The 64,631-nt window shown below is 57.1% G+C and overlaps 1 protein-coding gene across 1 annotated transcript; it reads left to right on the forward strand.

Annotated features, from left to right (window-relative positions):
• Positions 1 to 11,689: 11,689 nt before the first annotated feature.
• On the forward strand, positions 11,690 to 50,603 carry LPCAT1 (lysophosphatidylcholine acyltransferase 1; the record flags this gene model as incomplete). The annotated part of the gene is made up of 14 exons (XM_082835421.1): positions 11,690 to 11,824; positions 28,761 to 28,903; positions 34,481 to 34,695; positions 37,011 to 37,123; positions 38,440 to 38,500; positions 38,794 to 38,852; positions 40,401 to 40,435; positions 41,286 to 41,340; positions 43,059 to 43,141; positions 45,456 to 45,581; positions 46,123 to 46,276; positions 46,586 to 46,684; positions 49,090 to 49,231; positions 50,419 to 50,603. The coding sequence occupies 14 exons, from the start codon at positions 11,690 to 11,692 to the stop codon at positions 50,601 to 50,603; spliced, it is 1,605 nt and encodes a 534-aa protein (XP_082691547.1).
• Positions 50,604 to 64,631: the final 14,028 nt, after the last annotated feature.

A 64,631-nucleotide genomic window follows, 5' to 3' on the forward strand; every position in this document is an offset into this window, starting at 1 on the left:
GTGCTCCAATACAAGTTCCCGGCCTTATCAATCCAAGTGCTGAAAAGAGGCACAGGGCTCCTGTTATGACCGACACCCCGAGGTCAAGGAGCCGGATCAGGTGATTCCCTGCAGCCTCTGTTCTCGGAGACCAAGTGCCCCTGCTCAGGACGACGCCCCTGTTTGCTGAAGCAAGAGCCACTTGTACAAAGTGAGCCCCGGGGCTGCCACAGCCGGGGCGCCAGTGCACTGGGAGGACATGAAGAGGACAGGTGTGCAGGCAGGGAGGTGTGCAGGTGTGTGAACAGGTGCAGGTGTGCCTGCAGGCACAGGCTGTGAGCAGCACAGCCCGGGGTGCCCAACCCACCCACACCTGCCATACTTGTTCACTTCCAGGTGTGAGTGTAGCACCACCCGCCTATGTAAGGGGTCTCGCCGGAGATCTGGTGCCCAGCCCTCATGTCCCCAGAAGAGGACTACAGGGAGGGAGGGGCAGGCCACGCCCCCCACTCCTAGCCCCACATGCTGCAGACACCTGGGGCCTGGAGTGGATGAGGTTCTCAGCTCCTCACTCACTACTTTCCTCCTGGACCTCTTTCCAGACTCTCCCAAATGCCCTCTTCCCCTTGGAGACCTCCGTGACCTTCCAGTAGGAGTTACTGCTCCCTTCCTCAAGCTTCTGGGCCTTTCCAGCGCCTCTTTTCCCCCAGGCACCTGCTGGGCCCACCTGGGCAGGTGTTATCCCCCAGCTCGGGGCAAACCCACATCCTTGCCCCAACCTCCCGGCCAGAGCTTGGGATGTACTAAGGGTTAGTCAATCATGAATATGAAGATTTAAGCCACTACACCCATCTAGAAGAAACTTTTTGCTTCTCTAAATGAGTCTATTTCCTCTCTCTCTCTCTCTCTCTCTCCCTCTCTTTTTCAAACAATAATGTGATACAACCAAAATGTCTCAGGAGCCTAGAGCGAAGGTGGCATCTTTGAGAAACATCTCCTGAATCCCTACGACGTTCTAGAGCTTTGAGGCGAATAAAAAGGTTCGGGAGATGTCAGACCACCAAGGGCAGGAGGCCCTCCTGACGGGAGAGCAGGGTGGGCTTTGGGGAGTGAAGTGGTGTGGGAAGGGGTGGAGAGGGGCCAGGCCAAAATGTCCTGTAGAAATTGGGATGAGAACCAACAAGGGGATTGAAGAGGAAGCGGGAGATAGGCGTATTCAGAGGGGTTTCAAGGGGCCTCCTAAGTCTATTTCAGTGCACAAAGATCAACACCTAAGTCTATTTTGTCGATACGAAAAGATCAAAAACATACCTCCCTGGGCTTTGCTTAGGTTTTGTGGGGATTTTTGTTTGTTTTGTTTTGTTTGTTTTGGTTTTGCTTGGGCTTTTTTCAGTCCAAGCATCCCTAGTGGCCTATAGATTCGTTAGGATTAAGTTTGCTTGCAAGCAACAGAAAAATCCGGAACAATAACCACTTAAAGATAGAAGCGTACTTCTCACAACCATGAAGGCCAGCGGTAGCCACCCAGGGCCGGGAGCATCCTCCACATGGTCCGGGACTTGGGTTCCTTCTCTCCGATTGGTCCGCTAGGACGCCTTCCACTCCCAAAGTTGTTTCATGGCTCAAGATGGATGCTGCAGCTCCAGCCATTACATTCCCCTTCCAGCCAGCAGAAAGGCACCCTTGCTTAAGGGCACTTCCTAGAGGTTCCACAAATCTTGTGCTTTTGCCCCATCTGCTGCTGGAACGTAGTCATATGACCACAACTAACTGGCAGGTAGGTTAGGAAATGCAGTCTTTATCCTGGGTGGCCGTGCTTCCCTGTGAAACGTGCGTATTCCATCACGAAGGAGGTGCGGATGGGTGTGGCCTGGCCCCTAGCCCCCTCCTCACCGTGAACGCCCTCCTTCAGGAATATGCCCTTCTTCCGAAAAGTGAGGTCTCTGTTTGCAACTTTGTAAAACTAATTCGACACAGTATTTCTCAATGCCAACTGGAAACAATTACTGTAAGCAATTTTTTTCATAAAAGATCACTCCTTTGAGAATATATTTTCATATTTGTGCTTTCTTTTGACATTTTGGGAAGCAAAATTACATGCAAACATTTGTTCTGCAAACCCAATGTGTGAAGAAGCTGTGCCTCTGAGTTCCAAAATCTGTTTAAGTTTGCACAGAGGCCCACGGAAGAGCAACATCTCAGCTCATGTTCCACTCCAAGGATCGTCTTCTTAATGCCACAGAAAATGGAATGCTGCTAAGGGGACACCGCTAAGAGAGGGGCCGTGGGATGACGAGACTTTAAACCCCTGCGGCCCCTTACAGCTGCATCTCTGTGTAAGTGGCTTCAGATCACCAGCGTTACCCCACGTGAGTTGTAAGTGCTTACCTGAATATTAAATGACAGTCAAAAATTACACATAATTTTTGGCGGCGCAGTGGTTGGGGGTCCGCCGGCCAATGCAGGGGACACGGGTTCGTGCCCCGGTCCGGGAAGATCCCACATGCCGCGGAGCGGCTGGGCCCGTGAGCCATGGCCGCTGAGCCTGCGCGTCCGGAGCCTGTGCTCCGCAACGGGAGAGGCCACAGCGCTGAGAGGCCCGCGTACCGCAAAAAACAAAACAAAATTACACATAAAATATAGAAAAATGTCAAGTATCTGGATCCTTACTTGATGTCCAATGTCCGTAACTTTGAGGGAAATGGTTTTGTCTGGAATCCAAGTGTTATAAAAATAGGACCTCTCTCTGGAAGGCCACCTGCAGAAATGGATGACCACAGGGCAAGTCCATCCTGACACGTGAGCTGAAGGAACGACGCCTGGAAACACGGCCACGGCCTTCGCTGGTCCTGGCTTAGATCTTGACCTCAGTCTCTGCACCTCCATTTTCCTATCTATAAAATGGCCCTACTTGGCCCGAGTGTGAGGGGAAGGGGGAGGGGAGGGAGGGAAAAAGCGGTCGGGAGAGAAGGGGGAGACTGGGGAAGGTGCTGACAGGGGTGGACGAGGTCAGGGGAGCCGCCAGCCAGGGGAGAGTGGACAGAGACTCCAGGGGCGTCTGGGAGCCCCGGCAGTAAGGTGGACGAGGGGCGTGGCCAGCAGTGAGATGCCCAGGAGCGTCCAGATGCCGACGGACCAGGGCCCAGCAGTGTGGGCCCCAGGACCAGCCGTGGGAGGGTGGGGAGCCCGGGGTGGCAGCGGGTCCGGGCGGCCGGGGGTGCGGCTGCGCCAGCCCTCAGAGAGGACGGACACCTCGGGCCCCTCTGCTGTCCTGCCACCTCCAGAGGGTTCTGGGCCCTCCCCGGTGCCAGAGAGCAGCCCGTGCTGAGGGCACCAAACCAACACAGTGACAGTGATGCTGCCCAGGCCACCAGCACCCGGGCAGCTCGGCTCCAGCCACGGCCACGGGTAGAGCTGGACGCCGGCAACGAGACTTGCGCGGGCACGTCCTCGCCTCTGCCAGGTCTGAGGAGGGGGAAGGGCTCTGAAATCCTCCAACAAGAGGCCAGACCTCACCTGTGTGTGCTGGTGGCTTAGCCCGTGCTCGCGGAGACACAGGCGTGAGCTCCATCCAGAACCTAGGGGACACCGACACAGCCAGGCTTTCTTTAAGGGACCACGTAACGTAAACTCCTGGGCGTGCAAAAGCAATATTGTCTTTGTGCTTCCATGCTGGACTGTGCACCTTGAATCTAAACTGAGCACAGAGAAGATGGCGCTCTTCACTGTGCACTAGACTAACCCTGCGTGATAACACTCAGCTGGCTGACGTCCATCAACATCATATTTTGATAGGTTGAAGTCCCCAGATAGGTAATATTTTCTTTCTTTTTTTTCCCTCCAAATTGCATCAGTGTTGGGTTGAATAAGAAAGCACGACGGGGGATACTTCACGGCCTTAGAAACGCGCTCACACACACAGTCCCCTTCTGCCCACGTCGACACCCGTCCCCTGCCCTGTGGAGGGCCCCGGGGGAAGGATTCAGGCCCTGCAGCCCCGTCCCCATGGCTCACGGGCGGCACGGGGACCCCTCCCCACCTCGAACCCTCTGAGGACTGGACGGGCAGCGGGTGCCTGGAGCAAAAGAATCCTCAGTGAACCGGGTGCTGGGGTATTTTATGGCCAAATGCGTACGGAAAACTCTCCCAAAGGGATCAGCAAGGTAACGTAACAAGGAGAGCGGCGGGCGTGCAGTGAGACGAGGCCCCGGTGCAAGTGGGGCCACGAGGCCCACAGAAGAACTTGCTCCAGGGCCGGTGCAGCTTGTGATGTCCTGAGCCATCCTTTGCAGACGCCACCAGGTTGCTTCTGGACGTGGCGTTCTGGCTGAGCTGCTCCCACCGAGGTGAGAGCCCCCAGCCCACGGGAAGAGGGAGCCCTGAGCCCTGGCCTCTATGGGGTGGTGGAGGGGACAGAGGCTGTATTTTATCTTTAGCATCTATTCACAGGTTTTGCCAAGATTGCCCAAGAGCAGCTGGCCATAATGGGCTGGATCATGCTCCCCAGAAGAGATGTGTCTAAGTCCCGACCCCTGGTACCTGTGGAAAGAGCGTGACCTTATCTGGAAACAGTGTCTTTGCAGATGTGATTAAAGTAAGACCTCCAGATGAGACCCTGCTGGATTTAGAGCAGGTCTTCCACCCAATGACTGGTGTCCTCCTAATAGAAAGAAGAGGGCGATTGGAGACCCACAGACAGACACTGCCCTATAGCTATTAAAGAGACTGAATTTCAGTTAAAAACACTCCCAGAAAGAAAACTGCACACCCAGATGGCTTCATGGGAAATTCTACCAAATATCTAAAGAAGAGACAGAGCCAGCTCCACACACACTCCTCCAGAAATTTCAAGAGAACTGAACAACTGCTTCTAAGGCTAACATCACTCTGATTGCAAATCCAGACACGGATGTCATAGGAAAGGAAGCAACATCCTGCGTGAATACAGATGCCAGTTTTCTTTTAAAATGTTTGCAGATAGAATCCACAATGTAAACAAAGGACAATACATCAAGCCTAGGTCACCGCTTCTACTCAAAAGTATACTCAAGGGCTTCCCTGGTGGCGCAGTGGTTGAGAGTCCGCCTGCCGCTGCAGGGGACACGGGTTCGCGCTCCAGTCCGGGAAGATCCCACATGCCGCGGAGCGGCTGGGCCCGTGAGCCATGGCCGCTGAGCCTGCGCGTCCGGAGCCTGTGCTCCGCAACGGGAGAGGCCACGACAGTGAGAGGCCCGCGTACCGCAAAAAAAAAAAAAAAAAAAGTATACTCAAGACTCCAACCAGTAAGAAACAAAAGACATCCAAATTAGAAAGGGAAGGAGTAAAACTGTCTTTATTTGCAGAGGACGTGACTTTCTATCGAGAAAATACAGATACTAGAACTTGCAAGTGAATCTAGTTAGTTCACGACATGAAATCTGTATTAGAAATAAATTGTATTCTTATATACTAGCAGTGAACAATCAAAAATGGACATTTTTCAACAAGAATTTACTGTATAGCACAGGGAACTATATTCAATATCTTGTAATAATCTATTGATCTAATGGGAAAGAATCTGAAAATATATATTATATATACACACATAAGTGAATCACTTTGCTGTACACCTGAAACTAACACAATATTGTAAATCAACTATACTTCAATTAAAGAAAAAAATAAAAAGGGGCATTTTTAAAGTATTGTGTACAGTAGCACCAAAAATTTAAATACTTACTGATAAATCTGACAAAAGATATACAAGATTATACACTGAAAACTACAAAACGTTGCTGAGAGAAATTAAAGCAAACCTAAATAAACTGAGAGATAAACCATGTTCATGGATCAAAAGACTCAAACCTAAATAAACTGAGAGATAAACCATGTTCATGGATCAAAAGACTCAAACCTAAATAAACTGAGAGATAAACCATGTTCATGGATCAAAAGACTCAAACCTAAATAAACTGAGAGATAAACCATGTTCATGGATCAAAAGACTCAATATTGTTAAGATGCTATTTCTCCCAAAACTGATGTACAAAAGCAACATAATCGTAACGAAAATGGCAGAAGGAATTTCCTGTGTAAATTCACAAACTGGTTGTAAGAGTCACATGGAAATGGAAAGGACCTAGAATAGCTGGAACAACTCGCATAAAGAAAAACTAAGTTTGAGGACCAATGCTGACTGATGTCAAGACACATTATAAGGCTGTAGTAATCAACACGGTGTAGAATTGGCATCAAAATGGATAAATAGATCAATGCGCAGCATAGACAGTCCAGAAACAGAAGCACATATATGTGGTCAGTTAACTCCTGACAAAGGTACAAAGGCAATTCCGTGGTAAAAGGATGGTCTTTACAATAAATGGTGTGGAACCATGTATGCCACGGGCAAAATATTAAAAAGCCATATATATATATATATATATATATATATATATCTCACATCAAATAAAAAATGTGTTCACAATGGCCTATATACCTAAATGTAAAATATGAAATTATAAAACTTCTTGAAGAAAACAGGAGGAAGTATTCATGACCCTGGCTTAAGCAAGAATATTTTTAGATATAACGCTAAAACGCAGGATTCACTTAAGAAATGATAGATTAAAAATAACCATGAAAGACAGAACTCAAAATAAATATAAATATGAACAAGTGGGGGTTTATCCAGAAATAAAAGGTTGGTTTAAAATTGGAATATCAACCAATTTAATTCAACGTATTAACAGGAGTAAGGAGAAAAACTATATGATAGATCTTTGACAAAACGGCAAAAACTCTCAGCAAACTGGGAATAGAAAGGAACTTCCTCAACTTTATTCAAGGTGGCTGTGAAAACCCACAGCTAAGGTCGATACAGAATCCCTTCCCCTAAGATTGTTAACAAGGCACCACCTCTGCTCAGCATCGTGTGCTGACGTCCTAACCAGTGAAATGAGAGAAAATCAGAATAGAAGACACACATGTTAAGGAGGAAAAGCAAAACTACCTGTATTCACAGGTAGCACGACCATGAATAGGGAAAAGCCCAAGAAATCTACAAACATGCTATCAGAACGAAGAAATGAATTTAGCAAGGTTGAAGCATACAAAGTAAACAAACAAAATTCAGTTGTACTTCTCTGTATTAGCAACAAACTTCTAGAGACTGAATTTAAAAATCAGTCCCGGGGCTTCCCTGGTGGCGCAGTGGTTAAGAATCCGCCTGCCAATGCAGGGGACACAGGTTCGAGCCCTGGTCCAGGAAGATCCCACATGCCGTGGAGGAACTAAGCCAGAGAACCACAACTACTGAGCCTGCACTCTAGAGCTCACGAGCCACAACTACTGAGCCCATGTGCCACAATTACTGAAGCCCGCGTGCCTAGAGCCCGTGCTCTGCAACAAGAGGAGCCACCGCAATGAGAAGCCCAACGAAGCAGCAACGAAGACCCAACACAGCCATAAATAAATAAATAATAAAAACCGTCCCATCAGTCCCATGTGGGAATTCCCTGGCTGTCCAGTGGTTGGGACTCTGCGCTTTCACTGCTGGGGCGCAGGTTCAATCCCTGGTCGGGGAACTAAGATCCCATAAGCTGAGCAGCACAGTCAAGAGGAAGAAAAAAAAAAAAAGTCCCATTTACAACAGCATCAAAACATAAAACAATTAGGGGCAGAATTAGAAAAACATAGGTAAGACCTATAAGTGATAAGCAAAATCATGAAACATTGCTGAGAAAAATTAAAGAAAACCTAAATCAATGAGATATATACCATGCTCAGGGATAGATTACAATATTGCTAAGATGTTGATTTTTCCAAATTAATCAGTAGATTTCACACAATCTCATTAAAAATCCCAGCAGATGTTTTTGAGATATTAACAAATTGATTCTAAAATTTCTATGGGAAGTGAAAGGATCTGGAAGAGGAACAAAGTTGGAGGACTTACATTATCTAATTTCAAGGTTTAACACAAAGCTTCAGTAATCAAGGCAGTGTGATGTTAGCACAGGGGTCGATGTACAGATAAATGAAACACTACACGGGGTCCAGAAATGGACCCCATACTCACGTCACAAAGTTGCCAAGGTAAGTCAACGGGGCAAGGATGTTCTCGTCAATGATGGTGCTGGATATCCAGAGAGAAAACAATAGAAGCCTCTGTCTCCACCCTCACCACAGGGCTTCACAAACATTAATTTCCAATGGAATCTAGACCTACAAGGCTAAAGCTAAAACTATAACACTTTTTAAATTAATTAATTAATTTGGCTGCATTGGGTCTTCGTTGTTGCATGCAGGCTTTCTCTAGTTGCGGTGAGCGGGGGCTACTCTTCGTTGCAGTGCGCGGGCTTCTCATTGCGGTGACTTCTCTTGTTGCGGAGCACAGGCTCTAGGTGCACGGGCTTCAGTAGTTGTGGCACACAGGCTCAGTAGTTGTGGCACACGGGCTTAGCTGCTCCGCGGCATGTGGTGTCTTCCCGGACCGGGGCTCGAACCCATGTCCCCTGCATTGGCAGGTGGATTCTTAACCACTGCGCCACCGGGGAAGTCTGATTAAGACAATTCTTGAAGGGCCAACCGGAATTCATCCTACTGGCGACTAAGGCACATTAATCCAAAGGTACAGATGTTAGAACAGTGTGGTACCAGCCCAGGAACGCACAAACCAATGGAATAAAATAGAGCATCCAGAAATAGCTGTATAAACACTTCTCTTCATGCCCAAAGCGAGACCACAAGTGGAGACACAGATTGATCAACGGTGTTGAAAATATTGGGTCACTGTGTAAGAAGAAAAATCTGTGGATGGGTTAGAAACAACCGTGAAAGGCAGAACTAAAAATAAATATTAGAAGAAAATGAAAGAATGTCTCTTCCTCTCCTGTAAATAACTCTAGAATTCAAAGACTAAACAAACCAAAACTACCTCATCACCCAGGAACAGGCAGGTACCACCTGCGCTCCGTGCATCTGGAGCGCAGGAAGTGGTTCTCTCTACATCCACCTTCACCAAACCGAGCACAGCAAGAGCGGGGAGCTGCAGGGACACAGCTGTGTCCCCAGAGCACAGCCAGCAGCTCCTGGGTCCCAGTGTCCAGGGTCCAAGAGTTCCTGGGGATTCCAGGTGACTGGCTTTAGTGGTTAAAGGACCCACCTGGTGGTTTTTTCCAAAACCAAGAAACTAAGGCCCAAAATGATTGAAAGCTTTCTTTCTCCTCTAGCAAAAGGAACTGCTTATAACTGCCTGCCCAAGACCAGCTTCTCCCAACCAAGCTTCCAGAGCCCTCTGGGACTTCTGGAACATTCCATCACACTATGAAAATTGAAGCCTAGGTGTGAATGACCAGTGCAAGCCAATAAGCTTCCCAGCCCCTCTTCCGAGCCCGCAGCACCCTCCTCCAGCCCCTACCTGGCGTTCTCAGTCCGCAAAACTGACTCCCCTACGCCCCCCCCCCCCACCGCACGGAGGTCCCTCATCCCCAGCGGGTAACTGTCCTCCTTTCCAGCTGTAGCAGACAGGGCTCCCCATCCCATCCCAGCCCGTCCTGTCCCTTCCCCTGATCCGGGATCCTTCAGGACTGAGATGGGGCCACAGTGGTGGTTTCAACCTCCCCTGTAGGGCTGGCTTTTTGCCTCCTGCCCCCAGCCCTTCCCCAAAGAGACAGTCCTGGATCCGAACCCCTCCCCTCCCCAGGCCTCCACTTCCCTCCTACTCCTCTGTCACCCAACTTTCCCCACGGCCCAGTGCAGGCTGGTCTCCACCGCTGGCTACTGCCACTGAGTGGCCATCCCAGTTCTATCCTGGTCGGTCCTCCTGGGGGGGGCGACTCCAGAGCATCACCCCTGGCTCCCCAGCCCCGCTCTCCTGGCTGTCTTCCGCCCTCCTCGGCCACTCGGGGCCCACCAGGCTTCTGCTCGTTGTCAATGAGTGGAGCATGCCTCCCTCACCCCCTTCCCCTCACACTGCCCAGCCCCCCGCACCATCCCACCAGCTCTCCCAGCCGTCAGAGCACCTGAGCACCGAACGTCCAGGAGGTCAGCAGAGGGCCAATGGCCTAGAGGCAAAGGAGATGGAGCCCACCTGTGTCCACCAGCAAACAAGGCCCATCATGACCCCCGGTGCTTTCGTGTGGTCACAGCATGGTGGAGAAGGCAGGCACTGCTCCAGTTGCCTTTGACAGATGTGACAACCGAGGTTCTGAGGAGTGTTCACTCGCCCGGGTCGAGCATGAGGCTTTGAAGAAGTTTGGACCCAGCCCTGCACCTTCCCTTCTGTATTAACAATGCACGCAGGATGCCGGAGACCTCAGGGGGGACCACTGGCCTCCCTTTTGGCCCTCCTTGCCCCAGCGTCTCTCTCTCCATCAAAACACAGAAGGGCCCTCAGCATGGCAAGGCTTCACCACGGCATCCGTGAGGGTATTGGCTGTGTTAGCAGAGGGCAGATCACTCCCTGACGTGCTGCCCAGGAGAACGCAGATGCCCCAGGAGCCCAGGGCTGTGGAGAAGGTCAGCCAGGCAGCCCTAGAACGATGTGGGAAGAACTGGGGCTCCTCCCCAAGGTTTCGGGAGTCCTTCCTCACCCGCCACCCACTGCCTTCTCCTGCTCTCCCTCACGTGCCCGTCGGGGCCACAGGAGAGATGTGCGGAAACGTCGCTGTTCTTGATACTAAAGGTTTGCGGTGACTTTTTGAAATTTATAGACTTTGAACAGGGAGTTATTCTGCATTTGCCCTAGTTAGTACTGTGTCACAAATTAGGGATCCCCTGTGTACCCCCTTCACCCCAAAGAGTAATCCCAAGAACTAGAGTCCTCAGGGAATGAGAAAGATTCATCACCCTCTTCTCAAACCACTGGGTCCCTGGACCCTGTGGTCTGAGTGGACCCCGTGCATCTGGGATGAGGCCTGCCCTCAGGGGCTCCTGGTGCAGCCCACAGCCAGGGCTGGCAGGACCACGGGGCAGCGCAGCGTAGCCCATCTGGGGAGGACAGGTGAGGAGGAAGAAAACCAAGGGAGCTGGGTCTGGGACGGGGACCCAGTGGAACCTCTCACACGTGCGCCTGGCCAGGCGCTGCTCAACAGCGCCCCTCGGGATTTGGGCAGCTGGGGCTGCCTCCCTTGGGGACTGCTCTGGGGCTCTGCACCCACAGCCCGGGGTAGCGCGTGCCCGCCCCATCTCCACGTCGCTGCACTCCTTCCGCTCCACAGGCCGCGCCCCGGCTCGGCGCCCTGAGCGGCGGAAGGGGGCAACGTGGCGGGCCGCGCCGCGCTGGGGACTCGATCTCCCCTTCTCCGGGACCAGGCCCGCCTCGTGAGTCCCTGTGGTCAGGCCACCGCGAGAGGCTCTCCGCCAGGGCCTCGGCGCCCCTCGGGACCCGCGCCCAGCGGCTCCGGCTGGCACACCCGGGAGCAGCGCGCGTAGCCCCGGCCCGTCCGCGCGCGCTGGGGCGGTCTCTCCGGGCCCGCGGGGGGCGGGGCGAACAAGCACGCCCCTCCCCGGTCCGCCCCGCCCACCCCGCCGGCGCCCCCCGCCCGCCCCGCCCCGCCCACGTCATGCAGCCTCCCCTCCCGCGCCTGCGCGGCCGCGCGCCTGGCCCGCTCCAGACGCCGCGCATCCTCTGCCCGCGCCCGGCGCCCCGCGCCCAGCTCAGCGCCCGGCTCCGCGACCCGCTCCTCGCCCGGCCCGGCGCCCCGCTCCCCTCGCCGCGGGCGGCGCGGCCATGAGGCTGCGGGGACGCGATCCCCGAGCCGCCCCCGCCTCCAGCGCGGGGGCCGGCGACGCGCGGCGGCTGGCGCCCCCGGGGCGGAACCCTTTCGTGCACGAGCTGCGACTCAGCGCCCTGCAGAAGGCCCAGGTGGGTGTCCGTCGTGTGCCCAGCCCGCCCCGGGCCCGGGGCCGCGCCGAGGGTCGGGGATGCGCGGCCGGAGGGGGCTGGGAAGGGGACCTTGGGCGCGGCCCAGCCCCGCGGCGCCCCGGGGCCCGCGATCGCCACACTTCCCTGCGACCCGCAGCCTGCATCCCCCGCCGTCCTCACCCCATCCCCGGTTCCCGTCACCCTGGTTCCCACCGCCAGTGCCCTGAACCTGGCTCCGCATCCCCTTCCCCAGGTCCCCGCTCCCGGCTCCATCCCCCTCTCCTTGATCCCTGGACCCCGCAGCCCTTTGCCCTGGCCCCTGCACCCCGATGTCGTACCCGCACCCCGGTCGGTCGGCGCCGCGCGCTCTCCTGGTCCCGGCGTCCACTGCCGCCGCGTGCAGGCCCCGCGCGGTACCGGAGCGGCTCCCCCTGGATGTGACTTCGTCACTTGATGCGCTTCGTGTGGGGGGACCTCTTTGGTCACTTGAGTCAGTGCCGGCGGCAGTGGGGTGCGGGCTGTGGGCTCCCCTGGAGCTGCCGACAGGACGGTTCTGCGTCTGCGGGTTTCCACGTTGTTTCTGGGGGACTCCCTTGGGGGTTAGTCTGCGGCCAGAGTCGGTCGCGGCCAGCCTGGTGCAGCCTGGGGTACAGCGCGCAGGCAGCCTGCTTCTGGCTCGTTTTATCTGCGGGGTGGTCTGGTCCTGGCTGAGGGACGGCGGCTGCAGGAAGCAGGGCGGCCCCTACACTTGTCCCCTGCCTTCACGTGGCTCCCGACCTGGAGGGGTACTTCTCTGACCTGGTGGGATCTCTGAGCTGACCGTGAGCTGTGTCCGCTTTTCTGGAGGATTGCTCACAGGAGGGCCTTTCTTTGACTCCAAAACTATGCATAGAGGCAGGGAAGTTTCAGGTCTTCAGGGGTTGTCTAGCCGGTGGGGTGTACACCTCCAGCAACACTCTCTGTGGGAAGATCGGAGTTTTTTAAATGTGTAAAGTAACTCATCTGAAATCATATTAAAGTGAAAAGTTCTTGAAGTCAGTCTAAAACTGTCATTTCCCCAGATGCCTGCCTTTTCTCTAACAGCCCCCTTGGTGGGTCCGATGGTTGTCAGTGGGGAGCAGAAACGGCAGAAGACTGGTGGGGGGGAGAACGAAGAGTGGCAGGCCCCCTGGAGACACGGAAGGACAGGGCCGTCCCACCCCGCCCGCCATGTGGTCCCCGGTGCCTCCCCCCTCGTCCTCATTGGCTCACACGCCCCCTTGTCTCCCCCAGGTGGGGCTCACAGTGGCTTCCTCTGAGCTCCTGAGTGAGCCCCCGTCACTGTCACACCCCCGCCCCCTGCTTCCAGGGTCTTCCTCCACTGCTTAGAGCCCGGGAGGGGGCTCCCTGGGATGGAGCCCTGAAGCCTTCGGGCGGCTTCCGGCGCCCCCCAGGCCCGCCACCCTTGCTCCCGCTGCTGCAGAGCTGGCCCCTTTCCGCTCCTAACCCCTCTCTCCCGGCCCCTCTGCTCCTCCCTCAGGTCTGGGGTGAACTGTCTCCACCAGCAGGAAGCCCCCTGCGCCCTGGAGGGCCTCCTCTGTGTCCCTGTCACACTGGCAGCCCCCGTTGCTGCGGGCGCACGGGGCGGGGGGGTCAGGTCTGTCCTGCCCGGGGGACCGTGCTCACTGCGCCAGGGAATGGAGGAGCCACACGCAGAGCCAGCTGGCTGTTGAGGGAATGAACGGGCGAAGGGACAGATGTCAGAGCAGAGTCTGAAACCCTGACCCCCTTCAGGTGGGGGCCACAGGGTTGGGAATTGGAGGATCCCAGCTGTGGGCTGTTGTCTCAGCATCTGGATGAGTTCAGAAGAAGAATAGGTGTGTGGGAAAAAAAGAACAGGTGGGTGGCATGTTTCCACCTGCCTCCAAGGGAGGGATACTTTGTTTGTACCTTGTTGCAGTGTTTCAGGGGCCGGGTCAGAATAATCTTGGTGTATTTGTAACAAAGCCCTGTTTCTGCCCAGGGGTCTGAGGCCCCAGGTGTAGTCTGTACTCTCCAATTTCCAAGTCCAGCTCTGCAGAGGCATTTCGCTTTTTACCAGCAATGTTCTGCAAAACTCTCCCCCTTTACCATACTTTGTTATGGTAAAGTTTGAGCAGAGTGGACTTGGCCTATCCAGGCAGAGAAAGCCCACCTCCCGAAATCAGTACATAGATGGATCCTGCAGTGTCCGAGACAGCCGGGGCCGCTCAGAGCTCACCTGAATTCTGAGTTGAGATAGAACAGTAAGCGTGCCTATATTTACCTGCTGGCCTTTGCTGTAGGGGAGGGGCTGCTGTGTGCCTGGGGATTAATGCCCAGTTGGCCCATCTGTCATTTAACTGCAGCTTTAGTGAGGAGCTTAAGCATCTCTTTGGACAGAAAACAACATGTTAAGACCTGAAAAACCATGAAGAGTGGAATATCACATCATCACCCTGTGATGTGGAGTCAGGCGGTGGGTCAGTGTCACCGGGTGTTTGTGTACTTCCCGCTGGAAGCCGCGGGTGTGAGCACATCCCCTCCAGCTCTGGCGCTTCCCCATTTCTGAACCCCCTGAACCAGTGTCACCGAGAGTTTACTTCCTGGAGAGCAGCCTGGTTTCCCAAACACCTTGGAACTGAGCCCTCGGAGGGAGAGGCCCTGCGTGCACCCCTCCCCCGGTCTAGTCCTCAGAGAGGATCACAGGAGGGTGACTCCAGGGACAGACCTGTTGGGCAGCCTGCGTGGAGTCTAGTCACCCAGAAGCGGGCGATCTTTTTCTCCAAGTTCTGATCCAAATGCCCGAGTCTGGGGCTCGGTCCGGATGCCGAGTTAGGGGCAGCCGCTCTGGGGCAGGGAGCCCGCGCCCCGCACACTCCCCAGCCACTCAGGGGAAGGCCCCACATGTACACACACCAGGCCCACCTGCACGCCCTCATGACCCGCAAGTCTGCGTGCTCCACGCAGGAGACTCCACAGTGAGCAGCTCTCCATCCAGGCCCTCCCACAGCCCCAGCGCTGTGCCTGGTGGCGGGGTCGGGGGGTCGGTGGCGGGGCGACGGATGAATGGGGAGGTGGCCCGGCCTAAAGCCAGTGCTCTTGAGGGGCTGGCGATAATAGAAACTGGGAACAGGAGACGGAGGCCCTCCAGGAGAGCATGTGTCCTGTGGAAGGGGCAGGCTGTGTCCCTGGGGATCTGGGAGGCCAAGGCCCAGAGTCCCCTTCTGAGGACTACTGAGGACCCGGCAGCACGGCCCTGGAAGGCAGGCGGGTGGAGGGTCGGGGGCCGTGTCCTCATGTCCAGGTGAGGAAGCCGAGGCCCAGGTCCTGTGCTGTCCCCGGACGCCGGGCAGCGCGGGCTGGCTCAGGGCAGATGTCTGACCCGCCGCTTCTCTTACAGCTCACCGGGAGCCTCCTGTAATCGGCTCCTACTTTTCTGGAAGGATGCACGTGTGAAACTCCGTGGTGGTTAACGCTGAGGAATGAGACGGGGGATTCAAGGGTGTGGATCCGACTTCTCATTCGTTGCGTTCTTCTGCCCTGAAGTGGGACACACACACACGCACGTGCACACGGTTTCCTCTTACACTCGCTTTAATTTCTTAGTGCTGAGCAAAGCACAGTCTTATTTCTCATTTTCACAAAGCAGGATTTTGTCCCTGAGAGTGGGCCCGGCCCGCCCCGGCCCCGCAGGCCCGGGGACCGTCTGAGGAGGTGACCTGTGGGCTCCTGTACCCAGCGAGTCTCAGCACGGCCTCCAGGAGCCTCTGTCATGAAGCCGGGCCCTGCCCACCTGCCCCCGGGCTGTCACCACACAGCCAGGACAAAGGCCACCATCCCCAGCGGGCGGGGCCCCAGCCCACTTCTCGCGGGATCGCTGCAGGTTAGCGTTGGTGTTTCCGTGTCCCGTAAACCTTTAGTCTTGCTGTGAGTTATTCTGAAATGAGCCCAGAGGAAAGCGTGTGTTTGGAAATACCCTGTGGAAATGCGGTAGCGGGTTTGTTCTCAAGCCCAAGTCACCGCTCGGCCGTCAGTGCAAGGTTTGCAGTAATTTGCTCATTCACACGTTCCTTGGTGTTTTGACCACGTTCCAGCCTTGTGGGCCGGGCTGTAACCGTGGCTGAACACCCTTCGTCACTGCGCACACGGCTGCCGGCCTCCGGGCCCCCCCTGGGCACAGCATCCTCGGTGGCGCTCCGCAGGGGTCCTGGATGGGGGCCGAGCCGAGGCGCCCGGGACTGCAGCCTGTGTACCCCTGACTCGTGTTTCCATGTTAGACCCAGAGGAGTGAGTTATTTTCCCTAAAAAGTTAGCTGCCACTTAAGAGCTCTTTACACTACCTCGTTCACGCTTTTAGCCTTTCAGCCCCTGGAGCTGGGCCTCACCTTGCAGGGTCGTGCTCGGGGTCCTGAGGTCCGGCTGGGGAGGACGGGCCACCCGGCGGGCCCTGCTGCTCCTTGCCACCCGAGGAGCCCGGGAGCACAGAGCGACCTCAGTGCCCGAGACAGCGGGGATGCCGCTGGGCTGGACCAGGCACTGAATGCCCGCCCAAGGCGGGGGTCTGTTTGCTAGCCCTGGAGGGGTAGCAGCTGTCCCACGTACAGAGCGGGCGACAGAACCTTCCTTCGGTAGCAGTAGATATTTCTGGCCAAGAGGGCAGAGCCAGTGGCCGCTTTTGTTTGTGGGCCTCATAATCTGCACATCCTCACTGGGTCTCTCCGGCTGGAGCCTGGTCCCCCACCCTGGCTCCCTTCCTGCGGCTGGCTGGTTGCTGGCCTGCGGCCACCCGGCACGAAGGGGCTGATGTGGGGTGTGGAGCCCCTCCTCCCTCCCCCCAGAGTAGCCGGGGCCACTCTGCTTCCAGCCTCCCCGCAGGGCAGTGGTCTCCCGCAGTGCAGTGGTCTCCCACGGTGCAGTGGGCTCCCTGCAGGGCAGTGGTCTCCCACAGTGCAGTGGTCTCCCTGCAGTGCAGTGGTCTCTCCGCAGTACAGTGGTCTCCCGCAGTGCAGTGGACTCCCGCAGTGCAGTGGTCTCCCTGCAGTGCAGTGGTCTCTCCGCAGTACAGTGGTCTCCCGCAGTGCAGTGGCCTCCGCGCAGTGCAGTGGTCTCCCGCAGTGCAGTGGTCTCCCGGCTGCCTGCCCTGGCCCCGCCCTCTCCTTCCATCACTGCCTCACCTGTACCTGGTCCTCAGGAGCTGTCCGATCGGTCACCTCCCGCTTCCCCAGGCTGCTCAGAGGAGTGACTGCCTGGCTGGGGGACGGGCTGCCCCAGGCTCCTCCCCCCTCCTGCTACCCTGAGCAGCCCCAGGGCCCAGTGCCGGGCCCAGCCCAGCCCATGATGATGGAACTGGCGGGCCAGGGGCTCCCTGCAACCAGGGCGGGGGGGGGGTGGGCAGAGCTGGGGTGTTCTGGGGGGCTGCCTGCTGCTGGGGGAGGTACAGAACGTACCCGTGGGTCGCCTTGCAGCTACAGGGGCCGTCCCAGAGCTGGGATTAGAGCCAGGATGTGGTTGGGGGAAACCCCTTGCAGTTGGGGGTAGGGCCAGGATGTTCCCTGGGGCTCCCCACAGCCGCAGGCCTGGAGGCAGAATTTTGGTGAGGGGCCTCCAGCCGTCAGTCAGGCTGGGGTTGGGCTGGGATGTCCTGGGGGTGCTCTCGGTACCTGAGGGTGGGGTGAGTAGGAGGTGCCCAGCTGGGGGGCTGCCTGCAGCAGGGAGCCCCAGAGGGCCCAAGGCTGCTGGAGAGGCTCCCACAGCAGGGGGACCAGGACACTCTGGCCAGGGCCCTGCCACTTCCTGCAGGTATTTGCTGAACAGGTGGAAGCAGCGGGAAATGCTGCAGGTCTGGAATTTCGAGATTCTCTTCTTCAAACCCTGCAGTAAGGGCCCTGGAGATAAGGGATTTCCTTGAGCCACAAGCCAGGGTGGGTCTGACGTCTGGGCGGCTCTGAGCTGAGTGAGCAGGGGCCAGGGAGGAGCCTCTCAGGCCCGTTCTGTGCGGTGGGCGGGTCCTTTGTCATCCGGGTGCTCACAGCTTCCTCCATCCCTGCCTTGGGGACCGCCCCAGGCCCCCCTTCCCGTGTGTGCTGCCCCTGTTGGCCACCCGCCAGGTGTGGTAGGATGCTCCTGGCTTCAGACAGTGCAAACGCGAGAAGGGGTGCAGGTAGGAGCCGCCGCGAGCGCCCTGAGGGCAGGGACCGCCGTGTCCTGCGACACAGCCCGGGGGACACAGCCCGGGGTTCGTAGCCACCCGTGGTGAGCCGGCCAGTCGGCAGACGTTACCTCTGGGCCCTGGCACTCACTCGGGTGGCGCCCTTCGGCCCAGTGTGTTGTTTGTGGACGCAGAGGTGCCCCGCCTCAGCTGCCCCCTCCCCCCCCCCGTGTTTCTCAGCCCCTCGGGGAGACATTCTCGAGGACCGGGCTGCTGGTAGTGCTGGTGGGGTGGGCCCTGCACCCCGGGGCCTGAGCCTCGCACCTTTGTGTGGGACTTGCAGCCCCCTGGGTCCGCTTCTGCAAGTGGGGAGCTCGGAGCCTTGGAAGCTCCCTTTCTGCAGACACAGAATTACCGGGTGTCCTAACCCCACAGGAGAGATGCCTGGGGAAGGAGGTCAGGTGTCGCCGAGTTCCTGAACCAGCACTTGCTTTGGGATCTGAGCCTCGTGCTGGTGGAGGGTCCGGCCCAGAAGGCTTACACCTTCCAGCCTTTCTGCTGCTGCCCATCCGTCCTTCCCACAGAAGGGCTCCAGCCTGGGGTTTGCTTTACTGTGAATTTCACAGCTGGAGACCGCAGATCGCAATCACGGGGACCCCGGGACAGAGCTCTGGTCCCCAGCAGAGCGGTCCTGAAAAGCCGGAGGAGATGAGATTTGGTACAAAACTTGGGTGCGTCGGAGGAGGAATGAGGAGGGCCAGGGAGGGTGCAGGCGAGACCCAGAGGCCAGCCCGGCAGGCGCCGGCGGCCAGAAGCAGCGGCGGGGCACCGGCTGTGGGCGCCCCCCACGTGTCCGCCCTGCCCCTCCAGGCCCAGCCTCCCCTCCCACACGTGGGAGGCTCTCCCCCTGCACTTCCTTCCGGCCTTGCTCAAATCCCACCAGTTATTATCCTAGGGGCCTTTCTCAACTGCCCTGGAGACCCGGAGTCCACGTGGCAGGCGGCTCCCGGTGTCCCAAGCGTCCACTGCCCTGGCCTCCCGGGTGGGCCCCTCTGCCATCTGCTGGAATGTACTGAGGCCTCCAGCCTGGCCTGAGTGCCCTGCCCGGCCTCCTTCAGGCCCCCAGGGCTGCGATCTCTGCTGCACTGCCCCCGAGTCCCCCGAACTGCCCCTCCGTGCTGACCGCTGACCCTGGGGCTGCCTTCCCACCTCCTTTGCCTGCGGACCATGGGCCCCACCACCCCCGGCATGCCCCGGCCCCATGAAAGGCCAGTGTGAGTGCCGCGGCCAGACGCAGGCCAAGCCCGGCAGGATCAGCTGATGCGAAGACTTCGACCCGCCCCCTGGAGCCCTCGGACCCTGGCTGGGAGGAGGAAGGGCCAGTGTGTGGTTCTCCTTGCCGCCTGGGCTGCAGGGCGTCACGCTTAGGGTTCCCTCCGACCAAGTGGCTCTGGTCTCTCAAAGAGCTGCACAGGTGTTCACTGCGGGCTCACAAGATCACCCTGTCAGCTGTGGTTGAAAACGGTGAATATGGTCATCTAGGAAAATCGCTCTGCGTTGGAGCGCGGGACAGATTTGTAAACTCGGTGAATGGACCGCGGGACAGATTTGTAAACCCGGTGAATTACCGAAAGACACTCATTTTGCAGGAGGTTCCAGATGCGGCAACACGCGCTAACACTTGAGTTGAAAGCTCTTGAATAGAGACCACCGGGATGGTGGGGAAGTTGGGCCTGCTTGAGAGTTTGAAAGAAAAAAATAGCTCTTTAGAAAAGCTATATTTAATTTTAGATTTGAGTGGGAGAGCTAGGAAGAAATAGCTTCTATACACAGTAAGCATGGGCTCTGGAAGGAGAGTTTTCCCGAGTGGAGGCACAGGTTATCCTAATAGACACACAGGTAGATGGAGGACCTCAGAGGTCAGTCAGTGGAGGCCTGAGGTCAAGAAGACAGTCACACCTGAGCAAGAAACAGACAGATGAGTCCAGTGTGAATTTGGGCACAGGATTTATGCAAATGGGCAACCCCCCCAAAGAAGCCCGGGTACCCAATAAACATAAAGTGCTCCATAAGCACAGGACAGGGCCTGGGCCCCTGGGCCCCCACTAGCCATTCCCCCTCGCTGGTGACCCTCGGAGCTCTGGCCACACCTAGTGTGTCACCTGATGGTAAAGAGAAGCCTCTTCTGGAGAGCAGCTGTGTGTGTGACAAGGTCCAGGGAACAGCCACGTTTCAGAACGCCAGCCTTTTCTGTTTCGCTTTTGCTTTCAAGTATTTTAACTATTCGAACTAGTTGGGAAAAGGACTGCTTATCTCCTATTTGAAGGCGGTGTATGATTTGGACCGGAAGGCATTTTATATTAAGGAAGGTGTTTTGCTGATGGGGGTGAGCAGAGGGGATGCGCTTCCAGGTTGATTTGCTCGCTTTGCATCTCAGGCATCGGGTCCAGAGCTGGTACTTCTCCTTCCCAGCTGTGACCTCCAAGGGCCTGTGGCTTCACTGTGCCGGCTTGTAAGACTCCGTGGCAATAACTGCATTTTCTAAGAAACATAAATAAAGTTAGATGTGTCTTTTTCTCCCTCGCCGCTGCGTCCAGCAGGTGGAGGGTTCCCTCGAGGTTCTGCCGGCTTCCTGCCCGAGCGAGGCTGGGGTGCGGCCACCGGCTGCCCAGGGCATCAGGTGTCACCTAGGCAGTTTTAGCATCTTCTGTCTACTCTAAAGTGGGATTCTCAAAACAGCTGGCTTTATAGTTTGTTTGTTTGTTTTAATACGTGTAAGTAACAGCAAAGAAAAGATTGACTCCCTAGGTGAGGCCTTCCTGTGTGTCTCCCACGCGCCTTGGAGATCTTCCTGCAGAATCTGCGAGGCTCATTTCTAACTTGCTCCACGTGGAAGAGCTTGGAGGTGACCAGGGCCAGGCTCCCAGGAGAGCACAAGACCAGCCCCAGAGCGCACTGCTCCCTCCCCTTCCGCCCCAGCTGTGCTTCTCTGCAGGGGTGAGCTCTGTGCCCCACCGGGACCGCAGCTGACCTGTCTCGGGAGGCTCCTCCGGGTCAGGTCCAGGGCGCCTGTCTGACTCCCTCACTCCTCACCCTCTGGCCCTCGTCTGTGGCCGAGGGGTCAGAGGGTGCTGGACCTGGCCCTGCAGCTTGGGGAAGGACCCCCTGGGCAGGGAGGTGCAGGGAGATGGAGGAAGGAGGCCAGTGTGTCCGGCAGCGCCCGTGAGGGAGCCTGGGGTCAAAGGGTGACTCTGCAGCCGTGCAGAACTCTGAGCCCCGACCTGTTTTGGAGGCGGAGCCAGTAGGAGTTGGTAAGAAAGAGAGGTGGCGAGTGCGACTCCCAAGTGTGTGTCCAGGAACAGGCGGGTGGGCGGGGCCAGCTTGGGTGTCCCTTTGGGGGTTGTTGCCAGCTCTCCCGTCGATGCCCCTGGAGCGCTGGGCAGCTGGGACGTCAGTGTAGGGGCCTCGTCCGCATCAGGCCAGGGTCCGAGAACGTGAGGGTGCTCACGGGAGGGAGGGGGTCCCAGGCCTGGGCTCCCCCTGCCCCCTCCACCGCCAGGGCAGCCCCTTCTCGTCCAGGCTGCTCCTCGAAACTTGGCTTTGCTCCCACTGGCGGCTGACCTTGGGAAGCCGCCCCGCCTCCTGGCCGGGCCTCAGTTTCCCCGCCCGTCTGAGCCCATGCACTGTGGGTGCGTTCTCTCTCTGGGGGGTGGCCTGCACCCTGCCTTGCCTGGAAGGATGATCGCTGACACCCCCTCTGGCGGCCTGCCTGCGTCCCGCACGGGGTGCCCACACTGTTTGGGAGGGTGAACTGAGTTGCGGGGAGTTGACGGTCGTGTTCCTGGCGCTGCTTCCTTACACGCTGTGAGCTGGTGAGCCGTCCCCCTGGCTCGCTGCGCCCGTGCCGGGTTCTCTGGCTGGGAGCCGTGTGGGGTCTCCTGGCCTCTGGCGCTTCCTGCGGCCACCAGTCAGCCCAGCGCCTGCGTCCTGGGCTCCCAACCTCGTCGGTTTGGGGAGACCCACAGGGCAGGGCACCTTTTGTCCTTCACACCTGCGATCTGGGCACCCTGGATGCTGGCTGCGTGCGCCCCAGGCCCCTGTGCTGGCAGTGCCTGTAGCACCCCCGTTAAGCCAGGCTTCACCTACCCCTCAACGCCACCACCGTGAGTGACTGGCCTATTTTCTGTGTGCTCACCGAGGTCCGCCATCCTTGAAAACACTTCATTCCAGGTTGTGAAGTCATCTAATTGGCTTGCACAGGTCTGTCCCGTCTTGTTTCGTGCCTTTTTTAACGACTGTCGCCCTGGGATGTGTCCGCTGTGTCCCGTGTAATTCATCGCTCCTCCCCTGGCTGGCCCCTGGTGTCTGTCACAGGGGTGACCTTCAGCGCACCTGTCCCCCGGTGGCGCCCTGGGTGGCATCCAGCTCCACGGTTACCAGCAGCACGCCCATGGGAGCAGCCCCTGGGGAGCGGGGCCCGCCAGCTGGCCCAGTGTCCACACACAGCCCCCCACCCCTGACCCCGAGTTCTCAACTGCAGCACAGAGGCTCCAGCATCGTCCTCACGGCCTGGGGACCAACTCTGAGCTGTGGTTATTCCCAGAAACTCAGGAGCACGGGGACTCCAGCAGAACCAGTGGGCCCTGGGCTCTGCACTCAGCGTCCTTGTGGGCAGTGGTGCAGAGCTCTTGGCCACATGACGTCAGGGGCCAACACGTCTGATGGTCCACATCTGTTCTGTCAGTTCATGGATCTTACCCACTGCCCGAGGATGGTTTGTGGTGACTGGTAGATCGAGCACCCAGCGCACGAGGGCAAAGTCTATTCCTTTTTTTCTTTTCTTAAGTCCTGCTAGGATTTTTTTTTAATTTATTTTATTTATAGATTTTTGGCTGTGTTGGGTCTTCGTTGCTGCGTGCAGGCTTTCTCTAGCTGCGGCGAGCCGGGGCTACTCTGCGTTGTGGTGCGCGGGCTTCTCATTGCGGTGGCTTCTCTTGTTGCGGAGCATGGTCTCTAGGTGCTCAGGCTTCAGTAGTTGTGGCACATGGGCTCAGTAGTTGTGGCACATGGGCTCAGTAGTTGTGGCACACGGGCTTAGTCGCTCCGCGGCATGTGGGATCTTCCCGGACCAGGGCTCAAACCCGTGTCCCCTGCATTGGCAGGCGGATTCTTAACCACTGCGCCCCCAGGGAAATCCCTTTTCTATTTCTATCAGCGTGATTTTCAGGAACTTTCTGAGAAGAGAGATAATGGCTGAGGATGTGGGCTCAGCGCCGGGTTTGTGTGGCCAGCTGGCTGTGTGTGTGCTGGCTTATTACATTTCCTTTCATCATAGGAGGGAGTGAATTTCCCTCCAGCCTCCTGGTGAATGCGGTTCCTTTGGAATGGCGGGATTTCTTCCCAGGATGAAAGCACTGGCATTGGAAGGCGGCTTCGGAGAGTCTTCCTGGGCCTGCCGGTCCGCGTGCTGACGGTCCCGACGTGCTGGCATCCGGCCTCTGGAGCGTCTGCTCTGCCTGTAACGCGGCCGCTGTGTTCTCCAAGCTGCTGACACCGATTCCCTAGTGCCGTCCTGCGCGCGTGTCGCGTCAGGGTCTCGCACGGCTGACCGGGGTCCCTCAGCAGGCGTGTGCTCGAGGGCACAGGCATCGCAGCCCCCTGGGGCCTGTCCTCCCTGGGCGAGGGCCTGGGTCTCTCTAGAGATCTTGTCTCTTAAGTAACGCATTATGTTTCCTCGTTGGTTGTGAAACATAAGGCACTTGGACCGACTTGCACGTGGGTGATGCCAACGGCCTTGGTGGCCTTGGCAGGGAGGAGGGGTGATTGCCGGGCTGGTCTGAGCCGGGCTTTGGAACCTCAGGTGCTGCACCTGGAGAGTTCTGGACCGGTGGATTCGATGAATTCAGTGGGAACTGGAGACTGTTTACATCCAAAGCGAAATTGTCACTTTCACAGGTCTTATCACAGGAAGTGTCAAAAATACAGCAAATGGTTTTGCTTGGGGCGGCGGTAGCAAAGCACCGCAGAGGGGCCGGCTCAGACCACAGGAATTCATTCCTCCCGTTCTCAGGGCTGGAAGCCGAGATCCCGTGTCACAGGGCTGGCTCCTCCTGAGGCCTCTCTCCCTGACGTGCAGACGGCCGTCTTCTCCGTGTCCTCCTGTGGTCCTCCCTCCATGCGTGTCTGTGTCCTGATCTCCTCTTCTTATGAGGACCCCGGTCACATGGGATTAGGGCCCACCTTAGTGACCTCATGTACCTTCATCACTTCTTTAAAGGACGGACCTCCAAGGACAGTCACATTTTGAGGTGCTGGGGGTTCGGATTCCAATACATGAATTTGGGGACACAGTTCAGCCCCTGACACCAAAGCAGAGGAAACGTAACGAGCCGGCCCCTCTCCCCACCTCAGCAGTCCCCCCTTACAGCCCCTCTGGGCCCACTGACACCCCCTCTTCTCCCACCAGTGATTTGCAAGCAGAGCCCAGACTTCGTCCTTTCACCAGTAGCAATCCCGTGGGTATCTGCCGCTCAAGGACAAAGCCGCTGGCAGCCGCTGTGCAGGCCACTGTCACCCCGGCTCCGGGGCGGGGGCGGTTCTTGGCTACAACCGGCCAGCCCACACCCCCTCCCCCACGCCCCCCCCCCCCCGCCCCGCGACACACACTCTGATCAGAGGGTCCCCGTCCAGCCTGTCGTCTTGGTTTTCTTCCTACAGTGTATTGGTGCATCTGTGTCTCCTGGCCTTCCTTTTGCCGACTGCGTGCTGGTCGTCCCTGTCTTCTGGAAGCTGGTGGCTTGACCCACAACTAGAGAGATCCCATTCCTGTCGGGCACGCCCAGCCCCGCCCACCTGCTGGTCTGCTTCCGGGCAGGACCCTCTGTCACGCACACGTGCCTGGTTCTGGACGCCTGTGCGAGCCCTTCGTGGACGCCCCCACGGACACGCCCCCTCCACCCCTTGGCTGTCCCGAGGGACAGTCTCACGGGACAGGCAGCGCGAAGCTTGACGTTGCCCCTAGGCCAGTGTCACGATCGGGAGATGGTTTCGTAGGGTCGTCCAAAGGCAACCAGGGAGGCTGGGGCGCGTGTGTGAGCGTGTATAAGTAGAGGTGTGGGTGAGGGTGTGCGTGGACGTGAGCGTGTGCCCTGAGGCGTGCGGGCGTGAGGCTCCCATCACGCGTGGCTCTTCCTGTGTGCGTTCCAGTGCGCCGTGTGCTTGGGGCCCTGGGTCCTTTGGGCAGGAAGCGGTGCCCTGGGCCCGGATGGATCACCGCCTGGACCCGCTCTGCTAGGGGCTCGTGCTGAAGTGTGCGGGGCGAGAGTGGGCAGTGCACCTTCAGGTCTGGGTTGAGCCGGCTGCCCGACGACACGGACGTGCAGAGGACACGCGTGTCTGCGTCTGTGCCTGTTAAACCCCTTTTCCATGGGACGGTTTCTCGTAGACAACTTCTAATGGCTTAATCCAAGTAGCTCAGCTGGGCACTCATTGCACGTCACCCTCAAGGGTTGTGTTACAAGCCCTCGTGTGGCCCTCGAGAAGGGTGACCATACAGTTGACCTGGCACTTTTGAGGGTGATGGGCCCCCGATGATGGCCCAAGGCTGAAGCTGTGGGCAACATCTCAGGAAACCGGTCCCCCCGCCCCTCGTGGGCTCCCGAGGGGACCCGCCTCCTCCAAGCAACTTCCATGGCCCCCGCGTGCTTCCTGCCCACCCCGCCCCCGGCAGGGCCGGGGCGGGTCCATGGCTCAGGCCGCGTTCCGTTGGTACCTGCCCATCTCGTCTGTGGGAGGCCTACCTGTTTGCTGAGGGTCGAGGCTGTGTGGTGACTCACACGTCCTTTCCGCACTGGCTGCAAAACTCAGACACCAGGACCGTCTCCCCGAGGCACACAGAGCGGGCACAGAGATGCATCCTCTGCGAGGCAAATGTGGTCGCGTCTTGTCCGCGGGGAGTGGCCGGCGAGCCAGCTTGCGGGGCGCCATCCGCTCGTCAACCAGCAATTTGAGCCGTGCACTTGCCCCGACTGCAGGGTCACCCCTTCACGCCTCGTCATCACCCCAGTTGGTCCAGACAGACTGGGGTGCTGCCTCCCCGGGGCCTCAGAAGCCATGGGGAAACTGGGTGCTCTTTCTGGAGCCCTGAGCTCTGTTGTTCTCTTCTGTTACCTGCCGTAGCAGCCGTCCTGGCCATGGAATGTGGCTGCACAGTCGGGGCGTGTCCGTGACCCGTGAGTGCTCTGAGCGTGCTGGCCCCGGAGCTCCTGTCCGGCGCTTTGCTGCCTGTCCATTCTGTCAATGGCACGGGCACCGGCTTTAGGGTCCATTTATGGGGACACACCGCACAGTATCCAGTGACTCAGCTGCCCTGCAACCTGGAGGAGCAGCGGCCACGGGTCATAGGACGAGCGGGTACGCGGGGCTCCCAGCACAGCCCCCGGAGCCGGAGCTCTGGGCCGTCGAGGTGACAGGCAGACCGAGAGGCAGCGCCCCGCCAGCGAGGAGGTGGGGTGTCTCCACCCTCCCTCTACAGCAAAGTTACAACAGCAAGGATGGAAGAGGATATGTTTTGAAATGAAGGAAAGGCTACATTTAAAACCTGTGGGATTGAATTAAAGTCCTTAGAGAAAGCTGCCTTCTCCATGTGAATTTGGGGGAAATAAGGTATTTCTGAAAATATGCTCCAGGCTCTTCCCTCTAGAAGTTAGAAAGAACATTAGGGTACACTCAGAGTGGAAGAGAGAGACCCCTGTAAGATACAAAATTATTGCGACTGAATAGGTCACAGCAGAGATAAGGAACAAATGCACAAGTGGTTCTGTAAACAGATTAGCGAAGGGGAGGGCTGTCTGTCAGCACGGCCCGAAGGGTCTCAGAAGCACAAACGCTATGAACGATGCCGTAGATCAGGGCAGGGTTGATGTAACTTCAGGGCAGCGGTTCGCACGATTATCCTGAAAATGCGCCATGGGGAGTCGGGTGGGAGGAGAAGCCTGCTGAGGACGCCCAGAGATTTCCTCCCTGACAGAAACACTGAAATAACTCCAGAAAATAGGAAATCTAGATAAACAATGAAAAGCATTGGAACAGCCATCAGGAAGCTCTGTAGGAATTCCTCCAACGAGGTGGGCTGGTGTCTGGCGTGGTGACCGCAGGACCCGAGGACGGCGGTGCGGGGGACGTGACCAGGCTCACCTTCCAGACGCGTGTTGGCAAACGAACCTGGCGAGGCCTTAAGAGGTGGCTTCCCAGCGCTAGAACCGAGGTTGTGACACCAGAGAAGCCGTGGCTGCCGTGGGTCACGTGGACAGGGTGACAGATGAGCACGTAATTATCCCGCAGGGAAGACTTGTGGTGACATTCACCCCGTTCACGCTGACCCCAAAACAAGACGCTTAGAAAACCCGGGGTGGGAGGCACGTTCCCGCCAGCACGTTCCTGCTCTGTCTGACCCCCTGGAGCAGACCCTCCCACCACCATTTAACAGGAAGCATTGTCACCAGCGGCGGCCACGACAGATCCGGGGTCACCGGCCCTGTTCCACCTTGTGCTGAAACCAGAGGTTCAGCCAGGGGACCCCAGCCCCTGAAGGCGGGGGGGAGAGGCCGTTCAAAGTTCACCATTGTCACAGCACATGGAGATCTGGACCCACACCGTGGGCGGCACAGGCCACACGTGGCCGTAGGGCACCTAGGATGTGGCGCGTGAATGAGATGTGCTGTGAGCACAGAACACACCGGATGCCCTGGACGTGATGAGGATAGTGTGAACTGGCCCGTCCACGCCTTGTGCTACGTACGTGCGGAAATGATGGTATTTTAGGCGTGTTGGGTTAAATAAACTGCACGTTGAATTAATTTCATCACCTTTGTGTTTTTAAACATGGCTGCTAGAAAATGTAAGACGGCACACGTGACCTGCGTTGTATTCCTGTCGGGCAGCGCTGGCCTTGAGGGAGACCCCAGAGAATCAGGGAACAGTCAGTGTGCAGGCCTGCAGGCGGCAGAGACGGGCGTGGCGGGTGGTGGTGAGCAGCTGGGACACTGTACCACGGACCTGGGTCTCTTCCCGTCCTTCCTGTCTCCTGTGCACCAAACCTACGTATTTCAAGTGTATTTTCTTGCAAATAATCAAAAACTCATATCTGTTGGTTGTAAGGCTCCGTGAGTTTTGTCTTGTCATCCCTCCACTCCCCTATTTTCTAATCGACCGCCTGAGATCAAGCTCATCACAAAACACGCTGTTCCTGAATGTCCCCCACCCCCAGTGTGGAGCCAGAACATCACTTTGCATGCAGAAGTGCTGGTACCTCAGTCACAGCTGCCCGTCCACCGTGTGTCCCCCTCGTGCGCAGGGCCTGCCCCCCCCATGGAGCCCTAGCCTGCTTTCCCCACGTCCACCGGACCAGGCCCGTGGCTCTGGACGCCCCCCTCCCTCCCCGCTGGGCCCCCATCCCGTCTGTGACTTCCTGGGGTTGGAGAGTCCCCGGGTCCCCGTCTTCCTTGTGGTCTGAGCCCAGTCCTGCCAGCTCTGCCTGTGGCCCCGTGAAAGCATCCTTGTGTGCAGGGGCTGCTGGGAGCGCTGAGGAGGGAGCTCGGGGGCAGGGCTGCCTGCGGGGGGTGCTGGGAGTGGGCGGAGCGCCGTCGGCCAGGACAGCACCCCGACCCCAGGCGTCCCCTCGGTGGCTGTAGGAGGGACTGGGCCGCAGCGTCCGCGGGAGGCGGGTGCCGGGGCGGCGCGAGGAGCCCGGAGGACAGCCCCGCGCGTGACCGTGCCCTGTCCCCGCAGGTGGCCGTCATGACGCTGACGCTCTTCCCCATCCGGCTGCTGGTCGCCGCCGTCATGATGCTGCTTGCCTGGCCCCTGGCGCTTGTGGCCTCGCTGGGACCCGCTGAGCAGGAGCCAGAGCAACCCCTGGCCTTGTGGCGGAGGTGAGTGCACGTCTGTGGGGGCCCCGGGGGGTGCCGCGGGCCCGCGCTCCCCCTGCCAGCATCCTGCCCTGAGGCTCCCTCCAGGGCCCCGCAAGCCGAGTGGCCGCCGTGTTGTGCCCTGAGCACAGGGGTCCCGCGCTTGCCTGTCCCCTGCCCTCGAGGCCGCATGTCAGCCTGCTGCCGCTGGTGTGGTCTCTGCTTCGTGTGGATGGACGTGTGAATCCACCTTAAGTGAAGATCCAACAGGAGCCTCACAAAAGGACATGAAACCACAGCATGTTCTTGTGTATTTAAATACCCAAAGCTGTCCCTTAACTCAAACTACATGCCGTTTCTAGTGAAGGAAAACGTTGAGCTATGGGAAGGATTTTGGTGAGTATTTCCAGGGTGTTAGAAGACACCGTTCCGGTCATAAAACCAGGTTGCTGGCCACCTCCTGTGTCTGCATCTCCGATCAATCCTGAGGGTCCTGGGACGGTTTATTCAGAACAGAAGTGTTCTTAGTTTAGCGCAGGGCCGGGGGTCGGCTGCAGCCTTTCTTTGTGAATGAGGTTTTATTGGGGTGCAGCCCTGCCCATTCATTTGTACACCATCCAGGGCTGCTGTCCTGGAGGGCAGGGGTCACTGTGGCCAAGCCCTAAACTACCTGCTGCCCGGCCCGCAAGGTTTATGGACCAGCTCAGGCCCCTCCTTTCTCTCCCAGTGTCTGAGCTGCTGGAATGCTGATGCCCCGAGAGGCTGTGGAAACGGGCGCCCATCCTGGACCTTGGTTCCCCGCTGCCCACGTGCCATGGTCAGAACAGCAGTTACATGCAGGGCAGAGACGGCCAGTTAAGGTTCAAGGGTTTTCTGAGCCTTTCATGAGCGTGGCGCCTGGGGACCCCTCACCCTCCTCGTGGTAACACTTCACGTCCTCAGACCATCCCCAGTTTCAAGTGAACCATGGTCTCTCCCCCTCCCTAGAAACCAGAAGGTAGACGTGGCTGTCTCCGTGGGTGTGCCCCCTGCACGGAGCCTGGCCTGAGGGACAGGAAAGTCTCTCCCAAATGAATGAATGAATGGGTCAGTGAATGAATGAATGAAAGAGTGAACGAGTACATAGACAGCTGGGTTTTCTAATCTCTTTGGAAATCATGCTTTACCTTGAGATTTGGGGTTTTTTTTTTAATGTTTTAACTGTAAAATATGAATTTGGTATCAAATATATAATCAAGCAAAATAAATCCAGACCAAATAGGAATCCGAATTTCAGTTTTCACTTGGTTGAGGACCCAGAGCTAGAAAGCAGAGATTTTGTAGTTTTTCACAAATTTCGAATGATTTGATCAAAAGCGTCTTAATTCCCTGTTCCCCCCGCTCTGTTCTGGGGCTGGGCTCCCCTGCCTCCCCGCTGTCCTCTCCCACGAAGGAGGAAACCTCGCACAACCTCGGCGTCTGTCTTTTCAAAACAGGTGACTCTGGGCTGTTTCCGTTTCCCTGTTTTGACTCCCTGTAGCTTTTCTTGTCTGCAGTAATGTACTTGGTCTCATCGGGTGATAAATGGGCCACAGCCAACTTTAGTTCCGACAGCCCGCTCGCTTCACAGAGGCACCGTGTGTGTGTGTGTGTGTGTGTGTGTGCGTGTGTGTGTGACGTGCACACCTGAGGTGCCCCGCGTGGGGAGATGTGGGGTTAGGGTTCCCGGGAGCTCTGGGTGCTCAGGTACGCGGAGCCTGACCATCGTCCTGAGTATATGTGTATATGGGCGTGTCTGTGTGTATACGTGTGTGTGTATATGCGTGTGAGTGTGTGCCTAAGTGTGTGTGCGCATATGTGTGTGTTTATATGTGCACTGGCATGTACCCCAGCTGCACATGCCGCCCACATTGAATTCCCACCCCCTGCAGCCCACGGGGTCTCCACACAGCAGTGTTTCTCGGGAACTCGGTGCACAGCCCTGGGCTCCATGGAAACAAGAACAAACACCCGGCCCCGAGCTCCTCAAAGGAAACACAGTGACAGAAGGTCCTGAGTTTGGGACACGGGGAGTTAGGAGGAAACAAGTTTAAAGTAACAGGACTCAGAGTAGAGGACGTCACGTCATCAGCTGCGGCGGTGGCACAGCTGTGCGGTTTTGAGCACAGTTTTGGTTTGATCAGGGAGGATTTTTGCTGAATATAAGTTAACGTCAGTCAGACCTTCCTAAAATAAAATCTTGGGTTTTCAACGAAAGGAGGAACGACACAATGTCGCATAAGTGTTGTAAAAACTATAGTATTTATCTTCTTACAGAACCCAACCAGGCAGGGCAGGAGACACTGCTGACCAGTCCTGCAGACCCTGGCCCTTGGCCGACTCAGGGTTCAGGAGGGTCAGCTCAGCCGTCACAACCGGGTACCACGGCGGGGTTCAGACAGCAGGATTCGTTTCTCACGGTTTTAGAGGCTGAAGTGGGAGGTCAGGGTCCGCAGCCACGGCTCGTGACGGGACCTCTGTCCACCTGCAGATGCCGCGTCCTCGCAGGCGAGACATCTTCCTCTCCTGTAAGGACACCGGGCCCCTGGATCAGAGTCCCACCCCGGGACCTCACTGGACCTTAGCTCCAGATACAGTCATGTTGGGGGTCAGGGCTTCAGCATAGGAATGTGGGGTGACATGAGTCGGTCCATCGCAGAGGATGCCCTTTCCTGAGTGCCCCGTGTGGGGACGTCCATCCCTGGGTCATCTCCATGACAACTCTGAGTAGCCACGTGTATGCTGGTGGCGTTTCTCACTTTCGTTGGAGTAACACGAGTTGGTGGTTACAGCAAAGTGGTGGGGAAGGGAGGGTGGCCGAGGGCAGGCCTGCAGTCCCTCCTCCCAGCGCCACGCAGACGCCCTCCGCACGTGTGTGTGGCTTTTCTGCCGTTGCCTCTGTCCCCCTGGGGAAGGAGCCATGAGCTCTGGGCCTGTCGGGGTCGGACCCCAACCCCGAGGGGCACTGGGCGGCCCCGCGGTGGGTGATGGTGGTGGGCAGCATCACCATGTGCTTCTCTCTCACACGGTTTTCCAAAGTCACCTGCACATCTGCCTGCTTTGTGAAGTCAAGTCTGAACTTTACTTCTTGTATTGTGTTTTCCATTTCACAGAATTTCCGATTTTATTTTTTCTGTTAACCAGGAGAATAATGAGCCCTGAGTGTAGCCTCAAAATTCTCCACCCCGAGTCCTGCGGCTGCTGCCTGGGATTCCTTCTCCTCCCAGAGGGTCCGGGGCCCTGGTCGCTGCGTGGCGTGTGTTTCTCTTCTGCTGCACTCTCAGGCATGATCTGCATTTCCTGGGCCTGTTTTCTTTGTCTTTGTTCCAAGATTTTCTGGAGTATTGGGTTCTCAGAAGGAAGATGTGCAGGAGGAACTCATTCACATCTTGTGTCTGGAAATGTCTTTATTCTCTCCTCTGTGTTGGTGGGTAGTTTGACTGGGTATAGAATTGCAGGTTTCACGTCACGCGTCCCCAGAGCTTTGGAGATGCGCTGCTGACACCTGCAGCTTTGATGCTAGAAACCCGTTTGTTCCTCTCTGGGAGGTTTTAAAGTCTTCTCTTTGTCGTTGGAAATTTGAAAAATTCTCAAAGGAAGTAACATGAGTCTGTTTCATAAAATTCATTCTGCTGAGCACCTTGCGATGGTGCTGGAGATCTGGGTCTTCCTTCAACTCTGAGAAACTGTTTTCTTTGTATCTTATAGTTCCGTCCTTTTCTTCTTCCTGCATGTTCTGGGAGGTCCCCCTCTCCGCGTTTTTGAGCCTCCTTAGGGACCCGGTATTTCTGCATGAGACTTTTGATTTCCGAGAGTATTTTCTTTTTCTTGTCCTCTGGACCTTTTCAGAGCATCCCTCTCTTCTGGCACTGTGATGTCCCGATGCGTGTGGATTTTTACACGTCTCTTCCGATGCCTGCCCTCGGGTCTCCTCAGGGTCATACTCCTCTTATCCATCATGTAGCTGGTTCTGCCCACACGTCCAAGTCTGAGGTGTCCACCTGTGTGATGAACGACAGATGGAGTCGGGGTGCAGGTCCCTGCCCTTGAGCATGTAGACCTGTCTCCTGATTCCCTTCCCCTGGAGAAGCTCTGGCATCTCCGGTGTCCCTGGTGCCCTTGCCTTGGGGACCGTGGTGCTGGCCCTGCACTGGGCAGTGGCCGGGGCTCTGCTCTGAGGCCGGTACCCACACCCATAGGCATCTCTTCCCCACAGGCAGCTTGGGGACAGAACTCCTCCAAGACCTTAGAGAATTATCAGATTTGGTTTTTCCTGTCCCAGTACATCACGGTCACTGTTTGGCCTTTGGGCCCGAGCGGTGGTGGGTGTGTCTCCGATGGAGGGGCTGAGATCTGACCCCCTTCTCACCAGCTCTCCTCCTGGACCCGCCTTCCTGGGACTGGCTGCGCTCCCACTGCAGCCTCCCCCGCAGTCTTGCTTCTCTCTCCTTGTGCATCAACTGACATCCATTGGCTTTTATTTTTGTAAATGACTTTATCGTGAAAAATAACATGCATGCAGAGAAGTGCAGTTAAAAATGTGCAGCAGAACAAGCGACTGGAAGTGCGTGCTTTGTAGTCACCTAGCTCTAGACGCAGCGCCCAGTGTGGCCCCCGCATTGCGTGGGCGACCGACTGTGCAGGACCTGCCCGTGGTCGGAGGAGGTCGTTTCCAGGTGGCTCCTTGCAGGCGCGGTGCCGCTTCAGAGACCTGCTCAGACCTGTCGGGGCTCATCCTGGGAATTCTCTTGCGAGGGTTGTTAAGCCCCTTGGGAAATCAATCCAATAAGGATTGAGGCTCCTGTGCTTCTGTGCAGTGACTTTTGCCCAATTTGATCGCCCACGTAGCACAGCAGCACAGCGAGACATGGGTCCTTCTCCCAAGGACTCGGTGCGTGGCCTGCAGTCACTCGCCTGCCAGGCCGTCACTCACCGTGGTTTCAGTGACGTGAAGTGATCTGGTTTGTAGTGTCAGAGATTCCCGTGAAAGGGAATGTGCAGGTTTAGATGCTTACGTTCTCATGTGTTTAAAACAGAATAAATAAGAAGCAAATTCAGTTAATCTAGCCTGATTTTTACTCTGTTTTCCAAGTTCATTGTCCATCTAATTTCATCCAGAAAAGGCTGCATCCCGGAGCCTGAGGCCCCCTGTGGGCGGCGAGGGTGAGGCTTACCCAGCACGTCTCTGCTCCTGCCCTCAGCTCTGCTGCCTCTCCACATTTCAGCGTGCATTTTAGGTGCTGAGGATGCTTTTCATTTAAAACTTATATCCTTAGGATCCTGAGAGATCACCCGACGTGTTTGTCTCTCGTTCTGTCCTGTGGGCCTCCCTTCTCCCATGCTGCTGTCCCCGTAACGGGGCTGAGACGGCTTCCGTTTTCCTGAGTGAACGGATGCGACAGCGTTCTGCTGCCCATGTGCAGTCGGAGGGAAGAAAGCACAGCCGCCTTCCCCTCCCTCCTCGGATGTTTCAGTGACAGTGGCGGCAGGTCTCCTGGGACTGGCACAGTCCCTGATGGGGTGTGGGCAATGGGGCTGCATCCCCCGCCAGGCCTGGGTCTGACAGCTGCACTTCTGTTGCAGGGTCGTGGACGTCCTGCTCAAGGCCATCATGCGCACCATGTGGTTTGCCGGCGGCTTCCACCGCGTGGCCGTGAAGGGGCGGCGGGCACTGCCCGCCGAGGCTGCCATCCTCACCCTGGCACCGCACTCCTCCTACTTCGATGCTATCCCCGTCACCATGACGATGTCCTCCATCGTGATGAAGGCGGAGAGCAGGGACATCCCGATATGGGGAAGTGAGTGAGCCCCCGTCCTGCTGGGAGTGAACCCCCAGTGCCGGCCAGTCCGGGTCACGGTGACAGCACAGCGACGCCCACACAGCTCATACCCACGTGAAATAGGCACCGGGCCTTGCATCCCTGTTTTCTTTTCTGTGATTTCTTCTGTGATATTGTTGTGATTTTCATTTTTTATTAACACGCAAGTGCCCTTGGCTATAAGGTGCTGAAGTGCTCCTTGAAGTTCTAACAAGAACATGTCACCCTCATCACACAGAAGCTCTAGAAGTTGGGGACAACTCAGTAACTGTCCCATTGAGTTAGTTTCTGTACCATAAATCCAGGTGTATGAGCGTCCTGAGACCTCGTAACCCGTCACCAAAGCTGAGGGCTTAAAATCACAGGAATTCGTCCTCTCCCAGCTCCGGGACCAGAAGCCTGCCATCAAGGTGCCCCAGGGCCCCGCTCCCTCCGGAGGCTCCAGGGGAGGCTCCTTCCTGCCCCTTCCATGCATTTACCCACCGCTTCAAATGTCTTGACCACAGAGCCGCCCGCGGCCTTTCAGCGAAGCGGGCATCGGGCCCTTGTTGTCCGGGCTCGGGGCTCGCGGGACAGAGACTGCGTTTCCCTTCTGTCCTCAGAAGCGTGCAGTTCTCAGGTGGGACTCGGGTGGGGTCCCCACGGACACGCGCAGTCGGGGACCCCTGCCATCCTGGGTCCAGAGAGCCCTCCGGGTTCTGCGCCTTGGGCCTCGCGTCCGTCCAGGAATTGGGAAAAGCCTCCTCATCCACTTTCTTCTCTTTGCCGTGTAGACAGAGTAGCTCTGACCGGTAAAACCCACCCCCGCCAGGTGAGCCGGCCTCCTTCCCCCTCGCCCCCTGGGAAGCGGCGCCGTGCTCGGCCAGGACGGTCGCTGGGCTCACCTGTTTCCCTGCACCCCATCCTTCTGGGTGATTCCACCGAACCTCCCTTTCCTTCTCATGGTCATTTTTTAGCAGCATCAGGAGTAATTGGTGCGGAAGGAGAAAAGAGTTCCAATTTGGTGAAGAAGCAAAATGTTTCAAGACATGGGAAAAACTATCACTGAGATCCACTTAGATTTTGTGAGCGCCATGGACCCAACTAGATAGGATTTTATTCTTTTTTAAAATGGTTTTTCTTTGCTTTTCGGAAGACCGCCAAGACGTAAGTCATGAAATATTACTCTTTACAAGTAACAGAAATGCTCAGAAAAGAAGCTCAGAGCTCATCTTGGTACCAGCGAGGTGTGGCCCTGGGGCAGAGCAGGTGGGGACGTGGCCTCACCGGCCCAGGAGGGTGACCGACCGCCACGGCCTCTGCCTGTCATCAGTGCAAAGTTTTCTAAGAAGTATCTTCCCGCCTTTACGTCCTCGTTCGAGAGGACCAGTGGGCTGGGTATCGCCATCAGCTTCGGTCAGGGAGCCCTGACCTCACACGCGTGCTGGGGGCCGTGTGTGTGGTGCCGTAATGGGTCTGTGTGAGTGTCCTGGGGCAGCCGTGACAAAGCAGCACAGACCACAGAGCTCAGAACTGCAGAAATGTATATTCTCTCCCTGTTCCGGGGGCCAGAGGTCCAAAATCAAGGTGTCGGCAGGTTGGTCCCAAGGGAGAGTCCATCCCAGGCCGCCCTCCGGTCTCCAGTGGCCCCGGCTCTCCTGGGCCTCCCCCGGCCATGGCCACATCACCCCGTCCTTGCCTCTGTCATCACGTGGCGATCTCTCCCTCTCTCCTCCTTACGGGGACACCAGTCACTGATCAGGGCCCACCCCAGTGCAGTGTGACCTCATCTGAACTTGACGGCATCTGCAGAGCCCCTGTTTCCGAACGAAGTCAGTCCCAGGCACCTGGGCTAGGACGTCAGCCTGTCTCTCTGAGGGACACAGTTCAGCCCGCAGCGAGGCTGGTGGGGTCCGAGCCACGTGCCCCAGGCCCTTCTGGCTCTGGGGCCTCCCCACTCCCCCCCACAGCCCCCCACCAGTGACACGGGTGACCAAAGGCTCTCCACTCCCCATGGGGTCAGCCCCGTCTGTCTCTTTCTCCTGATTTGTCACCTGAGGACGCTTGGAGTTGTTACTGTGGGCCCCGCAGTTTGCAGGGCTTCTGGCCATCCTCTAAGTCCACTGAAGTCTCAGTGCCCCCCCCACCTCGATTCCTTGGTCCGCGCTGGCTGGCTGCCTGCCTGCCCGCGCCACGGCACAGCCGTCGGGGCACCTCGGGGGGGCTCACCTCTCACCGGGCGCCTCTGGGGGCTCACCTCTCACCGGGCGCTGTGAGCAGCACCGCAACACAAGCACCGCCCCCCTCTCTTTCAGCTCTGATAAAGTACATCCGGCCGGTGTTCGTGTCCCGGATGGACCAGGATTCGCGCAGGAAGACGGTGGAAGTGATCAAGAGGAGGGCGCAGTCCAGCGGGAAGTGGCCGCAGGTGTGCCGCGCTGCTTGCGTCCTCAGCAGTTCTTCCTAGAGGCGACCTTAGGGATTGGAGGGGAAAGGGAAGCACGAGGGCCAGAGCTTGCTTTCCCCGGAGGCTGGGTTCCTTGCGTTGCGTTTTATTTTCGAGGAGTGCAAATCCAAGAATGTGCCGACTATCAGGTAGTTTGGGTTCTGGCGTTTTAAAAATAAAAGAAATAGGGGGAAATGATTCTCATGCATCTCAAGTTCCCGAATCGCCTTTTAAGTTCTGTGTCGGAAAGAGCCAGCTGCCCTGACCCTGGGGTCAGCATGGTCTCATGTCTGAATACTGCCTTAGGCTGCAAGGTGTACCCCATTGCTTCTAAGAGTTCCGGGCTTGTCTGTCTGGCGTGCGTCTGGTTCCCTCGGGGCATCGGGAAGGCTGCCCCGGGCCGGGGAGCAGGGGCCTCGGCCAGTGTTAGCTGTGGGTGCGTTTGACCTACGCTGTGTATGTGTAGTTTTTCTTCTCACTCGAGCCGACCTTGAGAAGCTGGAGGTCCCACAGGACTCTGGGTTCTGGCCGCTCAGAAGACATTGAAGGCCTTGCTGTGGCACCCATGCCCGAGGACGGGCAGCCCTTTGGGGGCTGTGCTTCCGGGGCCTCCAGCTGCCATCCACACAAGGACAGGTTGAGCCCCTCCGCCATTCAGCTCACCTGCCTGACCCGCAGGCGTGCTGGGGTCGGTCCCACGCTGACTCGGTGCCCCTTGGAGATGACCTTTCTCTGGGGCTCAGGATTGAAAGCAGCCTCACGGGCTGTATTTTCCACCACGCAGGGGAAAGTTAGCTTACGTTATGTTGCTGGAAGTCAGTAGGAGTTGGAGTGACTGGAGGTCCTGGTGAGGAAGGCGTTACTCCGCCGCTGATGCTGTGGGTGTTCGCGCCGCTGGCCCGGCCCCAGCCTCTCCCCGACCCCACCCCAGGCCCCATACTCAGCCACGGGCTCTCCATCCCTGCACCTTCGTCCTGCCTTGTGCTCGTGGCTGCCGGCTCCAGGCAGGGGGATCTCGTCCGCACAGCAGCTGCAGGTGGGCGCTAAGGCACCTGTTCACATATCCCACCGCCCAAGGAGGCACGCGCTGTTCGCGTACCTGCGTTGCTTCCAGGTTTTAGTCAAACCAGCAGTTAGAAGGGAAATTACTGAAGCCTTCTATATGCATCTTAACTTTTTCAACTGAATATAATTAAAGTACCTAAGTCACATCAGGACTGGAGGAAATAGGTTGTGAAATTGGCCCCTGTGAACTCGGAACTGTCCCTTTGATGCTGATTTTGTTTTTCCATTTCAAGATAATGATTTTCCCAGAAGGCACTTGTACCAACAGGACCTGCCTAATTACCTTCAAGCCTGGTAAGTAGTTTTCTTAATTATTTCTTTTCTGCCTTGAGAAGGTGGGGGAGACCCTCACTCCCACCAAAGCACCTCAGGCAGGAGATGCCCTTGTGCCTGTTTCCTGTGACCCTGGGGTTTTCTCTGAGTGTCCACGGCTGGCACAGATGTTGAGGAAACCTGCCCAGCACTGAATGACCGCTGACCGGGAAGGCCTGTCAGAGAAGCCCACTTGGTTCTGAGACCCACACGGGAAGTATGGGCAGGGGACTTGCTGCCATGGAGATAAGAGGTGTCCCTTTCTCCCTCTGCAGGTGCGTTTATCCCAGGAGTTCCCGTCCAGCCGGTGGTTTTGCGGTACCCAAACAAACTGGTGAGTGTGTTTCCCTGGCACGAATGTCCAGTGAATTTCCTGGGCCTGAGAATTGCCCGGTGTCTCAGGACATTGTCTCCATCTACCCTGGCACTCTGCCACACTCCCCAGCACTAGCTCACAAGTCCCGCTTTCATGGATCGCAAAGCCCTGGCCCTTCCTTGAGCCTGACGTGTAGGTGTGAGACCCCCGGGTCCTCAGGGGCTCTTGCCTCCCAGCTCGCACTCTGGGACACTTTAAAACTGAGAATATTTAATTCCCAGAGGCTGGCAGCAGGAGGGAAAGAGGCTAAGAGCCTCCGTGGTCCCTCTGCCAGGTGCAGAAAGGTGATCTGGACGGGCCCCAGCTCAGCTCGCAGGGTGGGGGGCCCGGACGAGGTTCTGGTGCCTGTGGGCACTCCTCCTGGGCCGCCCTGCCTGTAACCCCCGTGTGACATCTGTGGGCACCAGGGGCTTTCAGCCCTCCCTCTTCCGGGCCAGGGCCCTGGGGTCCAAGGTCAGTGCACTGACCGTGTGCCCATGGCTGTGGACAGGCCCAGTGTGTGAGCGCCAGTCAGAAGTGGCAGCCGCACAGGCCGGCAGACACAGCTGTTCCTACAGCTCTGAAGAGGTGCGTTCGCTAGCCAGCTTCTGAGAATGAGAATCTGTCACCAGTGTGCAGGATTCTAGATTTTCCCCTTTTTAAGTTTGTTGCATCCGCGTATTGGAAGCACGGCGCTGGGCTCTTCGGGGAACGGTGACCCCCGCCTTGCACTCACAGTCTGTGTCACGTGCTCTTCGGCTGGCTAAGGTTTGAGCACAGACCTGCGTGGAGGGGGCTGGGCTGGGGACTGCGTGTGGGACGCCCCGTGGCAGGTGGGTTTCCAGGAGCCATAAGGGTGCGGGTGGGTGTCAGGCCTGCGAGAGAAGGAAGCCCTGGTGGGTGACCGGTGTCAGGACAGAAGCAGCACATGTGTCACCACGGTCCTCACCAAGGTGGCTGAGGATGGAGGGCATCTGAAATGTCCCCATGGGACCCCGGGCAGGCACGGGGTGGGGGAGATGCGGCCCTGTGGCTTTGTTCCGTGCTCCCTGCCCCCGTCCGGGGCTGACCGTCGGGGGCGCGTCTCCGACCGAGAGTCCAGGCGGGGACCCTGGGGGCTCAAGTGGGTGTGGAGCTGGAACGGGGCTGCCAACAGCTTCACCTGGCTAGGTGGTGGTGATGGGCAGGGCGGGGCCTGCAGAGCACAGAGCAGGTCCGGGTGTGGACTGAAGTTGCCCCGGGCGCCCGGAGAAGGCGGAGGCAGAAGGGGGGCAGGACGGGGTCTTGGGCAGATGCTGGGATGGGTGACCCCGGGGCCGTGGGAGGAGAGGTGAGCGAGTCTGGGGGGACCTGCGGTGGTGGGCTCCCCCTTCTCCCCTGCCCCAGAGAGGATGTGGCTGGTAAGGAAGACAGCGCATCTGGGGTCCCAGGCGAGGGCGGGGCGAGGCCGGCATGCCCGCGGGCGAGGAAGAGGGGCGCGGCGCCCAGGGCTTCCTTCCTGACTCATCGCTCCTTTCCTGCCCCCAGGACACCATCACCTGGACGTGGCAAGGCCCCGGAGCGTAAGTCAGACCCCGCCCTGTCTTGTTTGTCCTGTCCTCCCAGGAGAGCAGGCCCGCTCCAGTGACCGCCGTGCTGCGTACTTTAGCAAAGGCAGAAACGGAGCGCAGGGCCACTGCTGCTGGGCGGCAGTTCGGTTCGGCCCAGGGAGGCTAGCTGCACGAGGCTGCCCTTCTTCCCACTCCTGGATTCCAGGGCCCTGGCGGGAACGTAACTGAGAACTTCTCTTCCCGCCTGTGTCTGTCAGCTCGGCGATCAGCTGCACGTGGTCGGCCCGGAGAGGAGAGGGGAGCGTGGGGCCTCCTCCCGCGCGGCCGCTGGGGGCGTACGGGGGTGCAGGCGCCGGCATGTGGGCTGGCGTTCGGAGGCGGAGGGCCGGGTGGTGAGGCCACGCAGAGCCCTCCGAGGCCCCTGGCGCATCGGGGCGGGGGGAGGGGGCAGTGCTGAGGCTGGAGGGCGGAGTGGGCGGAAGCTGGGGAGTGTCTGGGAAGGGGATCCTTCAGGGTCCCGGTGGCCTGGGCATGGGGATGGCATGATGTAGGGCCTGGGACAGCCAGGAGGGGCCGGGGTCAGGTAGAGGAGCCCTCCTGAGCCGGAGGTCAGACAGAGCACAGCCAGGCGGGTGTGCGTGTGTTTAATAAGCTCAGTGGAGGCTTCTGTTTAATCAAAGTAGCCTTGTCACTCAGCGGTGTGTTTAAGGTTCAGGTTTAGGCTGAGGAAGGCTCCGCATCCCCTCGGGAAGGAGCATTGCCTGCTCGGTGGTGCTCTCTGCGGGGGAGCGGGGTCTGGAGACTTTAACTAAAAGGAATTGAGAAGCTTTTAACCAGTGCTGTAAATCCGTTCATTTTTAAGGTTGAAAATCCTGTGGCTCACGTTGTGTCAGTTTCACAACCAAGTGGAAATTGAGGTTTGTATAGATACAGTGTTACACAGTGTTGTGTGGGAGTTTATACAGATGCCATGTTATACAATGTTATTCTGTCGGTATTGTTATAATGTTACATTGTGGTCTCTATAGATACAGCGTTACACAGTGTCATTTTGATGTCTCTATACATATAATGTTATATGGATACAATGATATATAGGGGTCTCTGTAGATATAGTATTATACAACGGCATGTTGGTATCTGGACAGATCCAAAGTTATATGTCATCTGTCTTGCTTTGAACATTTTCCATTTCGAATGGCTCCTCAAAGGTGCTTCCCAGGGGGTTTGCATCAACTTTGTGTCTCTTGCGTGACTGTTTATCCATTCAGATAGGATTTTAAAAAGCAACAGGAAGCTAAGCCCGTCATTCTTTTATTACGGTTAGCATAGCTAACCGTAAGATCGGCATACCTGCAATTACTGATTCTTTTGGCTTCTACTTTTGCCCAGTACTGACACTGCTGATATCGAACTGCTAAACTTATCATACTGTTATCCTGTTGAATACTTGGTCAGACCAGGTAGACTGCCTCCCAGCATTCAGCCCATTTCCAAAGTCACAATACCTGTCCTCTCTACTCAGATAAGTGTGGTCACATTCCTGCAGCCTGTAAACTTAATTGAGTGGATGAGGAATAGAGTTTATTTTCTTCAAAGGGGAGTTAACCTGCTACTCCTACACCTGAACGTGAGAGATGAGTCTTACACAACTTAAAGCATTTCATTGGCTACCTTCTGATAAATACTGCAGAGTAATACTGAATTTACAAATGAGCCCGGCTTTCAGCCAGGTTTTTCACTTCAGTAGAACATAAGCCGCTTAATTATAAAGGACTGGGCTGGAAGGGCCGTGGCCCGGGTCCGAGGGTGGCTGGCCTGCAACCCACGGTATTTTATGTGGCTCGTTTGCTGGTGGCCGAGAGGCAGCAGCGGGGTGAGACTCCAAGGAAGATGCTATTTCAGACTGGTTTCTAATTTGAAGAGTTGGAAAGAAACTGTATGGCTTTGTGAAATCACTCTAAATTCTTTGCGTCACTCCTACAAGACGCCAGTGCTGATATGAGGAACTGTTGCAACTTACAAAGTTTTTAAAAAGGTAGCAGTAAGCGAGAGACTAGCATTATACGATGAGAATTGATAGGACTTGGGGATGTTCCTGTACTCTTGAATGTCCATACTAAAGGAAAGGGCTCAGTGATGGTCATTTTCCTTTTCTACAATGGGGGGTCGGCACAGGCTGTGAGACGTACTTATTTAAAACACGCAGAGACACACGTTCCTGGGACAGTTTATTATATTCTGCAAATGCAGTAGTTGTCCAAAAGCTAATAATAGTCTTTCAAGTGGAAATAATTTGTCGTGTTACCCACAACACAAAACTGAGACTTTAGAAGCGGAAGCACACCTGCGATTCTTTCGATTCCAAAGACTAAGCCCCTGTGTGAAGTCGTAAGCACGACTCACTGGCTTCTGTGTCGGAGGAGTGGTGCTCCTGCTGCGGAAAGGTGGGTTGTGAGTTTACACACGGGTGCGTGCATGGGCAGCAGTGACAACTCCAGAGACGATGCCGGTGGAGGGCGCTCTGACAGAGATCTTGATTTGTCCGGGAGCAGGTTGTCATCGTGGTGGTGGGGGGTGGGGTGAGGGCAGTGTCTCGTGCTCGTGCAGGTAACCGGCGTCTCTGTGTGCACAGTTCCTTCCCGTGTACACCCCGTCGGAGGAGGAGAAGCAGGACCCCGCTCTGTACGCCAGCAACGTGCGGCACGTGATGGCAGAGTGAGTGCGCGCCCCTTCCGTGCGGGGAAGCCCCGGTGCCCTTGGCCACCCTGAGCATTTGCTACCCAGTGTCCTTGTGCGCCAGTGCCGTGGCCTCGCTGTAAAGCCAGTCAGCGGCGTCGGGGAGGCGGCTGGAGCCAGCCTAGGCTGGGCATCGGCCAGCGTGTGCTTGGCTGCGTGCATTGTCTCCTGATCCTGTTGGAGGACGTTTCTGCTTGTTCAACATTTGGAAGATGGTTCATTGCCACTTAATTCTGCACATTGCAAACGTCCCCGTTAGCCAGCAGTCCCCACGGGGGCTGCGTCCGTGTGCGTCCCTTGGAGACAGGCAGCAGGGCCTGGGCTGGTGCGTCCTCGACACGTGCCATCTACCCAGACAGCGTTACTAAGGTTCTACCTCCGTCCCGCCGAGCTAAGTGTGGTATCTGTGCACTTAATCTCGCGCTGCTCGTACCACAGTGTGTGTGTAGCTAGGAATATTCTCACCTCCTACTTCCCTGCAGTTCCCGCTTGTTTCAGGCCCTGGCAGCCTCAGCGCAGACCCCAGGTGCCTTCGCCCTTCCTCTCAGTCCCAGCCCCTCCCTCCCCTCCTCTCTTCTCCGGGGCAGGGGCTGCCTCTGAGTTCGGCCACTGCGGTGCCTGGAGGGGTGCTCGGACGGCATCACCTGTGGGGAGGTGCACACAGCTGCCTGGTGCGACTTAGTTTCTAAGGGAAAGTCCATCTCCTCACGACGGATGCGTCGTCCCCGCTTTAGTGCGTTTTGTGAGACACGCTGAGCAAAGTCATGCGTTTAACCTCGGCACACGTGAATTGAACTCAGCCAGGCGTTCAGTCCGCCCAGGCGCCCTCAGAGGGTTAGGCGCCGGCAGTGGAGTCCAGCCAGACGCGCCCGCTCCCCTCAGGCCCCCCTTCTCCGAATCCCACATGCGGACACAGAGCTGCCGGGATGCGGGAGATTCTCAGCTCCCAGTGTTTGGGAAGTCAGGGCAGTGAGTGACACCCTTGATCAACCTCTAGATAAGAAAATAATACCCACAGAGTCGCAGGCCTGACAGGTTAGGTGTAATTTTTTGTTGTTGTTCGTGTTCAGACAAATTAACTACTAAATATTTTAAATATGTATCCTAAAGAAACTTTCATGGCGTCCTATCATCTGTGTTAACAGAGACACGTCATGTTCAGTGAAAAAGGGCAGAAACCCATCGGGTCTCCCCTTGCCTCAGCCAGAACCACGGGCGTGGGCCATTACCTCCCTGGTCTTTAGTCACGCCGGGGCTGCACCTGGGAAGGGCCGGGGTCCCGACAGCTTTGCAGGCGGCCGTGAGCCAGCCCCGTCCCCATTCCTGTGGATAGCCCGGGAGCTCCTGGGGCACTTCTGGCGTCTGTCCCCACGCGGCCAGGCCTACGTGCTCCTAAGGGGAGCTTAGCAGCCTCGGAAGGAAGCCTTCAGAGCCGCTGTTTCCTTATTACCTGACGCACACAGCGTTGCCATGGCAGCAAGGAGCTATAGCGGTGCCCCTACCCGCCAGGGGCTGGTTCCAGGACCCCCGGAGACCAAAACCCAAGGATGCTCGAGTCCCTCCTGTGAGACAGTCTAGTGCAGCCGCCCCCCGTGTCCTTGGATGTGGAACCGCGGATCCGGAGGGCCGACTGTCCCATCGAAATGAGTAAACGCCCTTTCAGTGACGGAGGCGGGCGTGGGGGGCAGTTTCCTGTATGTGGTAAATTTCCTCCCATGAACGCGCTTTCCATGTTAGTCAGGAGAAGGCCATTTTTCTTGAAATCTGACGCCGCTCTTGGAATGACTGGGTTCTGACTCTCCCTCTCACTTCAGGGTGGTACCAGCACAGATAGCAGCGGCCCCTGCTGCCCGCAAAGATGACTTGAGCTGAACTGAGCACCACTGCGGGCAGCGTCGTCCTCTTTAAGGCGCTAGATGCGTGCTAGTTCCCTAGTGGGCGGGAACCACAGCGATACGAGGCTAACCACGAAGCTGGGGCGGCCCCAGGTTCCACGTAATTGAGCTTTGGGGTCAGCTCTTCGGCCTTTATGTTTAGCTGAACGTGTCTTTATTCAATTTATTGATTTGTTTGTTTCTATTTTGGCCACACCTCGAGGCATGTAGGGCTGTTCCCCGACCAGGAATGGAACCCGGGCCGCTGCAGTGAAAGTGGCAAATCCTAACCACTAGGCCACCAGGGGACCCCCTGAACGTGGCCTTTAAACATCACCTTCCCGCCCACCTCAGCGTCCAGCGCGCTCGCTCTGCTGCCCCGAGGGGCCGACTGATGGCAGTGCCCTTCTCTCCCGCAGGGCCCTGGGCGTCTCCGTAACTGACTACACGTTTGAGGACTGCCAGCTGGCCCTGGCGGAAGGCCAGCTTCGTCTCCCCGCGGACACGTGCCTTCTCGAGTTTGCCAGGCTGGTGAGGGGCCTGGGGTGAGTTCCCTGCTGCTTCCTCTCGAGCACCCAGTTGGAGGCAGTGCTCCTGTGGGCGCCTGTGACGCCCACCAGGCCGCCGCAGGGTCTCCGCCTGGGCACTTGGTGACCGAGCTGGAGGTCACGGGTGGCGGGCGATCGAGATAATTAATGGTGCTTTTTCTGAGGTTTGGGCTGTTTTTCTTTTCTCTTTTTTTCAAATTCCACACAGAAGTAAGTGTCTTAAACCCTGAATGGTCGGCCCTGGCTGTCTCTTTAGGGACGCGCCCCACCCGCCACCACCGTCCGCCATCCCCTGAGGACCTGCCCAAGGGTGGGGCCCGCACACCCACAGGGGTGTCAGTGCTCGTGCGGACGCTCACACAGGGCACACTCGTGCCTTCAGGCTCCTGGAAGAGCCTCTCTTCTCGAGGACTGACTGCTGCTTGGTCTATGAATCGTTTTAATGTTTTGTTGGGTCTTAATACATAACTGTAAATCTGCCATTTTCAGCATTTTGTAATTTTATTGAAAAATAATGTTCCCCTCATTTTTTGTTTAGGCTAAAACCAGAAAAACTCGAACGCGATCTGGACCGACATGCAGAAAGCGCGAGGATGAAGCAGGGCGGAAGCTTGACGCTGCCCAAGTTCGCGGCGCAGCTGGAGGTCCCCGAGTCCCGGGCGCTGGAGGACCTGTTTGCCCTGTTTGATGAGGTATGGCCTTGTTGGGGGGGCTCGGGGGCAGCTGTTTCCCTTGTGATAGAAATGTTCTTCAGACAATTTTGGAAGCAGAGAAGGGGAGACCAGCCCTTGTTGCCCATCCTGCCAGCCACCCAGTCTCTGGGGGTATTTTCTCCCCAAAAGATGCTGTCAGATGCACATAGAAATTTGGCTTTAGATCAACGTTTGCTGATAAACACGCCTGTAGTTGGGGCTTTTCTAAGCGGGTTGCCAAAAGGCCTGTGACGTCACACCCATGCTCGGGAGGGGGCAGGGCCGTCTCCTGAAAGCGTCTCTTCCCAGAGAGGCGGCGGGGAGATGGACATGCGGGAGTACGTGGTCGCCTTGTCTGTCGTCTGCCGGCCGTCGCAGACCCTGGACACCATCCGGCTGGCGTTCAAGGTAAGTGTGGCGTTTACGCGACCTGTAAGTTGTGGGGTCGGTGAGACCTGGGTCACGTGAGGCCTGTGAGACCTTTTATAGCCCCTTATGACTTTGGTAAACTTGCCGTCTGCCTGCTCTTCTCACATAGCCGTTGTTTGTAAAGAGGCCGGCAAACCTCCTCTACTTTATTTCTCCCTGGAATTTAAAGAGCCCTCACTCGTAAGAAGAGTGTGGGGAAGGGTCTTCCTGAGTCCTGGACGCCTGAGCGGGACCAATGGGTTCTGTCTCCCAACACGGCCTCCCCATCAGCGTGTTGACCAGAGGAAGGCAGGGCTTTGGGACTGAGGAGCCGCCTGCCCCGGCGTAGCCCAGAGCCAGGCCGTTCACCATGGGTGCAGTGAGTCTGGGGAAGGCCCATTATGGGGTCCCGGCCCGCCCGCAGATCCACCTGGCTGCCCTCAAGCATGGCCTCACCTGGTCAGTCCCCTAGGGTGGAGCTGGGCTCGCTTTGCCACCTAGAGACATTCTGTCTGTGTCTCACAGGTGCAACTCACATTAGCCAGACTCACGAAAACATGATGTATAGGTCAGGAAGCCGCGGTCACTCACTGCCGGGAGAACCCCTTCTCTCCCTCCTGACCCTAGCAGACCCTCTCCATGGCAGACTGGGAGAGTCCCCCACGGTGCAGGGCGGCTTCTGCGGGCCAGGCCTCGGGGGCTAATCAGACGGCGGCGGTCCTTGGTAGCGCCCTGTCTCGGAAAGCCTGTCCCCTCCTCTGGCCTTGGCGGGCACCTCCCAGGGTTGCCCTTGGGCTCATCGCCCCCGTGCCGGTGCTGCCTCGGCCACGCCCATCTGGTGGCCCTGCAGCAGCTTCTCTGACAGCTCGCGGTGGACTCTGCTGCCACGACAGTGGCTGGCAGGGAGGTGGCCAGCTTGTTGCGCAGTGAAACAGCTGAGCGTACGCATGAGCACCTTGTAGCAGCGCTACCAGGCCCCGCCGGAGGGCAGGTGCGAGGGCTGCGGGGAGGACGGCACCGCCTGTGCCGCCTTGTGGGTCCCGGCACTGCTCCACGGCGACCTCCCCTGCGGTGACCACCCCTCACGGGCCCCCCAGGAAGGCAGAGGGCCCTGCGCCCGGGCATCCCCACGGCGGGGCCGGTGTGTCCTGCTCATGTGGACATCCCGCCGCGGGAAGCCCACCTCTAGGCGGGAGGGCAGAGTGAATGCTCCAAGAAGTTCCGGGGGTTGGGGAGCAGATTGGTCAGGGGGACCCCGGCGTGGGGAGGAGAGCCCACAGACAGCGCAGTGGTGACGGCCCCCAGCTCTCCTGCAGCCCCTGGTCAGGCTGGTAGGGGGGCGGGGGCAGGGGCCGCTCCTCCCAAACTAGGGCAGCAGGAGGAGGACGTCAGGAATTCACGGCGCAGGAGGGAATGCAGTCGTGTGCTGGTCTCAGCCCGTCGGTAGCCAGGCTTGCGGCTGGACCGGCCCCTGGGGCTCTCAGGGTGACTGCAGTGCGCCCTCAGCAACAGCCATCAGGGAGCTTGGAAAAGAAAGGTCTGTTACTCACAGGTCCTCGAGGGCACACGGCGTGCCCCGGGGGCAGCGAGGTCACAGGTCACGGGGCGAGAGTGTGGATCTGGGGCTCTGCCTTTGTCAGGGTTGAGGGTAGGGGCCTAGGGTTTTGGGGGTTCACTCTTTCTTGGCGAATTTAAAGCGTAAGAGTGGGAATTAGGGCACGGGAGAGGAGAAGCAGGGTCCCTGAGGTGGTCAGTTATGCGGGTCACCCAGGGCCTTCTGGAAGGGGGACCTCATGGCGGCGGGGCGGCCTGGCTCCTTTCCTGGCGGTTTCACTGGTCACCGCGACTCACAGCCACAGTGTGTTCATTCAGGTGGGCATCCGTGAAGTGGGCACCCCGCAGCCAAAGGCTGAATGCCAGGTCCTCACGTTGCAGTGTATATACCACCCTTTCTTGGTGGATTTAAAACACAAGAGCAGGGCTTCCCTGGTGGCGCAGTGGTTGAGAGTCCGCCTGCCGATGCAGGGGACACGGGTTCGTGCCCCGGTCCGGGAAGATCCCACATGCCGCAGAGCGGCTGGGCCCGTGAGCCATGGCCGCTGAGCCTGCGCGTCCAGAGCCCGTGCTCCGCAACGGGAGAGGCCACGACAGTGAGAGGCCCGCGTACCGCAAAAAAAAAAAACAAAAACAAAAACACACGAGCAGGGAGCTGAGGGCTCCCGGCTGCCACCTGCCCGAGGTGCTGAGGGCTCCCGAGGGCTCGGTCGTGCAGCTGAGTTCCGGCCCTTCTGACCCTGTGCTATCTGGGCCGGCCGGAGAGCTGGGAACGCCAAGGAGGAGAAGCAGCTGCCCTGGATAGTCGGGGCTGGCGGGGCCGCGGGGTGACGCCTGCCCCTGCCTTGCAGATGTACGGGTCGCAGGAGGACGGCAGCATAGACGAGCACGCCCTGTCCAGCATCCTGAAGACCGCCTTGGGCGTGGCCGAACTGACCGTGACCGACCTCTTCCGGGCGATCGACCAAGAGGAGAAGGGCAGGATCACGTTCGGTGAGTGGCTGGGAGCTGGGGAGGACGCCCCTAGTGCGAGGTGGGGGAGGCACTGCCCCCTGCACTCTCGCCAGGCTCTCCTGAAACCTGGCAGGGCTGGGGTGGGAGCTTCCAGTCTCGCTTCTGCAGGCCGTTAACAGAAGCACGTTCCCAGCCCAGCTGTAAAGTAGGCGCCATTCCCGGGGCTGCGGCCGGGCTGAGGTCAGGGTCCCCGGTGGGGGAGGGACTCCGTGCCCGGCCCGTCAGGACCAATTCCTGGGGCATCTCCTCTCCCGGGGTTTTGGCTGCGTCACCTGTCGCCACACAACGCGGGACAGCCGAGATCCTCGGGAACTGGGACCGGAACCCGCCTGGGGACCGAGGCCGGGGGTGTGGGGGCAGCAGGAGCCCCAGAAGGCGGCCCGCTCAGCGCGCCGGCCCGCGTGCACATCTGAGGATGAGCCCATAATCTCCCTAAAGTAAGAGGAGACGTTTGCTCAGGAAAGGTCATTGTGCACGTTGTGTTTGGATGTGTTTTTAATCGCATCCAAATGTCAGGCAGGTGCCGCAGCGCGTTGGTCCGGGTGTGCGCGCGTGTCTGCGCCAAAGGGGGCCGCGCCTCCCGGGGAGCGGGTGCTACTGCCGAGGCTCGGAGCCCTGACCGACTACAGACTCCCCGTGGAGGCAGCTCCACTCCCAGCGGGAGCACGCGTTCCCCTGCAGCCGCTGGAGCTTGCAGTGCCCTGGGCCCGGGCCTCTGAGCATCACCGAGCCCCCAGGGTGCCCCAGCGCGAGCCCGAGGGTGCCCCCACCCCGACGCCGGGACCCGGGGACACCAGGAGACACAGAGCCGCGCAGGCCCCACGATGGCTCGGGGTGAGTCTCTGTGCACCCGGTGTCCCCAGGGCCTAGCTGTGCCCACCGAGGCCCCTGCCTCGGGGGTATGAGGCCGCTGCCAGGATGTGGGCACGCAGAATACATCCCTGACTTGGCCGTTTAGTTTCCCCAAAGCAGGAGTAGCCGAAAGGACGCGAGAGCCACCCTGGTCTTCACACAGAAAACTGAGGTGCGGTGCCTCTCGTGGCCTCCCGAGGGTCCACGTCGATGCCACGACGCCCCCAGGGTGTGAGTGGGGCGCCAGGGAGAGACCCCAGACTCTAGACCTTTGCCCCCGCAGGCCGGTAACTGAGGTGCCTTTGTCTTTCCAGCCGACTTCGAGAGGTTTGCCGAAGCGTACCCCGACTTCGCGGAGGAATACCTGTACCCCGAGCAGACGCACTCCCAGAGCTGCACACAGACACCCCTGGCTCCCACCCCCAACGGCTTCTGTGCTGACTTCAGCCCCGAAAACTCGGCCGCTGGGACGGAGCCTTTTCGTAAGAAGCTGGACTAGGACGTAAGGTTCTGGAGAGACGAGGCATCTCCGCAGCCACCGCCCCGTTTGCTGTGACAGCATCCGGGCTCCACGCTCCCACACGCGCTGTCCCTTTCCTGCCCTCGGGCCCGAGTCCTAGAGCAGCGCGGGCCCGAGGCCGTGGCTGTGCGCGCCCTGACGGGCGGGCGCGGTGAGCTCACGGGGGCGGCTCCTGGAGCTCCCTTCCAGGCGGCACTCGGGGGCCGGCCCGGGCGTTGCTCTCTTTTCACCTCGAGCCTCCCGTTTTGTTTCCATCCTCTCCCACCGTCCCTGCTGGTCCGTTCCAGGCTGCGCAGGCCGGCGGCTGCCACGTGCACCTGAACGCGGGACGTGTCACCGCGTTTCGATTCCGGCACAGAGTCTCTGCCGACCTCGGTGGAATCGGTGGGCAGAGCCGCCATCTGATTTTTCAACGTTTCTATATTTGCAGGAGCTCATGAGTATTTTATAAACTTCATTTAGATACTTCAGGAAACACTCAGCATTTTTTTACGAAAAGAGAATTGCTTTTCTACTTCATCTTCCTTGGAGGGTCAGGGGATGTTTACTTACAGGCCCTTTTCCTGACAGACCCTGAGGCTGTCTGGGGCTTTGAGCTAACTCTCCCTCCGGCCTCTCTCGACCAGGGAACTCCTCTCCGCTGAGGCACCCGGCCCGGAACCACTTTTTTGTCTCCTCGGTCCTTTACAAACCCCCTCTTTTTATACCAGCTTGGGGTTTCTGTTTCCGTGCGACATGATCAACTTCACCAAAGTGTCAGCTCCGATCAGAGCATTGAATGTCGGGGAGATGAGGTGGGCCGGGGTGTAAATGGCGGGGGCGGGGTTTCCTGTCTCCCGGGCGGGTGCCCCAGGGGATGGTGACACTCTGGAAGGCCCCGCCTGCGCTGACTGTCCCCCCATTCACACCAGGGTTCTCGGGGCATCTGGAGACGGATGAGCCCCGGGGACGGAGCGGGTGGGAAGCAGCAGCAACGGGCAGTTGGGGCGCCCGGGAGGCCCGGGGGGCTCCAGTCCCTCTCTATGTCCGGGGGCGTCAGTGGGGCGCAGCGCCACCGGGCTCGGGGAGGGGCTCCAGGTGCTGTCTTCACCCTCATGAAACCACCTTGATTCATGTCCTTGTGACATAACTAGAAACCTGTCCTCAAAGCACAATGACAACCACACACTGAGTCTGTTCCCTGAAGCAAAGCCTCTGGGTCTGTTTGGGCAATTTTTTTTGGTTTCTAATTTCTCTTGGGGGCATCTCCATAGGAAGTGACCACCAGAGCCAGAAGTACAGGGGAAATGTTTACTAACTTCCTGAGGCTTGGAGATGTGCGTGTCTACGGTTAGACGTCAGAAAAAGGAACACCCTTAACTTCCGTTCATTCCGAAGCCCCTCCTGCCCCGCGCAGGGTGCGGGGTGACTGACATTCCAGGGCGCCGCCCGTCAGGCACAGAGCTTCCCGCACGGCCTTGGTAGCGACCAGGACTGACTTCATGATCGTGGGATGCGTGGAGTTTCGTTTTTAAAAGAGAAAAACCCACACCTGGCAATGAAGGAGGTGAACAAACTGAGATGTTCTGAGGAAGGGCCTGGGCCCTGTGTCTGTGGATGAAGGGTTTTTGAATGAAATGCCGCTGTGCGTTTTCAGGAAAAAATCTCTGATAAACAGACATCGAATGGATGTTTGTTCCTCCTGATAACTCTTCTTTCGTAGCGACTTAGGGTCGCGGGCATCCAGAACTGTGAACGTACAGAGCTCGGGACCGAATCCCCTTGTGTGGGGCCAGGAGCTGCAGGGGCGCCCGCTGCCTGCAGAGGCCCTGCCGGGCGCGAGGGGGTGGGACGGGTGCCTCCCAACAAACTCGGGGTTTTCAATGGAACGAATAAAACGCAAAGTCTTATGTACTTGAGGACGTACTTGTTATGTGCGGTTTTTTTCATCAGAAAGACAACAGCGGACGTGACGCAGGCTGTGACAGGAGAACCAATCCCGCTGAGATTTCTTAGTGCTTTTCTAGGACGTTGGGGAAGCATCGTAATTGAACTTCTGTAGAAAAAGCTTTCTGGATGGCAAAGGGAGGGTCGGAGGTTTCACTGGCACGCAGACAGCCGCTGACGCCTCACAGAACTCAACCTCGTAGGCTGTTTGCCGACCTGCTGAGTTGGTTTCTATAATTTCTCTGCGAAACACGCACCTTCTATGTACGCTTTATCAAGCGGAGAGAGACAGGAATCTTGAATTCGTCCTATTAAGTCAGTGAGGGATTTAGAAATAGAAGTGGTGTACTGCAGTCCCGAAAACTGTAGAGGAGAAAATCGGGGTTGTGTAGCCAGCGGCTTCCGGATGGAGTGACACTTAGCATCGTGTTCATGTCGTAAGTCAGGGAAGCCGGAGAGGGAGCCCGTGGTCTGACCCCATCGGGGCGGCGGCGGACGAAATGCACCAGAATGACATTCATGCACCAGGGGTAGGCATTGGCCCTTCCTAACATAACAGGTGGGTGTTGCCTTTGAAACTGGTTAAAGTTTGCTCAAGTCTTTAAGTAAAAAAAAGGGCCAAAGCAAGCCAGGGTCTGGACATTTCACATTCAAAGCTGGACACGGCTTCCCAGTCGAAGGAAGGGGACAAGCAGCCTCTGGGAGCTGCGGTGGGGGCGGGGGGGCACACTGCCCTGGGGCCTGCCGCGGCTTGAGGGGGTTCCCAGCGCCCCAGAGGGGACGGGTGTTAACGGAGTGGTGGGCGCTCAAGGTGTTCCTGGTGGCGATTCCTACAGAAGCAGAAGGTTCACCTCTGCCCAACCCCCTGCCCCCATTTGCTGATCCGACCGGAAGCCTTCCAGCCAGTGGGACAGTGTTAGACCCCGGCCCCCTCCTGGGGCAGAGCGCGGCACATGGGGATGCCGCCGAGAGCAGCAGGCGGCCAGTGGCCAGGACAGCCCATCCCTCCAGCCACGCAGGGCCCGTCCTCGCTCCTTCCCGCGAGGGAGTGACGCACGTGATGTAATGGTCACTTCTGCAAACGCAGAGGCCCCGCCTCCTCCCAGAAGTAAGATCCCGGGAACCCTCGCGTCCATCCCGGAGATGTTCACTCTTCTGGTGCTGGCAGACACCCCCCGATGCTCTGTCACACGGAAAACTAGGTTTTCCCTAGTTCCCAAAGTGCCCGCTCCTCAACACTGCCGTTCCCTCTGTAAACTGAGGGCGCGCGCGCGTGCGCGCGCACGCACACACACACACACACACACACACACACACACACACACACACACGCCAGGCAGGAAGGCGGCTGCAAGGGCGCTGCCGTCCTCACTTCCGGGGCCGGTTGTGTGGCTAAGGCCAGTATTTACGACTTCCTTCCTCCCTCCCCTCCCCCATCCCCCGTCCCCCGTCCCCCTTCCTCCGTCCTCCCTCCCCCCTCCCCCACCCCCTCCTGCTTCCCCTCCCCCACCACCCTCCCCCTCCCCCACCCCCTCCCCCGTCCCCCATCCCCCATCCCCCTTCCTCCGGCCTCCCTCCCCGCTCCCCCACCCCCCCTCCTCCGTCCTCCCGCCCCCACCCCCTACCCCCTACCCCGTCCCCCCTCCCCCGTCCTCCCGTCCTCCCTACCCCGTCCCCCGTCCCCTGTCCTGTGGCCCCCACCACACCTTGGACGGTTGGGTCTTTGCCCAGTGAGACGACTCACATTTTCACTCCAAAGTATCCGGAGCCTGTGGTCTTGCCTCTGCTGGTCACAGGATTTGTCCTGAAAGTGCGAAGAAGCACCCAGAGGAGCCCCGGGCCCCCTTCCCCTGCTGCCGTTAGCACCCGTGACACCCCCGGTCCCGTCACGTCGCCGGCCGGAGGAGCCCAACGGCTGGTGGCCATCTGAACTTGCAGCACGGAGGCTCCGCGGTGTCCCGAGTAGGAGTGTCTCATCCAGCAGAACGGAGACCCTCAAGACGGACAAGCCCAGAGCTGCAGAGAAGAGAACAGAAGCATGTGGCTGGCTCTCGGGCCAAGATTCAGGGCAGCGACGGGTTACCCCTCGCTCACCTGTCCTGGGGCAGCTCCAGCCGCCTGTCCCCGCGCGTCCCCGTCTGCCAGCGCAGCCTCTCTCCCGGGTCCAGCCAGGCGGACGCACAGGGAAGAGAAGAGCCCGACGCTTCTGCACAGAAATAAAACCCTACCGCTGCTCACATGTCCCCGGCCGGAGCGCAGCACGTGGCACCCGAGTCCCACAGGCTAGGGCATCCCACAGACGCAGAATCACACAGGCCACAGCCCGCGGCCACCGGCCGTGAGGGTGAGCAGAGCGTTCCCACGGGCCCCCGGGCGTCGCGGACGTGCGCTGTGCGCGACCAGCTCGAAGCACAGCCTGCATGCCTCGGGGGCACCATGAGGACGGGTCCCGGTGTCTGAAGCGTCAGAAGTCGTTTCTCCTCCCCGTCAGGCTGGCGGCTTCTGGTGGGGGCCCGCTCAGAGCTGCCAGGCTTCCCTTGCGGTAAGATAGATCCCTTCTTGCGTAACACGAGCTGGGCGGCGGGAGTCAGCCGCCAGTGAGGTCCGCAGGCCGTGCTGCCAGAGCCGCAGGGGCGGGAAGGAAGTCCACCCCGGCACGAGTGCATCAGGATGACGACAAGCGTTTCCCCTCGAGGACGGGGGTCCGGCGCGAGCAAGCTGACGCCCAGAGAAGGGGCCGCGCTGGGAGCTAAGTCCTGGGCCCGTGTCTGGCAAGGCGGGGTCCGGCCCGGCCACGCCAGCCGGGGCTGCTCTGGTCGCTCGGCTCCGGGTGGGCATCCGCGCTTCACCCAGCCCCTCCGTCCCCTGCCGTGCTGTACTCGCTGGGTCGGCTGGGAAGAGACGCAGGCCCATAGCCACCAGCCGCATCCCGCCCTGGGCAGGGGCACCTGAGATACACACTACAGAGAAAACACCACGAGCCCATCGTGTAGCACCGTGTGGGCCCAATGGAGCAAAGACTGGGTAGAAAGCTGACCGAAAGAAACACCAAGGGTCCTATCACAGGTGACGGAGGCCCAGGGAAGGGGAGGTTAGGACGGAAAAACCTATTGGACAGAATAACGGCCGGAGTTTTCCCAAATCTAACAGCTCAGATATCCAAGAGGCTCAACTCGCCACAAGCAGAAGAAATATAACAAAAATACGGCAAAAGGCACTTTACAAAAAATTCTGGAGGCCGCTGGTAAAGAGGTAATCTTAAAAGCAGCCAGAGAAAAAGAAACTACTATCATGGAACAAAGGTAAGAGTGACATGCATGTGGAAACCTGGCTCTGCAGAGAGAATTAGTGTTATTTAAAGAGAGACTGTGAACACTTAAAAACGTATTGCAAGCCTTCAGAGAAAACAAAATAGAAACACAGAGGTATGACTAGTTAATAAGCCCATAGATAAATAAAATGGGATAGCTTAAAATAATAATTTCACCCAGACTAAGCAGGAAAGTAAGAAGAAAAAAATAAAGAACAAAGGACAGATGATACAACTAGAAAACAAACAGCGTGGTAAACTTAAATCCAACCGTACCAGTAATTACATTAAATATAGACTAAAAACTCCTAAAGGACAGTCGCTGGACCAAATTAAAAAGCAAACAAAAACCCTAACTATATGCTGTTTAAACACATGTTGAAAGTTTAAAAAAAAAACAAAAAACGGAAATATATGTAATGTGCAAACATAACCACAAGACAGCTGATGTAGCAGGATTAATAATATCACAGTAAGTGACCTTTAAGAGGAGAAGGATTACGGTGTCAAAGACAAACACTGCAGAGCCATAAAGGGTTCAGTTCACCCGAGGACACAGTCATCCTAAAGGGGTACATCCCCAGTGACTACCTTGAAATATACTAAGCAAACATAGGCAGAATGAAAAGACGCAATAAGTAAATCAGCAAACATAGCTGGAGATGTTCACACAATTCTCTCAGTAGCCTATAGAACCACCAGGGAAAGAAGCACAGTTTCGTAGAAAATTTGAAAAACGCTGTTTACCAAATTGACTTCATTGCCATTAAAAATGCACATGAAGCAGTTGGCAAAATAGACTCCATGCTTGGCTCGAGAGTAAATCTCAAAATATTTAAATCGTACAGCGTATGTTCTCTCATCCAAAGGAAGCCGCCCATATTCCAGGGGCAGGACCGACCTCCATGGCCCCACAGCCACACGGGAGTCTGGCAGGGGTCTACCACAGGATTGTCAAGAGCTGCTCGGGCTCTGATTAGTTCTTTTCAACTTAATAAACGTTAATGAGGCCACGATCTTGCTTTTGGTCAAGATGGAGGGGCAGAGGCTGCCATCCTGGAAGGGGATTTCGGGTGGAAACTCAGATGGGTTTTGCCTGAGTCGTGAAGAAGTCGTAACCCCCTCGGCCAAACTCGACTCTGGTCTTGCTACACAAAGCTTAAAAGCAAGACCTCAAAGAATGACCAAACTCTTTGTAAGTAGCTTACCTGCAGCCCAAAGTTCGAGAATATTCAGAGGAATATACAACTACCCAGCATTCAAGGGGTCAAATTCACAATGACTTGCATCCCATCAGAGGTCACCTAGATGCAAAAAAGCAGGAAGGATGATCTACAATCAACGAAAACAGACCCAGAAGTGACTCGGTGATGGAATTAGTAGATGAAGGCATTGACAATCATTATGCAAAATCCGTGTCCCAAAGCTAGCTGGAAGCAAGACTAACCATGTGTGGTTAAGACATGGCAGGTGTCTTTTAAAAGACACAAATCTAAATTCTACAGCAAAGAACTACGATGTTTGTGACGGAAGATACCCTGGTTGGGATTAAGGGTGGCTTTGACATCACAGAGGAGACAGCAAGGGAACGTGAAGAGTAGTAGTACAAACTATTCAAAACAAAATAGAGAAAAAAGAGCAACATTTGCACGGAGCACCAGTGAGTGTGAGACTTCAAGTGGCCTGATATATATACCACTGGAGTCCCAAGGGCAAACAGAAATATTTGAAGAAATACTTTCCCAAATCCAGTACAGACTCTAAACCCCTGGGTCCAAGGAGCTCAATGAATTCCAAGCACAGGCGCCATGGAGGAAACACACCAGGAGCATCGTAATGGAACGCTTAAAACAGATGATAACGAGAAGGTCAGCCACCGGAGGAAAAGGACACAGCAACAGCCATGTGCACAGAGCAGATTCTTCATCAGAACGACAGAAGCCACGTCCATAAAACACGCAAAGAAAAAGAACACAGTCAACCCAGAATTCTTCACTCGGCAAAAACAGCTTTCACAACAGAGAAATAAAAATGTTTTCAGACACAGAAGCTAAAAAAATTTGTCACTGGCTGGCAGACCTCACTACACAGTGTGTGAAAGTAAGTCCTTACAGCAGAAGGAAAGTGATTCCATTCTGAGATCTCGATCCACACAGAGGCCTGAGGAGGCTCAGAGCTGGAATCGTGTGGGTAATAGAAACACTTGTTTCTCATCATTTAAACCTCTGTAAAGGATGACTGAGTGTCTAAAGTAAAACTGGCAATGCATTCTGGGGTTCATAACACACAGGTGACAATGGCACAGAGGCCGGGAGGGGTGACTAGAAGTGGCCCCAGGTCCGTCCTAATGACATGTACAGCAGTGTGATGCCACTGGAAGGTGACACGAAAATGACACAGCAGAGAGATACGGCTAAGAGTCCAACAGGGGAAGCAGAACGCGGGACTTGAAAACTCCTCAGTCTGAAGGACAGCAGGAACGGTGGTAAAGGGGGACAGAGGGCACAGTCTAGCAGATGGTGGATTCAACCCAACTGTATGAGCACTACCTTAAATGTAAATGGTCAAACACCCCAATCAGTCAGCAGAAATCGTCAGATTGGATGTAAAAGCAAGAACCAACCACAAGAGGCCTGCAAGAAGCACACTTTACCCGGCCACCAATGGGCCAAAAGGAAGAGGACAGCGCCAACTCCATCAAAAGAAGGTAGGGCAAACGTTGATCTCAGAGCCCAAGTGGTCAGCGGGTATAAGAGAGGTCATTTCACAGTAAGGATTCAGCTCCCAGGAGGCCGTGGCAACCCTAAGAGAGCTTCCCCATGAGCCATGCGAAGACAGCAGAACCACAAGGACTATAAGACCAGCCCACATGTCTGTGCCTGAAGGTTTCAACGCTTCTCTCCCAATGACCCGTAGGACAAGGGTAGGAAACTGATCTATACCTGACACCACGGTAACTTTAAGTGGATCTTACACATAAGGGTAGAACCCAAAATTTTAAAACTCTTAGAGGAAAACTTCTTTTGTGAAAATTTTTGTGATCTTGGGTTAAGTAAAAATTTCTCAGACATGGCACTAAAAGCAGGGTTCATTAAAAAATGTGATAAGTTGGGCTTCATCAAAATTAATAACTTCTGTTCTTCAAAAGACTCTATTAAGAGAATGAAAAGGCAATCCAAGATTGGGAAAGATATTTACAAAGCACCTGATAAAGGACTTGTATCCAGAATATGTAAAGAACCCTCAAAACTCAATAATAATATAACAAACAAACAACCCAAATGTACAGAAGATTTGAACGTCCACGTGACAAGAAGTGATACTGATGGCAACCACACACATGAAGGACTGCTAAAACACTTAGTCATTAGAGAAATGCCAATCTAAACGGTAATGAGATACTACTGCACACTTATTAGAATGGCTAAGATTTAAAAGACCGGCCATTCTAAGTGTTGCCAAGGACGTGGAGCAATGGAAACTCTTGCACTGTTCTTGGAAATGTCAAACAGTATCACCACTTTGCAAAACAACCTGACAGTTTTTAAAAACAGTTAAACACACATCAACCAAATGACCCAGCCATTCCACAACTAAGCACTTAACTCAGGAGAGATGAAAGCACATGTCCACACAGAGACTCGTGCACAAGTGTTCACAGGGGTTTTATTTGTAAGAGTCAAACGTCCATCAACAGGTGAATGGATGAATAGATCATATGCTCTATCTATACGATGGAATACTACTCAGCAACGAAAAGGAATTCACGGATTCGTGTAACAACACAGATTCAGCTCAAACATGCTGAGTGGGAGGAAGAGACCAAAAAACAGTCCTTCCTGTAGGTTCCACTTATATAAAATCCTAGGAAGAAAAAAGGAATCTATAGCTGTCGGACGAGCGGTTGCCTGGGTGGGCGGATAAAGACGGATACGCAGGAGCGCGACGACTGTCTGAGTGTGATGAACATTATCCTCATGGCGCTCGTGTCCCGTGGCCACATAAACGGCCTCCCAAATTGTGCACTTGAGACCCGCACTGTTTACGGTATGTCGACTAAACCCCAATAAAGCTGTCTGTAGAGCGAGGACACAAATGGCAAAATAATGGCAGAAAATACAGTTAAGTTTTGTGCAGATGGTGGGATTACGAAGTTTCCTTTGTCCTCCAATCTCGTTCTTTTTCGGCATTGTTTTGGCTACTCTGGGTCCGTATGCATTTTAGAACCAACTGGTTGAGCTGCTCAAAAGAGCCAGTTAGAATTTGGTTGGAACTGGGTCAATCTATAGTCAGTTTGGGAAGAAGTTAACGTCTTAATGATACTGAGCCTTTAGATACGGACATGGTCTTACCACTCCACTTCCTCCAGCCCTTTTAGTTCTTCAGCAGTGTCTAGATTTCAACATTCACGTCTTGCACGCACGCATTTTATGCCTAAGCATTCTGTTTCGGATACTGTTGTAGATGAAATTATTTTACATTTTACTTTATAGTTGTTTCCCGCTGGCATGTAGAAATACAACTGATTTCTGTGTATCCTGTGACCTTCTAAATTCACTTGTTAATTCTAGCTTCTGTTTTGTAGATTCATTAAGATTGCCTCCATAGGTGATTACGTCATGTGCAGATAAAGGTCATCAATTTCCCGATTTTCTTTGAACTCTCTTATCACACAACCAAACACTAGCCAATGTGTAAGAATCACTGAGACCCGCACCTCTGACTGTCTTCTTCCTGGCTAAGGTACAGCCCTGTGCACTGCTCAGGTATCTGCCCACTGGGAAGATTTCCCTGTGTCTTCCGAGCGTGGCTGCAGTGCTGCAGGCTTCCACTCCCCGGTGGGATCAATACACTGTGGGATCCATGTTTCCGCAGTCAGATGGTCATAAGAAACGCCCGTGAAGCCCAGGTACGGGTTAACGGGGTGATACCGGTGCAACAAGGGGGGCACCTGGTCCTGCAGCTTAGTTGTGTCTGCAGCACCCGCCCGAGCCTGAAAGCGTGTATATTGCCTCCACTTGGTGATAGCAAATTGCTGTCTGTACCAAACTTTATGGGTTGGCTGGTTAATTTATGCCAGGCAGCTCAGCTTCTATGCTAACTGAGTTTCTTTGAGTTTCTACTACGGCTCAGCGGTATATAATTCAAACGGAGCACAAGGCTTTTCAGAAGACTGTTTGGTTATTCTCCAGAACTCCAAGTGTTTGCACTGAGTCCCTGCAGGGGCTGCCAGGGGCTCCACGCTGCATCTCTATCTTCCAGAATCTTCCACGCCCCATGGGTCCGGCCAGGTCAGTGTTTCTCAGAGTGTGGCCCCACAACCAGCAGCAGTGGCATCCCCCGAGAAGTTGTTAGGAATGCAGGTCCCCAGGTCCCACCTCAGACCTGCTGACTCAGAGTCTCTGAGGGTGAGACCCAGAATCCTTGCTTTGGGTGCGGGCCAGGGTTTACGCGGGTGACTTGGGAACTGCGCTAGGTCACAGCCCCCTCTTGCCAGTGCCGCCTGCTCTGCGCTCCCCTCAAAATGAACCCCATGAATAACTTGGGAAGCAGGCCCGCCCACGGGCCTCCTCCTCCGTCTCTGCAGCTGCCCCTGCGGGCTTGGCCGGTCTTCCCACCGCAGACCCTGAGCTGGCCTGACGGAAGCCCTTCGGGAAGCGCAGTCCTAGGCTCCAGCCTCGGCACGTGGGAGCTTGGGGTGCAGGGTCCAAGCATCTATCCGGACAGATGGCCATAGCAGCATGGAGTGCCCGGGGGCGCTCCCAGGCTGCTGGCGGCTTTTCTTTCCGTCTGCTCGCTGCCCTTTGTCCCTCGGTGAGGAGAAGCCAGGCCAGGGTGGCCAGGACCCTCTGAGCGCAGAAGGCCGCTGAGCAGAGCCCGGCGCTGCCCTGAGGGTCGCTGCCGGAAGCGATCGTCATTTCGGTCCCTTTCGCACCGTGTGAGGGTGGTCAGCAAGCAGAGGGGAGGACGGAGGCTGGGCCACCTCACGAACGTCGTGTGACCTGTGAACTTGGGGTGAGGCCTGGTCCGGCCACCTGGAGCCCAGCATCCTGGTCTGGTGTCGATGCCTGCAGCAGCGTAGGGTCAGAAAGGGCGAGGGAGCTGTAGCAGAGGTGCTCCCATGGGCTCCGAGCCCAGCGCACAGTGAGGGTCTAAGCGCCACGGTTCTGCTTGGCCCCTTACGTCTAAAGCAAAGCCAGAGGGAGCGCGGCCTGAACTGAGCCCCAAGGGCCCTGCCAATGCCCTGAGCAGGGCATCTTCTCCCACCCTCTGTTGGCACCGCCCCCGAGAGTCCCTTCTTCCCTGGAAGCAGCAGGACGCCTGAAGCCAGCTCTCCTGCACCGCACTTCTCCCCCTCCAAGACTTTGCGCGTCCAGATTAAACTAGCCTGAGCTGCTGGGACCACGTGTCGGGAGGCTCTGACATGTTCTAAGCTGCTCCCCTCGAGAACGGGCCTGTTAAGGTTCTTCTTTGTTGTGGGTTGAACTGTGCCCCCAGGTTCAGATTGTGAAATTCTAAGCCCCAGGACCTCAGAATGTGGCCTTAATTGGAGCTGAGGTCTTTGCGGAGGTCATCAAGCTAAAACGGAGCATTAGGTCCGGCCCCGATCCAACATGACACACACGCACACGCACACACACACACACACACACAGAGAACACCATGTGAGCGTGAAGGCGGAGATGGGGCGACGCTTCTACAAGCCAGCGACGCCAAGGATGCCAGCAAACCCCAGAAGCTGGAGGGGGGCCTGGAACTGACTCCCCCTCAGTCCTCGAAAGGAGGCAGCCCTGCCGACGCCCTGATCTCAGCCTTCCGGCTCCAGAACAGAGAGAGGACGCTATTCTGTCGTTTAAGCCACCCCATCAGTTGTGGCGATCACCCTTAAAACCTAGCCGGGGACCGACCCCACCACCAGTGTGGTGACACCTGAGCTCTCCAGCTCTTCCTAACAGAGCTTCGAGGTGGCGGCCCTCCAGCCAGGCACCTCCTGACGGACGTGCATCTGGGGATGAAGAAGCACCTCCCCTCTGCTGTTGGACCGCTGTGCTCGCCGGGCACCACTACCCCGGCCTCACCTGCAGGTGGCTTTCTGAAGCGCGGGCAGAATTCTGCGTTTATCCACCATGGCTCCAGCCTCTCGGGAACCTCGAAGGCCTTGACATCAGCGCGTGGCCTTTGTCCTCCCGTGGATGGGCCCCCTGTCGGGGGAGCACCCACGCTGCCTTCCAAGTCAGGGTGAAGCAGGCTGCTCGAGACAGGACACAGGGCAACGTCCAGCAGCAACCTCCTCGGTTGGCGGCACCCAGATGGGTGTCGCCAGTGGCGCAGAGCTGCTCTGGGGGCAGCAGCTGGCAGCCAGAGCCCCGGGCTCTCCCCTGGGCCCCCCCACGGGCTCTGCGGCTGCAACGGGTCCACAGCAGACAACGAGCAACTGTCCTGAGGGTTGGCAGGACGATACTCTGAGAAACTTCGTCCATCCAGGGCTCTGAGCCAACAGCAGCCACGCCAATAATAAACCTCGGGCAAAGCTCCAAGCATGCGAAGGCCGCCGTCTAATCAGCTCTAACCCCACAGGTTCCACCCGCACAGGTGCCGACAGGGGGGCCCTGCCGGGGACGATGCAGGTGCACAGGAGCCGGGCAGCTGCCTGCTCTGTCTTCTGCGGCCAGGCTGCGGGCCCAGCTCCCACGTCATTCTGCCCCAGAGCACCCGGGCTCTTCATCCCGCGTCACCGTTAGAAGAGCGGGGCGGGGGGGGGGCGGGGGGGGGTGCTCCTGGACGCACGCAGGACTCTTCTCCTCGGTGCAGGTTCGCTGTTGGGTTTGAGCCACAGCTGCCTCCACCTCCCCGGCCCCGGCAGGGTTTGCTCTGCTTCCCAGGTGTTTCCATCTAGTATGTGTGCTTTTTTGTGTGTGTGTGGTACGCGGGCCTCTCACTGCCGCGGCCTCTCCCGTTGCGGAGCTCAGGCTCCGGACGCGCAGGCTCAGCGGCCATGGCTCACGGGCCCAGCCGCTCCGCGGCATGTGGGATCTTCCCGGACCGGGGCTCGAACCCGCGTCCCCTGCATCGGCAGGCGGACCCTCAACCACTACGCCACCAGGGAAGCCCTAGTATGTGTGCTTTTAACATACACATCTGAGCTCACTGGCTCTGCTCTGTGTTCCTGTGACCCTGTCCATTAGGCCCAAACCTAGGACCACTCCTCTTTCCTGAAACCCATTGTGGAGCATCTGTGGGGAGAGCCCGCGTGCTGTGATGCCACTGGTCACAGATTCAAGGCGGCACATCACCATCTTCTGAAAGCCCTGCCCCTCCCCGGGTGTACGGAATGAATTGCGTCCCCAGAATTCATGGTGAAACCCTAACCCCCGTGCGATGGTCTAGGAGTCGGGCCTCTGGGAGGTGGTCAGGTCACAGGGGCTGAGCCCTCATGAGTGGCCCCAGTGCTCTTATAAAGGTGATTCCAGAGCACTTCTGCCGTGCGAGGACTTGACTTCCAGTCAATACTTCCCTGTGCGTAAGCTGCCCCGCCTGTGGCGTTTCTGTTAGCATAGCCAGCGGAAGCCGGGACCCTGAGTCGTGGGCTCTTCCATGGGTCCCAGTCCTGCCTGGAAGAGCAGCCCCTGCCGGTGCTTCCCCGGTACCAGGTACCAGCCCTGTCCTGGGCACCAGCCCCTGGTGGGGAGGCTGCCGGAGGGGCAGTGAGATGAGCCAGGGTGCTCTGCGGGCCCCTGGTACAGGGACACTGCTTCTGTGGCACCGCCGAG

The sequence above is a fragment of the Leucopleurus acutus genome, assembly GCF_964270905.1.
Source record: "Leucopleurus acutus genome assembly, chromosome: 3".
In the NCBI taxonomy this organism is placed as follows: domain Eukaryota; kingdom Metazoa; phylum Chordata; class Mammalia; order Artiodactyla; family Delphinidae; genus Leucopleurus; species Leucopleurus acutus.